Here is a 72,089-nt window from a genome sequence, read left to right on the forward strand (position 1 = left end):
AAAAATGTTTACAGCCAGAAATAACAAGGCTGGGAAGTTAAATTAGAAGCAGGGACCGAGAAAGGCTTTGGCTAATTCTGGTTTCAATCAGTGACTGCAGCAGTCATCAGGAGCAGGCACTGCTGTGGGTTTGAGAATAATGACTTTATTTTAAGTAGACAGAAGTTGATTGCTTGACCCAATTGCTGACAACCAGTCTCCCCTAAACACCCTACATGGGGCCAGATCCTGAAGTCCTCCTGTGGTTTTTATCCAAGCCCATTCTCACTGCAATCAGAACTTGAGCAGACACAGATTCCATATTTGGCTTACACCTATTGCAGACTCTTCTTGGTCTCTTAAAACCACCATAGAAAAATAAATCCCAGTGCCCAGTTTTCATTTTCAAGTCTCAAAACTCTTCTGCACTGTTGGCGTGTTTTTACTGCAGTGAGTTGAGAGTGGGATATAAATTACAAGTCTCTCCACTGTTAGCTTCTTGCATCTCCTGCGCTCAAATTTCAACAAAATAACAGATTACCAGCCTTGACCTCATGCAGCAGGAGCAGCACACTGTATATGAGTTGATCCTGCCACGGGTGGAGCAGTTTGGGAATATGCAAGGTCTCCTTCACTGAAAGCTATGAAACTAGATGTTACGCAGCTTCTTGGAAGAGGAGACCATGTTGCCTTCCCTTGGGCAATCTTCCCAGTCTGGCTTTCCCAGCACTTAGGACCAAGGCCTGCAGACAACCAGCACAATGTCAACATTGAAACATATGATTTAAAAAACCAGCCAGGAGGTGAGCAGCTGAAAAGGGAAGCAGCCTCAGAGGAGAGAGGCTAACAAATCCGTGAACACACCCATCACAGTACAAAAGACAAAAAAACAACACAAGGAAAGTTGAAATTGCTGCTTGACATCAAGAGGAAAGGTTGTATAATCTGTATGATTCATCCTGAATTTCCAGTCATAACATGGAGGAGAGTCAATCTTGTGATTTGGGGCACTGGACTGGAATTTTGGAAAGTTTGAGTTAATCAGCTTTTGTTTAATGGCTTTCTAGCTTCTTTTCCTCTGTTAGGGCACCTCGTCTCAAGGTGCCTCAAGTTTGCCTTTGTTTAGATGCATCCATAGGGAGGCTACTTCCTACTAGAGAGGCTGGCTGTCCTAGATGCTAGTGAAATGTGAATAATCTCTGTCATGTGGTGTTTAATGTCTCCAAGTAACTCAGTGAAAATGAATGGCGTTTTTTTTCTTTAATAATGGCTTCTTAGCAAACACAGACTGAATCTGAATTTTCAATTCCCACCTGAATGCTCTATTGTATTTCAATAATTTGCATCTGAGCTTCATTAGGTATCACAGTGTGATATCTCTCCTAAACAGCAGTCAAGAAAATATTAGGTTTGTACAGTAGGTACAAGTATTTTCAGACAAACTTTAATTTGAACCAATTTGGCTTCTCTTTCCATTGGATTGAACTAGTTCGTTTAGGGAAAGTAATAATCTGTTGTTATGCACAGATTTAACCTTGTGAAACTTTCTCACTGCTCTGAAAGTGACCTTCCACAACGGTAATACATCTGCCTGTCCAGACACAAAGAAATTTTTGTGAAATCTTTAAAAGAAAATTCAGTGTTAAATCTTCTTGGCCTGAGTGCCCCCACAGATGATGTCTGCAACATATTCAGCTATATGCCTCTAAAATAATTCCATGGATTTAGGAGCCTGAGTGTAATGGAACTGTATTGGGCTGTAGGTGAAGGAGTTTAAAAGGAAAATAGACTGAGCTGTCGGAACAAGTATTAGGGGATCTTTTAAATGCAGAGGTATTACTGCCAGCTTGATTCCAAATTACTGCAGCATGAGTCCCTGTGCACATTCCTTTTCAAAGGAGTAATAATTAAAGCTGGTTTTGGCTTGTTCACCCACCCCCATCTGTTTCTCTTGGTAAATGAAAATATCATAGGGCAAATCTATTTGCTTTCCACAGCAGTACCCTGAACAGCTTTTTTTCACCTCCACCCCTCTCTTTGTACCAAACTGACCTCCACCTGAGGCAGTAGTGGAAGTGGCCTGGCCCCGTTCAGTACAATTGGCTTTTACGATCCCCAGCAGCATGAGAATGTGTTGTTATCCCAGAGCTGCCAACAGCTTCAGGGCTCTGCAGGTGGCACCACCACCTCCTCCCTGGCTTGCTCAGTGCGGGACCAGACATTCTTGGAAAGCCAGGTCTTGAGGTCTGACTGTGCTCACAAGCTCCTTCTTTGGCAGCAGGAGAAGTCAGTGCTGCTGTTCTGGCGCAAGTGCTGGGTGCCTCCAAAAACATCCCAAACAGGAGAGATCAAGAGCAAAGCTCTGCTGCTTTTAAATTTTGCTCTGGACATGTGACCCTGGGTAATTTCTGCCACTGCCATCCTCAGAGGATAATGTGTAATCTTTTCACCTCTATACCACAAAATGAAAGGCATCAATTGAGTTTGGCAATTGCATTTAAAACACATTGGTAAATCAAGGGAAATGGGCAAATAAAGCAGATGTTGGCATGTTCTGAGTACTGCACAGTGTGTTCATGCAGCTTCTCTGAATGCCTTCTGAAGTATTGCTACCAAGGAAAGAAGAATAATTAAATAAGCTATTAATAACTTACGGAGACTCCGTGTCTCAAATGTACTTTTATCTTATAAATGGAAGGTCAATCTTAAGAGTGAAAATACATTAAAAATTAATGCTACAGAGAAGCCCTGTCCCTTGCCACTACTCCAGCTGTGTTTGAAAGGTAGCACTTATTTTCTTTAATAACAGAGCTTCAAAAGAAGTATAATTAAATGAAAAGCTATGGAAATACATGGAATATTAGGGTCTAACTTGAACAATTACCATTACTTTCAGTGAGATTTCCATCACGCCAAAGGTGATTCTTGTAAAATAAACATTTGCATTTTTTTAGAAGAGAGAAAAATTCTGATTCCACTAGCAGGATCTTTAATCATCCACCTAATATTAAAAAAATATTATTTCTGAAACTTCAAGTGTCCATTGGAGGATGTCATGCAAAGCAGAGAAGCAAAGAAACAAGAGCTGATTTTCTCTGACCATTATGTCAAATGTTTTAGCTTGAAGGAATTTTATAAATTATTTTTCTTCAGCCTTTTACAGTTTATTTTTATTTATTCCTCTCTGTGGCTCTGAACTGACCTTTGGAATCTAGAAAGAAAAGGCTGAACTACTGATTTGTTGTCCTTTTACTTTTCATTCACAAGCCCTCTATTCAATCTTCCTGCTTAAATAATTTTGGAATCAACTCAACCAACCCCAGGCATATAATTAAGGCACCTAAATTCAGATTATAGCTGGCCCACTTGCCTTCTAGTGCCAGTTGACACAGACAGGCACTTTCTGAGGGTGATCTCAAGCCACTTTAATATTTAAATGCTCTCTGGAGGTATCCTGTCTCTCTGTCTTGACAACAGAGGGTACCTGTGGTAAAGTGACATTGTGCATAAACTGTGTGTCTCATTTATGTACCTAAAATTAAATAGAATTAATCCAGACCTAAGAGGCTTTAGAGTTTAATTTGCTATTCCATAGTGTATTGATTCTTGGCAAAGAAATATTTTCCTTTATTTTCTTAAAAAAACCAACCAAAAAAAAAAAAAAAAAAACCAACAAAAAACCAAACAAAAATATCAAAAAATGAAACAACAAAAAATAATTTAAAATAAAAAAAACCAAACAAGAGTGTATGAGATGTGTATATGTGTTTATCTAATATACAACTGCAGAAATAGAGTTTAAAGGGCATGCATCCCCCTGAAACTGCTTCAATGAAGCAGAATTATCAGAGGGTCTGCTGATATCCCCCTTGACAGTGCAGCCTGCTGTCTTCTTCCCTCACTAATATCTTTTTGCCCTATAGCATCTTCTCACCTTCAGCCCCTCGTATTCAAGTGCAAAGGCTTAAGTACCTGCCAACTACAAAAATTAATAATAAAAAAAACCCTAGTTCTCATTTTTATTTCATTTTCTAACACAAAAAATGCTGAAAAAATCCATGAAAATCCTAGACTGGAGAATTTTTGTAGCAGTAGTAGTAGTAGTAGCTCAAACTCCTGCAGGAGTTCATGTGCCATCCTTCACTCCATGGTTTTAAATAACTTACCAAGAAAAAGTCAATTTATTGACAAACTTATATTCATTTCCATGTAGAGAAAGTATGGATTAGCTACTGAAGTCTGCCTCTGCACTCTCAGGGAGATCGGCACAGCTGCTGAAGAGATGTTGCTGTTAAAGCATCCCAGCTCTGGGTAGTTCACATCCCCTGTGGCCCTGGCTTTGGCAGAACACACTCACTCTTGCCATGAGAAAGACGGAGAAATGGACTTTGAAGAGGAAGCTGTCATCTAGACCACGACACCAGTGCTCTGTGACTCCCTGGAGTCCTGCCCCTTGGTTACATACACTTCCACCTGGGTTGCCTTCTTCGGCACCCAGACCACGAGGTCCTGGTGCAAAACACCGATTTACTGATAGCTGCACAGACTACGGTTGTGCCAAGCATCTGACCACAGAAATGGCTGGGTCTGATAAAGGTAATCAAAGACAGAGATGATGGATGATGCTAATGTTAGCTAGCATGGACAGAGTAACTGGTCACTTAAACAGCGACAAGAATGCCCCTATATTTCCCTTGAAATATTCTTAGGAGAAAAATACAGCTGTTTCTATATGGAAATGTTGGACAGCAGAGAAATAATTTAATGGCAAGAACTCTCCCTAACACCCGTATTACTGGTTTTGAACTTCTATGTAGTGTACATCTTCTGTATAGCAAATATAAAACTTCTAGAAATAGGTCTTCTTTTCTTGGCTACTTTTTCCTAACCCTTAGAAGTGGGCTCTCCAAAAGTAGAAAACTACTGGCCTAGGTACACGGGAAAATAAGTTTCTTAAAGCTTTACTTAAACCTTTAAATGTATTGTAGTGTATTGTCACTGGGATGAAAACAGAACTGAAATCTAGATAGATTATTTTAGATAGCTAAGCACTTTTTAAAATAATGAATTGCTTTATTTGGTAATGAACAGTTAATAAATATTTCATACTGACCATAGAATTTTCAAGTGTGATTATATGGTTTGGATTTCAAAATCATATGTTTAGACTTATATTTGGCAGTTAAGAGCTTAAATATAGTTTAAATATGATGGCATTTATTTCCCTCATGTCTGTGTCGCTTTGCAATCTGAATGCACTCTATATCTTACATCATCTTGGATTATCATACTGTTTTAACCATAATGGGTCCAGAATTAGGATTTCAGAAACCAAACCTCTCCAGGGCTGGGAAACTTCATGATCTGGAAGGAAACAAGCTGTATAGCTCAGATTCCTTTCCAGCAGTGTCATGGGTACACCATTGTGGGGATTTTGTATAGTCTCATCACTGACTCTGCTCCTGCAGACACACAATCTTTCTTAGAGGAGTTTTCAGAATTCCTACCCTCAACTTGTCTTACCATGCATCCAACATTCTGGGGAGGTCTTTTTTGAAAGTATTTCAGTATTGTTCAGCTTCTGTAGGAATGGGTAGAAAAGTGTGCAAGCATTCTGCAAAGTGATGTATTACACTCTCCTACAATCTGGTGGGGGAACCCTGGCACGATATATATTAGATAAATGCACAGCTACAGAATTTTGGCAGTGCTGCTTTGCTGTCATGGTCCCAGGGGCACCACCAGCGTTGACAATCTCTACTCAGCCCCCTGGGAGTGTTCCCACCCTGTCCATGGCTCAGAACCCTGTTCCAACCTCTAGATCCCTGATGAAGTGGTGCTGCAACAGTGGCAGTTTTCAACTCCCCACAGCTTTGCCCGGCCACAGGTCTCACTGATAGAGGCCCAGCCATGGTCTCAGTTCATCCCCATCCCCAGGGAGGTGGCTCATGGTCTGGATTCTTGGCTGAACCTGACTGCAGTCTCTGGGTCTGTCCCTCTCCATTGCTGGAGGACTGTGGGACTGGGCCCTTGCAATCAGGTTGGGATAGCCTCCAAATTAGCAATGAGCACTTAACTTTCTGCACTTAGTACAGGCTCTGCACCTGCATGAGATGCATCATCTGGTGTTTGCCTTCTGTATTTCTCTTCTGTTTTAATCAAAATGCTCACTGATGAAGAAAGGTTTAACCTCTTTCATGATTCACCAGCTTGTTAAGGCTTGTTTGGAGTAGGCCCCTTTCTGTTTATTACTCTCTTTTTTAGATATCTAGTGCAACTCACAACATATTAGGCTTTGGTTTTGGAAAAATTAAACCACCAGCTAAACCAGAGTTCATCTGATGGACTGGATGAGTAGGTTAAAAAAATCCCTGGTGTATTTGTTACCTTCTTTGGAGTAACATTAAAATGGAATATGACCCATAGAGACAATTTTCCTGCATTTGCAGTAGCAATAATATCCTTTTAGTAAATCAATAATGAAAATATATGCTACTTACGCATGAGTTATCTCCATGGAGGCATTTGTCACATAAGTCTTTACATGAAGATGTCTTAGAAATGTAGTCCATATCAATAATTTATTCTTCACCATATGAACCAGGCCATCAGGCCATTTTTTTCCAACACATTATTGCATTATCAAAATACTCTGTGGAAGTTGTCCTTGTTGACAACTGAGACTATTCCCTGACCTCCTTCTTGTATCAAGGCTTATCAACACAGCATTGCCAAGAAGTATTTTTTGACCCTAGTGCAAATCAGGGCTTCGTTGCAGACATAACTACTCAGAAGGAGTCTCTTAAGTGTGGAGTTTCTGTGTCAGACAAATTTATTTAACTTATGAGTTAGTATGGGATAAATAAAGACACATTTTGAATTTTAGAAATTTAAGGCGTTTTTACGGCATGATGAAGAGTAGTTCCACTGGTGTTCATAGGTATGTATGCCTTATGTTATCAGTAGGAGCCAAAATCAGTATGTACCAATACTGATAGCTACTGATGCATATAGACATTGAAACCACTAAGTGTGGATGTCTAACAATGTCTATTGATATGGATAGGTGTCAATATCTACTGATATCTATCCCCATTTAACAATTGATAGATACCAAAATTGATAGGTGTTTGTCATACATGAACTCCCTGATTAGCTTGGTCTTTGCATATTAAGTGTTTTAATTAGTTAATTTTGGGTTACACAACTTTGAGTGTTAATGTTCACCCATCAGTCCAGGTACATATATCAAGTTCTGTTATTAGTGTTTTCACTTGTTCAAAGCAGTTTATCTGCACCAGTTCCAGTTAAAATCCCCTAGTTAAAAGTGTCCCAGTTAAAATTCCCCTTCCAACTTTAAAAAGAGTTGTTTTTCTCATTCTCTGTATACTTTTGCAAATGTTTTAAGATGTGTTGGATGTATTTTAATATTTAAGGGTTTCTACTTTGCTCAGAACCAGCTCCAAACCCCAGTTTCTAACAGCCAACAGCCAGTTTTAGACCTTTAGCCGTTGGTCTGTAAGTAAGCTCCATGGCAACCTGAATCTTAATAAGGACATGTTACCACTCTTACACCAGCTGCTACTACCCCCCTGACAACGACGAGCTATTGGTAGACAGAGATAATCTGTCAAAAGGAAAGCACCAATCACTTAGGACCAAAGGGGTGTGCCATGGGTGGTCCGTGGGCGGACTGGGGCGGAGCAAGGGCACTATAAAATACTGAGTCAGCCTCAGAGCAGGTGCAGACCACTGCAGATTTAGCTGTGGTGGGTGCCAGTGCTGGGCACTTAAGCCTTACTCCTCTTTAGGAGCTTTCAATAATTTTTCTCTGACTTTCGGATTAACTGAAAGTCAGCCCAGCACTGCAAGTTTTCCACCGGAGGTCCAGTGCTGTAAAAGCCAAAAGATCTCTAATCCCTGCGTTCCCGGGAATACCCTTTTGAGCCACTAGGATCCCAAAATTTAATATTTTCCTGATTTTTGTAATTTTTCAATTTTTCTGTTTTAATAAATTATTTTAATTTTTCTAAGAGTTGTCTCGTTCCTCACAGTGTTGATTCTCTGTTGATGACTATTGATATCAAAATATATTGATATTGGTAGGCATTGATTCTTATTGATATCAAAATTGATATCAAAATTAGTATCAAAAATTACAGGTATTAAGACAGTTATGCCTACAAATACAGGCAGGTACTGATGAAAAAAGCTATCAATAATGGCTGGCATAGATGACTGTCAGCAAATATTGATATTGATAGGTACTGACAGATAGCCATACCCATTGATACTGCTACCTGTTGATAGATATCCAAATACAAGGGTATTGATACTTATTCATTGTTTACAATACCAGAAGGTATCAATGAGTACCAATGGCTACTGAATAGATATTGTTGCTATTGATAAACTTCAACAGCTCACTGTTTTGAATCTTCTTGATAAATATTATTAAGGGGTATTGCTCTCGATATTCAATAGTGCATATTGGGATCCAAATCAAGATCCAAAACAATAGACACAGATACCCATCACTATCGACAGGTATCAAATTTAATAGGTATTGACACCTATCAACAGATATGGATATGTGGAGGTATTAATTTGTATCAATACCTTGTATCAGTACCCACCAATGGGTATCCAAACCAATAAATATCAAGGCCCATCATATTGATCTAAAAAAGGATCTATGCTGGTAGGTATCAATGCCTATTGATAGAAAAATGTACCAATGCTTATTGAGAGGTATTAATGTTATCAGTGACTAGCGATAAGCATTAATATCATAGATATAAATGTTGATAGCTACTGATAACTGTCCATGCCCATTGATATAGGTATTGTTAGGTACTGAGGCCTTAACATTACCAATAATACTGATGTCAACTTCTCTCAACAGATATCAATACCTATCAATAGATATTCAAATCCGTAGGCGTCGCGGTGACCGCTCTCTTCGGCCCGGCCAGCACCTGCGGTGTGCGGCAGGAATGGGGAGCAGCCGAAGGCTCGAGGCTTTAAAGCTGCTCCTCAGGAGTTCAGCTCTGCCCAGGGGAGCTGAAGCTCCAGGTGCTGTCAGCAGCCCTGATGAGGGAGAGCATAGAAACTTGCAGGAAGGCTTGATCTCGGATACAGCTTCAGATTTACTGCCCAAAGGCAGCCCAAGTAGCACAACCACAGATCAAATCTGCACAACAACTTATAAAGGGAGGTGTTACAACGGGGATGGCCTGACAGGGGACCAATAGGGGTCTTTGGGGGAGGGATATGGACCAGGATAGACATTCATGTGGACCAATAGTCTCAAGGGGTGGAGGGAAAGGGGTCACATGCCCCAATGGGGCATTGAGCTTTAGGGGATTTCCAAGAGGGGAGGAATCCAAGGGGGCAGGGTCTCGGGGGATTGACGGGGACCATATAAGGGTAAATTGGGAGGGCTTGGGTGACAGACACAGAACAATCCAGAACTTCGGGAGAGGTTTGGGTGATTGATAGGGAAGGAGCCAGAACAAGGGGAGGGGATAACCGTATTTAGGAGCACCAGGGGAGCGGCTTGGATCTGGGGCAGACCAACTGGGAGTAGAAGTGGGGAAGGTAGGGATGAACCATGGGGGTACAAAGAATATACAAAAATACAATAAAAACATTGTATTGCCACACGTAGGCAGTACTAGTTATCAAGTCAACAGGCATTCCTGCCTATTGATATCAATATGCCAATCAAAAAAGATCTGTACCTATCAAGATCTGTCTGTATCAATAGATACCAACATCTACAAATACAGATTGATAGTTATACCTATTGTGAGCTCATAAGATATAGCTACATACACCTATTTATATTGAGATATATATGCATATGTTTTTGTATCTATAAATGCGTATATAAACATGTATCAATATAGATATCAATATTGATAAGTATAGGTACAGATCACTGTATATTTACATTAACATATAGATGTATATAAATGCATATAAGACGGAGAAGGCAATACTTCCTCTCAATTGCTTTAGAGTTGACATTGGGGAAAGAAGGAGGGGATTCCTCTTTGCAATAACGAACATATGAGTTGCATAAAAAAGCTGTGTGTGGCCTCCAAGCAAGTATAAAAGTTATTACTTTGTTTCAGCTTTTGTGACATTAAATTCCTGATAGTATATCTTGTACTTCATATCTGTGGGAAAAATCATAAGCATTTATATTTTTGAGAGCCATCTTGGGTTGTGGGAAGGAAACACAAACTCAAGGACTAAAGACCAAATTTTTCTTTGTCCTTACTCAAAAATATAATGCAATGTGGACTCCATTGTCAAGTGATAAATCATTCTATATGAAAAATGCAAACTCAGTCAAGAACTTCCATGGTATCAAGGTTATTGAAGATATTTTAATTTTGTAATTGCAGGAGACATGTAGGTTGACCAGATCATCAAAACTGTATGATTTCTGAGTTTATAAAATGAAGTAATGGCTAAAAAGTAAAGAATTTCTTGCACCCTGATATCTCAAGGAAATCAAATAGATTGGCAAGCACATGACACTCACAAATACTAACTTAAAAAGTAGACCTGAGAAACTTGCTGTTTTGACATGAGTCTGGGGGCAGGAGGGGAGTGGAGGGTGTGGAATGAAGTGGGGAAAAGTGATCTAGATAATTGTGTACATGTAAAAGGCCAAATCCTTAGGCCATAAACCAGGCACACACCCAGTGATGTCAATGTGTTTGGCTTACAGGGGAAATAAAGCAACATTTTATTACATGCTAAGTGAGAATCTTTGCTTGACCAGAATGAGGGAAAAGTGCAAACAGGTGCTGGGCTCAGCGGGAATGGAAACTCAAGAATGATAGCGGCTTTTCCTCAGGCTCATAAGCATCCTGAAAGACTACATTTCTGTCAGTACCTTAATAAAGAATTATCTACTACCCAATCCTCCTATGTCTGGGTTTGAGGCTATCTGCAGAAGCTTTTGATTGTGAAGCTGCTTAACATTATTTCTCCATCCCTGCCTTTGGTTATGCACAAGCTGTTGCAAAAGCAACCCCCTTCAGTCAAGGAAGCTGGGGCCCCACTCTCCTCTAGCTTGTGGGGAAAGAAAGGAGTCATTATTGACACATGCAAGTGATTTGAGAAGAGACTGTCTACCCCGATAGAAAAAGACTTAGTTGTCTGGTGAATCAGGAAATGTCAGACTTTCTGAAAGGTTAATGGGAGGTTTTAGAAACACATTAAATCTAATCTTACAGCATGAATGCTGATGACTTTATGTTGAGATCCTAGAAATAAGAAAGGGCAAGAAAGAATATTTTAGGTGAAAGTAAGTTTTGACCGGGGAGCCAGGAGAGAGCTTTATTGCAACATATTGCTGAATTTCTCCTTCCATATAGGGCTGGCAATCTGCCTGGTATCATATGCTTAAAAAGGATATAATATGAGACCATTTGAACTGAAAGCAAAAATTTTTATACTTGCTGAAGTTTAATTAAATGAATGACCTGGTCAACTCTAGAAGTGAATGAAATTAATTTCTTTCAGAATTACCTACTCTAAATGGGCTGCATAAAACTTCAGTCACTGCAGGGACTGGTAAGGGACTGTATAATGCTGTTAGCATAACCTTTCCATTTCAGTCAGAATCATCTGTGCCTCTTCTGGTTTAGCTGAAGAATCATTAAATATGGAATTCATAAGTGAACACACTTTGCATGCAACCTTTCCCCCCGCATCTTACAATCTCATAGGCATTAACAGAAATAAAAGCATAGGACATGGGGGAACAAACAATGGAAGTTGTTAGTTGGGTTTAGTTGCATAATTCGCACAGTTTTGTACCATTCGATTTTTAAGCAATATTTCCTGTAGTATTTCAGGTCTGAATTTTACTTTTAAGTCATTAGTCTTTTGTTTGTGACTTTCTTTCATTGCCTGGCTGCTTTGGGGAGATTTGCCTTTGCTAGTTGTTAGCAGGTTTTTACAATGTGGGCACAATTGGTTAATCCCATAATAGAAACCTGCTGTGTGGAGAGTGCTATTTTTACTGTACATACCGTATCTCATAGCACAAGGCAGTTTTAGAAGGCGATACAGCTGCCATTAAATCTATACATCTCAAGGAGGGCCATGAATAGCTGCTCCTTGTGTAAGGATGTGTCCTGCGGTTCTATTATCCCAGCCCAGGCTCTGAGTAACACTGTTCTTTAGCAAATCAATATCCTTACCTCTCCTTTGAGTCTTTTTGCTTCTCTCACTACATCCATTGTTCCTGAAAAGAAATAGAGCCTGAGTCTCTGCTGACCTGTGGGTACATGTGCCAAACTGAGATTCCAACAGGAACGTTGTGGGGCTCACATCTTTCCAGGGAAGCCAGGGTGCCAAGGGAAGAGGTAAGGTGCAGGGCAGTGGTCCATGCTGCTGCTAAGCTGGGGTCTGAACAACCTCCAGGTTAAAATTAGCCACTGTGACTTAGGGGTTTTGCTGCTGTCCGAGTAAGCAGCCAAACACCCTGGATGAGTCTGCAGGTTATGGTTGAACCTCATTGTACACAGGTTGCCCGGCAGGATGTCTGTGCTGCAGCCTCTGTCTTCACAGCCCAGAGATAGATGTGTCCTGGTTCTTCCCCGTCCCTTTTCAGTAGCTCCTACCATAAGGGGCATGTTGGGAACATGCTGTGTGCACAAGTGTGCGTGAAACGTGTGGGGTAGTGGGGCAACAACACATGCTCATCAGGTTGCTCCTTTGGTGCAAAATCTGTCCATGTAGCTCTGCCAAATGCAAGGGTTTCTACCTCGCATTTTCAGAGCCACTCAGATCTTAGCCCCGCTGAGGTGCTGGGGTTTAGCTCCTACTGTTCTTCTCCCAACACAACATAATTGCAATCAGATTAAACAAAACATGAGAAAATGTGCCTATGGACTAGATTTATAAATGTCTGGTCTGTTCCCACGTCAGTTTGACGAATGTTAGGCTTTAGTCCATATGTTACTTTTAAGAATAAAGAGGCAAAAGCATACAACAGTGGTCTTGAGCAAGAGCTACATTTGTTAATATATCCTGAAAAATGTACTTTTTTTAGAGACTGGACATCTATATCAAAGTATAACCTCTCAGCAGCAAACATCCAAGTATCATTCACCTACAAAAACCTTGACACATCTGTGTATTTATCAAGTCATAAAAAAATCCTTAAGGGGGCTGTCATGTTTCCCATGAATCATCCCAACCTGCATGCACCTCAATCTGAACCCTCTGGGAGAAGGGTAAGGCGACTACTGCTGATTTATGGAGGCAGCTTGGAGTCCCTGCCAGGGAGTAAGTAAATTGTGGTGACTATGTGATAAAAGGGATAAAGCACAGTCATTTTCAAATGCTCATTCATGCAACTCTTCTAGAAGAGATCTGCAGAAAGTAATGAGGAGGTTTATATTCATTCCTACTGACCTACACTTCTACTTGAAAAAGTTCCAAGGTTCCCAAGTATATGAAGACTGAAAACACCTTCAGCTCTGGTTGGGTCATGGGGATGTGCCCAGAAGCTTTCCGTGTTAGTGCCACAAGGAAGACCAAAAGGTTTCTATGCTCACACGCTCACACGCATACAGAGCAGTTACTTCATTAGGATTAAAAACTAGAATCCAGGAAAATGTAAATGAACCCAAAACTAGTGGCAAGCACCGAAAATTGATTTCTCTTTTGAAGATTTGTCCCTGATATTCCCCCTGTGTGCTGCACCTGTTGGTGGTAGGTTTCTACTCCGAGGTGTGGCAAGGCAGCACATTTAATAATTAATTAATTATTAATACAATATTATTACAAAATTACCACCCAGCTTTATCCACTCAGACCACTAGCAATTCTATGTTTCATGCATTACTGACTCAATATATGTCAGTACATTTTGTTCAGCATTCTCTGTAGTAACAAAATTATTTCTTTTTTTGAGCTGGGGTCATGGGATCATAGTCAAAACTATCTACAGAAGAGACTGTAATTAAATTCAGAGATAGAATTGGATCCAATGTATTGTATGTCCACTAACTAATGCCGCTACCTCCCCACTCCAAGTATGTATGTGTAAGTATATTTAGGTATGTGTCCCTCATGTGCCTCTCTAGACACATGTATGTGTGTGTTTGCTTGTGCATGGCAATTACTGTATATGCACTAAACCTTCTTTGGTAATTATAAGTCAGAGTTCAACATGACATCTATGACTGTAAAAACTGCACTCAGTAGATAAAGTCATGAAAATCTTATAATAATGTCAACTTTCCAAAGATAGCCTGAGAAACTAGAAAAGTAGATGATTGGGAGCATGAAAATTCTCAGGTATACTGGGGACTCCCTATGCTTAATTTAAACCCCACTATTTTGTCATGAAATCATAGTTTTGGTAAGTCTCTTTTAAAATCTGATTCTTTAAAAACAATAATTATGCAATAAAAAGTGAGGAAGTTTTCAACACTCGAATTATGTCTGCATTTTTTATATTGATGTATGTGGGGGTTTTCCCAGAAATAAATGTGTTTGCCAGCTGAGTTGTCTCAAATCTCTCCATGTGTAATCTGTGGCCTTGAAATATTTGTTCAAGTAGTTGGAGGATAGTGAATATAATAATTTAAAAATATAAAAGAAGTCAGTTAGCAAGCAGGCCTGGGTCTGTTCCTGCAATCTGAGTTACGCCACTGTCATGGTACTTTTCTCTCCGTACATCGCAAATCCTGTTTCTGAACTGTCCTATCACTTAGTCATTATTTACATGTTAAGGTCTATTCAGATGGTATCCCTACTCTAATTCTTAGAGTCGTAAAGGAAGATGAGGTGACAGTATTTCACAGTGGATCAAGTTGGCTTTTTTATGTCATCAATGGATTTTGATTTAGCCTCCCGTAACATTAAAACAAAGATTTAGTTTCATTTTGGAGGGATGGGGAGATATTCAGTAGGGTGGTGATGTGTGAGCAGATTTTCCCTCCCCCTTTTTGTACTGTTATTACTTTCCAGTATCTCAAGGCTGCACAATATTCCTTGAAAGCAAACACTTCATGCAAAAGCAGCTGTCTAAGGAAGTTACTTTTACTTTTTCTTTCAGGGTGGCCTATTGAACATGATTAACTTGACTCTGATGGAAAGAGAAAAATAACCTAGAAACTTCTGGCAAATTTCAAAGCAATGCCTAACATTTTCTTCCCTGTAGGATTTAATTCAGAAACATACTTAATGGGTCCCTATTTACGCGAAGCACCAAAGGTTTTGATGCAGGGGTTTGGGGGATTTGGGTTTGGTTTCTCTCACCCCACTAGCTGTAGCTCTGTAATATTTTATCTCATACCCCTGATTCCATTAGAAAAAATGGGCGATTACAAGGAGGGCATGGTGCTGTGTTGAGAAGGTGTTTATTGTTCCGGGCTGGTTTCTTGTGCTTTATATGCACGTTTGAGTCTTGAAATATGTGAAAATTAATTTCCTGTGTTCCATGTGGCTAAAATGACAGTTGAAACGTAATTTAATGACACAAACAAATAAAAATTGTCAAATGAATTTTAAAAAGTTAAAGGAACTTTAGTAAAATTTTTAGAGGATTTCATTCAATTCACTCGGTAAAAAATAATTTTTTTTTGTGAAGTCCATGTGTGAAAAGTCATTCTTTATTTTTTTTTTTACATTTTTGAAACATTGTTTTTCAAAAAAAACAGAGAGAAAATCATTGTGTCCCTTTTATATGTGTATTTTTTTTCAGACATTTTGTCACATAATCCGTGGAAAGAATGTACTCCACAGAATTAAGTATTTCTTATTCACTGTCTCTTACATTTAATTTCTCGAGTGGTGTTATTTTGTGGAAAAAGAACAGAGAAAGTGGGAGCAATGTAAACCACTGCAAACAAGTTTCAGCTTTGTCTTCTTTACAGAGACTTTTTCAAAATTTCATACAGGACCATAAAAAAAGTTCCTAAAAAGCAAATTAAAAGTCTTTCACAATTGTGTGAAAGACACATTATTTGCTCAGTGGTCAAAAATTCAACCCCCCCCAATTAGGTTGACCTGATGTGAAATGTTTTTTTCCAGCTTATCTAACTTGTAAATTTTAGACTTTTAAAAAAAGGCCTCATATTCAAAATGTTAAACATTTTAAAATGAAAGATCACTGTGATCTGAATGTCTAGTAACAAAACAGTTCACATTAACTAAATTTCATTTCATGATACAATATCTGCTCTAATTTAGCAAGCAGCAAAATACACCCGTATGTGAATGTCTTTGGCTAAAATTTGTGAAAACAAAGGTTTCAGCTCTAATTCCATTAACAGTCCCTGAAAGAGAAGAAATATGTAGCTTTCTGGGTTGCTATGATCTACATAGGTCCTACAGGCAACATGTTTTTAAGGCATGTTTCTTCTCCTCCACCAGTAGGTTAAAGGTAGCACCCAGAACCATGTCCATGGATTTGTGGCCCTTGTGATATGTGCAAACCCCTCTTCTATAGCTGGAGCTGCGGTGTTAAAGTTGCCTGATGTTTTCGTATTTTAAACACAGAGTTTTACTGGAATGTACAAAAAAAGTACCTTTGCATGTCTACTGGCTTTCCTCCAGGGGCTTCATTTGTGTTCTTCTGAACGGCTTGGAGGACTAAAGGGTATGTGACCACTCCTTCAACAACATGTGCCACCACTCCAATTTGCAGCACTCTGAGCCATTTGCAGGAAGTCCATTTTAACTCTCTCCCTCTCCATTTTCAGGCATTGCATGAATTATTAGCAAGATTACAGGCATATGATCTCCAGAGGCACTCTATGGTTGCTCACGCTCTGTACAGAACAGAAGCAAGAATATCAACAGCACAAAATATCGGTGAATTTGTGTCAGCTTCTGATAAGGCATCAGACTGAAGTGAGGGTTGAACTGACAGTGCAGACTCACTTCCACCATTTAGCCTGAGGTGGCTGAATGTCTTTCCCTGAGCCTCTAACCCAAAAAACCTGTTGATTTTAAACAACACTTTTTGCTTTCTGATCTAACTTTTCATCTTGATTGAAGTAACAAGTAGGCCTTTCCAGATCAAGGGTCCTAATTGTAGCGTTCCTTCCCTTGGGGTATCTGTAACACTGATTTTATGGCTGCATTGAATGAGAGGTCTTTCTGTCCACATCTGTGACTTCCCTCTCCTTAACCCCTTCTTACCATCCTTTTCTTAGTTTTGCTTAGGATTTTTGTTCACTAATATCCTCATGTCATTAGTTTATTTGTGGGGTTTTTTTTTCCTCTATTTTACAAGGAATCCTAACATTTTTAATGGCAGATGTTTTTTGGAGAATTTACATAAGTTGAGCAAATACATGCTATCCTCTGCACTTGAGTTCTCTGAATTTTGTGTCCTTCAAGCAGTAAACTGCTCACCACCTTCTTAGAGATAAAAATGTGATCCTTCCTATGTTTGTCAACCCCTGCCCATTATTAAATTAAGTAGTTATAGGTAGCTAGGCAAAGAAATTACGGAATTTGTGAATCATGGGACATGTAAATTACATTTGAGAAAAGCTGTATGAGGAATTTCTGACAGGATACATTAGGTAACAGTCCATTTTAAAATATTCAGGTCAAGTGGCTGATGACTGCTAGGGATATACTTGGAATGGAAACATTTTAAGTCACAATCTCTCTGCTGTTTAAGTGCTGACATCTAGCTTGGTGCTACAGAGAAGGTCCTAGCCTCAAGCAACAGATACCCTTGAATTAGGCCAAAAGGATCTACACAATTCATATCAAATTACTAAGGCTCTCTCACAGTATAGATCAGAAATGACTTTTATATGTAGGCAGTTGTTCATATGTTTGTCTATTGTAAGAAAATGGAGAGCACAGCCAGCAGTGGCCATGAGAACAGAGATGTGGTAAAAGTCTGTGTGAAGGAGTATTTCTACCCTGGCTGAGTTTCACTCACTGTTTAGGAAGGAGGCAAATTCAGTCCAGTGCCTGTGTCTACGTTGCAGTAAGGGTAGAGGACATGTGCAGCATCACTGTATCAGAACCACATGAACCCTTGTAGCATTTTCTAGATTTCCTAGAGGCGAAACCCAGACCTAAGGGCACACTTTTGCCTTCCTGATGTGTTACTACAGCTTTCAGCCCTTCTTGCATGAGCTGGATACATAGCACTGAGTATGTTCACTTTTGCTCATACACAATAACAAAAAATAATTTTGTTTGGGCTTTAAAGTAGTTTTAAGAACAAATGAAATGTTTGCAGAACTGATTTGATAGTCTTTTTAAACCCTCTGCTTATTTGAAATCTATACTAGTGTGCAAAGGGTAAGCAACACTTCTTTCCCAATGTTTTCCCTGTCTGAAATGGCATTGCAATTTAGACAATAACATGTGTAGCACTTGATTAATGAAGCTGTGCGCTGAGGACAGGACATCTGTGGGATCATAAAGAGCTGCTTTGTGTACATGTTACTGCATGTTCAGGAAATTCCACAAATTGATAATTTGTTAAATTAATTGACTTTCTCTGTGTAATGTTAATGTAACCTTCAGTTTGAAAAGTGCACAGATTTTTAGCAAGGAAAACAGGCAGGTAGTCAAATCTCTAGAGGATTACTTAGGTTTGCAGATCACCACTTTGTCCTTTACCAAGGGTATTAATATTTCTCAGGAGTTCTTAAATGAAACTCATCTTGAAAAAAAATTCAATTCTTTAGGCCATTTACAACTGAGCATAATACAGAAAATATCTAGCATAAGTGTCACAGCAGAATGATATCTGTTCTGTAAGGAGATACACATAAATTTGGAACAGTCCAGACAAGGGTGTTTTCTCTGATAGAGTCACTGAGAGGCACAAAAAAAAAAAAAAATTCTTAATTCAGTGATTTCTGAATAAAACTGAAATTTATCTTTGCTAGTATCTCTGAGCAATTGAACTGGAACTAGAAAAGTTGTTGTAGACTTAAGCATATCTGGCTGGATTTTTACCCTTAGCACTAACTAGAAAGGGAGTGGAGGACCTGTCCTAAAAGAGGGATAAAGAACTTTTTACATACAAGATAAGTCAAGTGAGAAAGGCTGACAAGTTGCTGTGACTGCAGAGGTGCTATGCTTTTTACACCAAAGGGAAGGAATTACTCTGCAGAGTGAGAGGAGAAGGATATCTCTAATGAAGGAAAACAGGGAGACTATTACTCCAAGTTGAGACAGAAGGGAAGATTCCAAGTTGAGACAGAAGGGAAGGTAGTTCCCCTGATTAGTGGGGAACCTAATAGTGACTAACCTGACTTAGTCCTCTCCCAAAGCTCTAAAGGGTCAGAGCTCTTACCTTCTTGTCACTTCATCTAAATTGAAGCTTTAAGTTAGTGCCTATACACTGGCCTAAAGCCACACTAAATAGGAAAATGCACTTTTCTATTTGAATTGGGAGAAATTATGGCATTCAGCAGTTCCAGTGACTGCTCATATTTGATAACTGCGACTCTGGTGATATATATAGATATCTATTTTAATTCAAACAGGAGTGCATTTTTAATAAATTCCTAAGAAGAAGAAAGTAACAGAGTGGTGGTTTAATGTAGACTGCACAAGCTTTCAAGGTTTCTTTGCTTGAGGCATGGTGATGGAGTCAGAATTACAGCATTAGGACTCAGACTCGTTTGGCTCTGAGTACCTCAGAGCACTTCTGTTACTGCATAATGATGGCTACCTAACTCTCTTTTTCACTCATTTGGTCAGGGAGTTACATAATTGCACTTTAATGTTTTAATTATCATAACTAATTAATGTAACAGTAGAATTTAAGAGAATGGGGATTATTATCTGTTGCTTTTAAAGGATGATACATGCTAGTTACTCACTAGGGGAAGAATCAATGAGAAACAATTTTCCTTGCAGTAGATGCAATCCTCTTCTTGCATGCACTCAAAATCCAAAGATTAACCACTGATGCTTCAATCCATCAGTGCCACAGGCACGTCATTAGCTCTCTCTGTGAAACCAGTTATAGGTGCGGAGAATTCCCAGTGGGTAGAATTATTTAATTTTGTATTTGCCTATTAAAAAAGAGTAAAATATAAAGTGTAGCATCTTCTGTTTTACAGCCTGGGATGGGCTCCATTTGGGAGGAATTTCTTTAACATGTGATCAGGACTGAGTTTTAATGGATGTCATCAACACACTTGATCTTTTTAAACATGGTAGATGCATGAAAATGTTACAAGTCTTGGAGAACTGATGAAAAAAACATTCAAGCCTCATTCTGTTTTAGCAAGGCTTAACTTCAGGGCATGTAGTTAGGATCATGTTTGACCTTGACACTTCATCTCTGCAACCACTGCAGGCCTGCAGATCACAATCCTATACAGAGCCATACAAAGCTATCAGAAAATACATCTGTTTTCCCTAAGAATCTCAATATTTAGTAAGTTCTTACATTGTGTACTGAAACATATGTATGATATACACAAAATCCGGAAACTGCTACAGTGGGAGAATCATGAGGCCACACTGATACACTGTACACTGAAAAAAAAAGTGTGTTACCTAATGAAAATGTGCACTTCACATAAAAACCAGCAGGATATACTGAAATATTTATAAAGCTGCCACATATTTGGTGTATTATATTCTGGAATCCACTGTGTATCTGATTTTGAAATGTCTTTGTCAGAAAAGTTCAATATACAAGGAATACAATGCAATATAGCTGGCATGCTTTACTGTGAGATGAAGCTTGTATATGGTGGAGTTGTAACACTCAGCAGTCAATTATCATACCAAATCTCTCTTCCACATTTCCTCCTGTGCTGAGACATTGCAAGTTACTTGACAACTTTTCGGAGTACTTCTGTTTTCCATCTAAGTCTGTTGGTAATACTTTAAGACTTAAAATTTACTGTAAATAAAAACAAATTAGAGATAATTATTTGTTATTGTTGCACACTTATGAAAACATTTCCTTCACCTCTGAAAGAGTTTCATAGGTTTTAATACACTGAAGACAAAGCTGGAACTTTTATTCTAAAACCAGAGCCAAGTAGATGAAACTAAAGAAATAAAAATCCTGGAAAGTCAGCAGTATTTAAAATAACTGGGGTAATTTGACAGCTAAACTAAGTTACAAAGAGGACTGGTGGCTAGATTGTGTCCAGATTAGATCCTACTAAATTGCCTCCTGGTGAGTAGCCAGGGTCAATAACCACTTCTGAACATCTTGGTCAAACATCTTGTGGGCAAATCAGAAAACACTGGGACAAAACTGTAATTGTCCATGACTCAACTAACGTAATGAGAAACAACTGAAGTGAGTGCATTTTACATTTTACTGATGTTGAAACAGTTTCCCAAATTGTTTTGGAAAGAGTAAACACATTTTTCAAAGTGATTTGATAACAACTTCTGCACTAGCAATGTAATGACAGCAGTTGCAGAAAAGAAGAAACTTCCCTGAAAATCTATCATGGCATCAATTCATGGAGACCAAATTCATCACCAAAGATAGAATTTATATGGAATGTGTATGTCAGATAATATGTGACAGAATTCTAGAATTCCTGCATCCTTTTTATCCTTCTCCTATAAAAATTAATTTATTTTATAAAGATTTTTAGATATGCTGAGGAGTTGTCTCTTTTCTCACTTAAACAAGGACCTCATATTATGGTGTTTTTATCTACAAAAGACCCACTTCTCTTTTTATGCAGTGAGATAACTAAGCATTTTTTTTGCATAAATTAGAAAGAGGATTCTTTTCAGTTAGCTATAATGTGGTGGCTAAGAGCTATTTAAACATTTTGTCTTGTTTGATATGCTTTCATTGTTAACTAGCACAATCAGGTTTTTTAGTTAATTGAATGGAAGAGAAAAGGGAAATCTTCATTGCTTGTCAGGAAAGCTGAACAGTAAGCATTATTGTCAAAAAAAAAGCACTTTTGATAAGATTTGTTTGTGCCTGGTAGAAGAAGTACATTTCAGAGACAGGCATAGAATGAACCTTGTTTCTCAGGTTTATCTTAGAGATCAGCACATGATTTGGGGCAACTGGGCAAAGTGCAGAAAAGCTGGGATGGGCTTGGGCTCAAATGAGGATGACAGACCATGGATGACATAAGTAAGATGAGTGATACAGCACATTTTAGTGGAAGCTGGTAAACTTCCAGATGTAATGAGTGCATTTAAGTATGTTATATTCTACAGAATACAATGCAGAGAGTTCAGGGAAATAGTGTTAATATTTCAGTGCACATCTTTTTATATGAAATATACATCTTGTGTATGCAAAGTACATTTTCAGGAGCTCACAGAATTCTAAGACCAGGATATAAGTGCCTCAGCATTAAGCCTGAATATTTCATTACATCATAAATATAATATGTTTCAGTATATAATGGAAGACAGATAACTAAATATTTGATTTTATGCCAGTCATAGCGAGCCTTCATATGAAGAGCTGTTTTCATCATCGTGACCCAATTGTGAGTGCCATGAAACCTTTGACAAAAACGTCAAGATTCAGTATGAGGTGGCTACGTTAGTCTTGGATATCGTAGCAATGTGGCAATATCTCTGTTGCACTCTACATCCAACTTTATTCTCATCAAAAATGCCCTGCTGCTTCCAAAGTAACAGACAGTGGTTTTCAGAAAACTTTCCAGGTTGAAGTTCACTGAGTATGTCAAGGTCCTTTTCCACCTCCAGTTACTGAACTGGCTGTTCTGTACACTGCTAGCTCTCAGTTTCATTTTCATTCATTCCTTCCTTTAAATAGAAAATACCCTGTCTTCCCCTAGCAATCAGCTACATAAGTCACCAGGTGTCTTGAGACCACTTGGTATTCATAGGCTAGTTCTTGTTCCAACTCAAAACACAGCTAGCTTTGTATTTATGGCACTCCAGCAAATGCAACCTTTAAAAAAAGAAGTAGCTTTGAAATGCAAAGTTCATGTGGCTACTCATATTTTCTTCAGAGGGAGAGGTATTTATGCACAGGGCACTGGTTCAGCTACAGTAGAAATAATGACAGGGGTTTGGTTTATTCACCCTGTGTGTCTACAGTGATTTCATCAGTATTGCATTATTTGATTCTATCCCTTCCTCATTCTTTGATTACAGTGCAAGATTACATCAGTGAAACTGTGTCACACATTTGTATGTGGCTGTTTGGCATCTGCTGCAAGTCTCAAGCTACTGCAGGTGAAGGGAGAGACAAAAGATTTCTACCTAAATCTTTGTGAAACAGCCACTCATGTCTTGATGATGCAAAAACATAAAGCCACAACTATTTTGTGATGTATCTTTAGATATCCTCTTTCAGAGAAAAACTAGGGCAAAAGCAATGCAAATCAAAATAAGATTCGACAAGAAGGATAGTAGACAGTGGAGTAAGACAGCAGCTTGCCTGCTCTTAGGTCCTCAACGTTTAGGATTGACAGAGAACAATCTTTCTTCAGGAACTTATGTTAGGAGTACATTGTTCTACCTAATGTCTTTCTGCAAGCACAAAGAATCCGAGTTTCAGTTTTGCAGAGTCTATGCCTATCCTTCTGGTTCCCTTGTTCCTTTTCTCCTCCTTTTTCTTCACCCATTCTTCCTTTCTCCTTGATCACAATTGTCCTCCCCTCATTGCTGTGTACATTTGTGACCCCAGTCTTGTTAAACCTGTTTCTTTTCCAGCACCTTACAGCTTCGAAGTGAGAAAGAACACTCTAAGTCATTTGGCAGGGCACTAGCCCTTTAGAGAAGAAAATAATTAAAGTACAGGAGTGGAACTCCCATTTTGCAGACCAATGCATGCTTCAGCCCAGGCTTTGCAGAAGAATATCACATGGGAAAGTCTATCCCACAGTGGAGGAAACCCTGCTGTGCCTGACTTTCAGGTCCTGGTCTCAGGGAAGTGTTTGCAAGTTCTTTGTGAAATCTGGTGTTAGGAGAAAATGGTGAACTGTTAGATCATGCCAAATGCTCACAGCCAAAGGCAAACAGCAGCAAACCCACCAAGCTGCAGAATATATGCTTCATGCAACTCCAGAGGATACCTGATAGGATGTAATCTCTTGGCTAAGCAGTACAAGAATATTACAAATCTAGGATCATAAATCAGGCTGCTTTACTTGTCCTTCAAGCTAGAAATGATGTGGGAAAAGAGCTTCTGTGGGTCAGGATTTCCTCTTGTGTGTTAGTTTTTATATCTACAAGAGCCACAGATGAAAAATAGTGATAAAATTTGAGAAGTTTTAAGGGTCCTTCCTGAGTGAGAGCAGCTTTCCTGAATAAATAGGCATAGTCAGGGACATTAATGTGCCTGCACACCTACACATTTTGAGTCTGATATGATGACTGTTCATGGAGTTCAGTTGTACTTCCCTTACATCAGTGGAAAGCTGAATTATTTGCAGTAAGGTTTAGAGCCATTGTGTTCAATCCTCGCTCAGGAAGGTTAGGTTAGTAGTTTTGCTGGAGAAGATGAATCTATCAGTGCATTAATCCATCTCCTCAGAAGCTGCAGCCCAGGTGATATGCTCTGTGCACACTTCAGTGAGACCACAGCTCATCTGTACTTCCCTGCTGTTCTCCATGAAGCTCTTTACCGGGGGAAAATTAAAGATAGGCTTAGGTAGATGCAGGTGTTTTTGTCTAGTGATGCTTTAGACCTGAAAAGCATGAGACAGCAAATACATGATATAAAACACAGGAACACAATAACAAAAGAAACAGTACGAAGTATAATTAAACATCAGTTCATAAATGTGGGATGAAAGAAAGACAAGGGCCTTAACATCAGCCCCCAGAAATCCCACATTTAAAGGTAGCAAATGCTCAGCATTGGCCGTATCCCATGTCTTTCTTAGACAAGAAACAGAGAAAATAGGAGTAGCTGCAGTCAAATAACTTTTTAAAATAAAAACCCTTGTGTTCTCACAAGGGTTTGAAAGCACAGTCATGTCCCTTGACATTTTGGACATGGTTGTTTCAGGAGGATTAGCAGAATGTAATTTTGTGCTAAGTGGCCTTGGCTAAATTGGACTTGCCATTACTTTGGTCTTTCAGTACCAGCTACATGTGCCAATTACAAAACTCACTGTAGCTCCCAGCAATGTGTTGTAGACAATTAAAACACTAAGCAAAAATTTGTGGGTTTGTGATTTTCCTGTGGAAGCTGCTGTTAGTGGAAATGTAGCCAGCCAGACTTTCAACATAGACACATAGAATCACGGAATAATAGAACAATTTAGGATGGAAAGGACCTTTGAAATCATCGAGTCCAACCATTAACCCAACACTGCAAAGTCCACCACTAAACTGTGTCCCTAATTGCTACACCAATGGGTATTTCAAATACCTTCAGGGACGGTGACTCAACCACTTCCCTGGGCAGCCTGTTCCAGTACTTGACAACCCTGCTGTGAAGAAATTTTTCCTAAAATTTTTGCCTTTCCTGGCACAACTTGTTCTGTTTCCTGACATTTCCTCTTGTTCTATTTCTTGACATTTGGGAAGAGAAACTGACCCCCTCCTGGCTACACCCTCCTTTCAGGCAACTGTAGAGAACAATGAGGTCTCCCTCGAGTGTCCTTTTCTGCAGGCTAAACACCCCCAGCTCCCTCAGACATTCCTCATCAGACTTGTTCTCCAGACCCTTCACCAGCTCCAGAGCCCTTCTCTGGACATGCTGCAGCCCCTCAATGTCTTCCTCATTATGAGGGTCCCAAAACTGGACACAGCGCTTGAGGTGCGGCATCACCAGTGCTGAGTACAGGGGGACAATCACTGCCCTGGTCCTACGGCCACACTATTGCTGATCCGGGGCAGGATGCCCTTGGCCTTCTTGGCCACCTGGGCACACACTGGCTCCTGTTCAGCTGCTTTCTACCAACATCCCCAGATCCTTTTCCACTGAGTAGCTTTCCAGCCACTCTGCCCCCAGCCTGTAATACCTCTTGGGGTTGTCGTAACCCTAGTGCACGACATGGCACTTGGCCTTATTGAACCTCATAAATCTGGCCTCAGTCCACTGATCCAGTCTGTCCACATTCTTTCCTCCATCAGATCAACACCCCTGCCCAGTTTGGTGTTGTCTGTGAACTGAAGGTGCCCTTGATCCCCTCATCCAGGTCATCAGTGAAGATATTAAACAGGACTGGCTTCAGTACTGAGCCTTGGGAAACATCACTTGTGACCAGCCATCAGCTAGATTTAGCTCCATTCCCCACTACTCTCTGGGCCTGGCCATCCAGCCATTCTTTCCACACAGTAAAGAGTACACCCATGCACACCATAGGAAGCCAGCTTCTCCAGAAGAACACTGTGGGAGACAATGTCACAGGCTTTACTGAATTCTAGGTAGACAATATCCACAGTTTTTTTCTCACCCACAAAGCCATAGAAGGAGATCAAGTCACAGAAGTAGATTAGGTGAATGTTATGGTTTAACCCCAGCCAGCAGCCAAGCCCCATAGAGCTGCTCACTCACTCTCCCACCAGAGGGATCAGGTAGAGAATTGGAAGGGTAAAGGCAAGGAAACTAGTGGGTTGAGATAAAGACAGTTTAATAGGAAAAGCAAAAGCCTTGCACACCAGAAAAGAAAAACAAAGAATTCATTCACTGTTTCCCATGGGCAGGCAGGTGTTCAGCCATCCCCAGGAGAGCAGGGCCCCATCACATGTAATGTGGGATGACAAATGCCATCACTCCCTTTCCTCCTTCTTCCCCCCACTTTATATACTGAGCATGATGTCATGTGGTCTGGGATATCCCTCTGGTCAGCTGGGGTCACCTGTCCTATCTGTGTCTCCTCCCAACCTCCCAAGCACCCCCACATTCCTTGCCAGCGTGGCAGTATGGAAAGCAGAAAAGGCCGTGGCTCTGTGCAAGCCCTGCTCAGCAATAACAAAAACATCTCTACATTATCAACAATATTATCTATCAATTTGTTCACCACAAATCCAAAACACAACCCCCTACCAGCCACAGTGAAAAAAATTAACCTTGCCCTAGCCAAAACAAGCACATCTGGTCAAGCAGGACCTGCCTCTCATAAACCCATGCTGGCTGGGCCTCATCCCTTGGCTGTTGTGTAAGTGCTGTGTGGTGGCACTCAAGATGATCTGCACCATGACCTTCCCTGGCATCAAGGTCAGGCTGACAGGGCTATAGCTCTCTGGATCCTCCTTAGGGCCCCTCCTGTAGATAGTAGGTCTGCTGATAAACGACGGAAAGTGAGCGCTTCCGCCAACTCCCTCAGTACCCTTGTGTGAATCCCATCTGGCCGCATAGATTTGAATATGTCTAAGTGCTGTAGCAGGTCATTGAGCATTTACCACTGGATTTGGGGGCTTCATTCTGCTCCCTCTTCCTGTGTTCCAGCTCAGGGGACTGGTTACCCAGAGAACAACTGGTCTCTGTATTAAAGTCTGAGGCAAAGAAGGCATTAAGTGCCTCGGCCTTTTCCTCATCCCCATTTTTCTCTGCATCCAGTAAAGGATGTGTCATGGGTTAGCAAGCATAGTCCCGGAAGTGCTGTTCTTGCAAAGGGGTGCTTACAGCTTCCTCTATGACCTGACAGAACCTATCAGCTGGCCAGTTTGAATATGGACAATTCTTTAAGCAACTTAAAGTTGTGACCACCTCTGTGATCCACACTTAAGAATAGGAAACTCTGAGGCAGAGCCTCTCTGTCTCGTTTCCGGTGCTGGGACAGGTGGCTGCGGGCCCCGAGCGGGGGCCAGCGGGCCTGGCCCAGGCCCTGCTCGGGCCAGGCCGGGCCAGGCCACGGCCATCCTGGAGCTGATGGACCTGTTCCACCCGCGGAACCCCCCCCTCCTCCCCCCCTCCCCAGCAGGGCTGTGGGCAGCTGGAGCGGCTCGGCTCCCCCCTGCCTCCACTACAGCCAAGATTGAGCTGAAGCTGCACCGATGTCTGGAAGAGGTCATGTGACCGATAGTGATAATCGACATTCCAGCTGCAAGGCCTAGGTGAGATTAACCCTTTTAGTGCTGTGAAGAGCTGAAAACCTGAGGGAAGAGAAAGAGGAGATGCTTAAAGCTGAAATTCTGTTGTGAAGCTATGATATATCAGAGTATCCTGTTGTAATTTCATGAAGACATGGGGGATGGAGCATTCAACTTGTACTTATGAGCAAAAGCACCTGTGCTGAGATAGGCAGATGCTGATGCAGCTGTAATTTCATGAGAAGTTTGAACAGGGAAAGATGGAAGCCATGAAGACTTTTGCTCCAAATGGGAAAGGAGAAAACCTCAGTTCCTAGAGATGCTCCCAGAGATAGTCCTAAAGATGAAGATGAGGAAGACCCTTTGCTCCCAGGGAAGGAGAAGGGCCTCTGTTCTTAGAGATGAAATGCTCCCAGAGATGGGTGAAGAGAACTTTTGTTTCTGAACGGCTCAACCTTAAAACTGTACCCCAAAAAACTTCCCAGCAGGGACCCTTGAAAGCAGTTGTGGGAAAGCTGCAAGTTGGGGGAAGGGACTCACATGCGAGCAGAGAGACTCCTCTTCCTAAATGGACTCAACAAAGTTATTTGGAAGTGGGCGGCTGTCTCGTTGTGATAATGTTTTCATAGCACGGGCAAGAGAGACTCCTCTTCCTAAAAGGACTGAACAAGGCTATTATGGAAGTGGTAAACAGACTGAACATCTCAAGGGCTGTCTTTTTACATTGTCAGTGGGAGAAGGGAGAAAGGTGGGGGGGAGGAGAAGAGTTCTGAAGGTGTGGTATGATTTTTTTTCCCCTCTTTTAGGTCTGTTAATAAACTTTATATTCTTTCAAGTTTGGTGCCTGCTTTGCGTTTCTCCTAATTCTTATCTCACAGAAGGTAAACAGTAATGAGTATTTTGGACCAAACCACTACAGGATGAAGATTCTCCTTAGCCTTCTTTTTGTTGCTGAGGTATTTATAGAAACATATTTTATAGTCGCAGTGAGATTAAGTTCTAGTTGGGCTTTGGCCCTTTTAATTCCCTTTTAATTTCCCCCCTTCATAACCTCGCAACATCCTGGTAGTCCTCCTTAGTGGCCTGCCCCTTCTTCTAAAAGTCATACTCTTTCCTTTTTTCTCCTGAGTTCCAGACAGGCTCTCTGTTCAGTCAGGGTGGTCTTTTCCCCCTCTGGCTCAACTTTTGGCCTATGGGGACATCCTGCTCCTATGCCTTTAGGGTTTCCTTCTTGAAGAACGTCTGGCCTTCCTGGACTCCTTTGCCCTGCAGGACTGCCTCCCAAGGGACTCTCTCAACCAGTCTCCTAAACAGACCAAAGTCTGCCCTCTGGACATCAAAGCAGACTGGAATTTTTAACCTTTATCCATGATCAGATCCACAGGCTCTAGCCTGGACTGGCACTTCACTCCTCTGCCGGACGAGAGAAACATAGGCTCTGCTCCCTGGGACATAGGTCAATACTGTCACAAAAAAGGATGAGCACGAGTTTCTCTCTCATCCACATTTGGGCAGCTGACTACGGCCTGAAATGATGAGGTCAGGTTAAACAAGCAGAGCTAGCAGAGGCTTAGCACAATTTCCCAAAGCACTATATATTTATTTGTGTCTGAGTATGAATACACAAGGCTAACTTTAGTTCCTGTTTTTGAAAATGTTGGCCCTAATCTACATAGACCATCATTTATTCCCTGCCCTGCCCCCTCCACTCCCTCCCATTTTTTAACAGATGGAAATTTCATTTTCCAGAGCTAGTTTTTTCCAGGTGGATTGCCTCCAAACTATAAAAGTGAATTTCTCACAATCATCTATGGACAGAATTAAAAACAGGACTTTAAATGAATTGGAATTTGCTGTCAGAAAATTCCAGTTACATGCATTTAGCTTTTTTGTTGTTGTTATTTGGAAAGTTCAGCAAAAAAAAAATGGAGAAACGGTGGGACACTCCAGCTTTGCCCCTTTTGCATAAGAAGTTAGTCCTTAATTATAGCACAGGGCACAGGCTACACCTCCAAAAGTTCAGCTACCCATTCTAATAACTTTCAAGCTGAAATCATGTTCAGAAAAAAGTTGCTTAGGCACAGCCCTGTAATTCATTCTGCCAGGTACAGACACCTGCAGAGTCACCAGAAGATTACTCCTAATGCAAATAATCCAGCCCGTGGCATGGAGTACATCACAGAGATTTAGTTACCACCGTCGGTGGGGAAACCAGAGATCTGTGACCAGAAATATCACACAGATGGGCCTGTTTGAAAATCCGCTGCATCCTGGGCTTTCAAACCTTAAAAACAGATGAAGTGATTCCAGCGTGACCCCTGCTGTGATATAATGGATCCTGTCTGTGCGTGCAGTGTTTGTCATGATTTACCTCTTGCAATTCCTGGCTTGTGATATAGACAGCAATTCTGAAAATGAATTACTATTGATTAGACATCCTGTGCTATTGAGTTCTAGGCAATTTTATGAATTTATTTATTTGAATAAAAGCTTTTAATGACCCCACTAATTTCAAATGGCTCTAGCAAAACAGCAATTCTTCTTTCCCTTTTTCCTGTTTGCCAGTGGCAGATACATAGTTTCAGGCCCTGTTTATGCCAGCTATGACTTGTCACCCTTACACAGACAGAACTACCTGATTAAAATGACAGCGTGGATTTCAGGGGTAGCAGGAGAGATCCTCTCTGGAGGACACAGTCTGCACTCAGAGCACAGGGGGAGCTCTTGCCTTTCTGTGGCAGGTGGAAGGGGGGTTGAGCCCCAGTCCCAGAGCATCACTGGGGCAGAGCATCCCTCGGGCAGAGCATCCCTCCTTCTGCTGAGCACAGCAGCAGCAGTCTTCAAATAAAGGACTACCGACAATACAGCTGGGGGCTGGGCCCCTTAATTACCCCTCACACCCTCCTGCCAAAAAGAATGTTCTACTGAGAAAGGAGAGTATTAGGTTCTGCTCCATGAAAGATGGGATTGTATGGAAAGGGGTGAAGATCCTAAATAGGCAGCCTAGGGTTTGGAATGGGCTGTGATTTAAAGTCTAAATCTTGCCAATGTCTTATTAGGCATATCTGCTTACTGTAGAAATAAACACTGTGGTAAGATGTAATCTGGCACTGAGTTGTGCTCTGATGGAAACAAATGACAAAATGCTCTGAGGAGTCAGGCTCTCCATGCTGTCTTTAAAAGCCTAGGAGACTTCTGCAAAGGTGTTTCCAGAGAAATGTATATTAATGGTCTTTTAATAGGGATTTTTACTGAATAACCTGGGGCGTGCGAAAAACATGCACATTTCAAAAATCAACAGCCCACTTCCTCCCATCAGAGGAAATGGATTAAGCAGTATTTTTGGTATTACAATGGACTTGAATGAAGGAATAATGTAGCTTTTGATCTATTACATATTATAGACTGACATAAAAATAGGCCAAAGAAAGTCCTCTAAGGCACCTATGCAGAACATTTCCAAGGCTTGGAAAGAGCTTGTATACAGAACATTCTCCTTTCATTGAGGCAAAAAAAAAAATGTGCTTACATGGCAGAAAGGACAAGGAGTGGGAGTTACGCATGACTTCCTGAGATTATTTTCAACCCTAATCAATGCAGTACTAATGTAGCAAGGTATCAGTACTGTAAACAGCCTTGAGTATGCTGGCTATGGAATGATAAAATTTTAAAAAGAGGGAGAGAGAATGAGAGAGGCAGAAAAGTAGGAAGTAAAGGAGCTCACGAAGGGCTGCTCTATAACAAGCAGAAAAACAGGTTTCTGTAAGATGGATCTGGGCTCAGGCAGGAACTTAAAGCCTTTAAACAAGCTCTGCAGGGAATTAAATTCTCTACCTTACTGTAAAAACATGTAGCAATAAAACGGGATGTTTATGACACAGAATGTCTACGATTTTAATTGAAATTTGTCAAAAATATGTATCTCTGTGAATGGATGCTGAATTTAACTGCTACAAATGAAAAAAAAAGCAAGCTAGAGGGTACAATGCAGTCAGTCTTCCAGAAGTCTGTGAAAATGCAGTTTTTTCATTTACTTATTAGGTAAGTATTTAATACCCTAAAGGCAGCTCATTTCCACAAGAATCAGAGTAAGTTTTGACTGTAAGGATGGATTTGAATATGGACTCCTGCAGTTCCTCCCTTAATTCCTGAATGAGCATAAACAAGGCAAGTGGGAAACCAGTGGCTTTTCTGGTACCTTAGCAAGCTGTTTTTCTTTCCATGATGGTGGGTGCTGTCACCACCACAAGGTGATGGTCCAGTCCCTCCTATTTCCTTCCCTCCTCTCCCCACTCTCTTTCCCCCTCCTTTCCCCAGCATTCAGAGTCTGGCATTCAAATCAAAGGTTTGCTTTGAAGTTATAACCTAAAATGGGAAGCTGATAACTGTTTTCCTCCCAGTGCTTTAGTGATGATGAATTGCTGATCACGAAAAGGAAATGACTTCTTTTTTTTTTTTACTTCTTTTTTTCATTTACATTCAAGCAGTAAAAGTCAAGGCTCGGCACTGCAAATATGTGCAAATTCATCCACTGGCTGTGTGTGCTACAGCAAATCCTATGGAGATAAGGAGCTAAAGCAGCAGGGGTGCAGCAACATAAGCTTCAAAGCTAGACATGCAATTTACTAGGCAACAAACTTAACAAAGGGCAAAGGGATATTTAACAGGGAGGTGAAATATTCCAACCATTAAACATAGCAAATTGCAGTGACAGTCAGAGGGCACTGCACCTCAATACAGAATGTGTATGTGGGAAGAAATACAGAGTTTTACCCAGGAATTAGCTTAGCTAATGATTTTTTTTTTTTTTTCCCAAGCAAAGGGATGTTCTAAGCTGTTGAAAATGTTCCTGTTGTTATGAACAGAATTAAGTAAAATAATATTTGGAGGGTGTGAGGTGGGGTAGGAGAAGGTTTAGTAATTGATGCTGAACTTAAGGTAATCATCCTGTTCATCATAAATTATTGTGTTTAACCATAAGCAAATTAGACCATGTCAATCTTTCAGGAGGCAATTAAAGCAATAGATTTTCTGTGGCCTGTTTTCACACACATGGGGCCTGATCTAACTCCCACTGCCTCTCATGGGCACAAGCATATTGCTTGTATTCTGCACAGCTATGGCTGACTTTTACCACTGTCAGTGGTAACTGGGTCAAGCCCATATTACAGGGCAGAAATGTTCTTCAAAAAGGAAAAAAACCGCAAACCCTCTTCTGAAAAAGTATCAGTCCTTATTAAAAAAACAGCTCCGGTAAAGAATTGATTCTGATCCAGATTCTTCACACTTAATGATGGAAATTCTGGAAGGCATTTAGGTTTCCTGTGCACTTGCAGTAATAGCATTTGATTGGCCTTTTTTCCGCAGCCACCTGGGTCTTCAGTTAGACATATTAAAGGACAGCACCTACATTGCAAACTGGCCTTTTTCCTTCATTTTCTGCAGTTCATTTGTGTCCAATCAGGTTGCATCAGGATTCATTGCTTTTAATGGGAAATGCGCTCTTCTGGATCAGATACCTGTTTTCAATTTGGAGAGTATCTGATTCCAATGGCAGAGGTGACAGGAATAAAGAGGAAAGGAGAAGTAAGTGCCTATAGTATAGATTTCTGCCACACTAACAGAGCTGCCAGTTTCTGAAACACTGAGACCTTAGAATTTACTTATATTTTTCAAAATTGCAATGGTGAAACAAGTGAGAAATTAACTATGTCTTTATATGAGCTTATTTGAAAATTAGCTATTGTCTTTTTCTAAGCATAACTGGGTTTTGACATAAAAGCTCCCTTACCACAGTGTTTCCCCAGAGCCACAGCTGTCTAAGGAGACCGCTACTCTGCAGTGATGGTCTGCAGAAGTATTCCTGACATACTGCCAAGTCAGCATCAGGCTCACTACTGGTTAGAGTGGGATGCAGTTTATTCTCCCTGTAACCTGCTGTTATCTTTCAAGAGTCAGCTTGAGGGTTCAACAGGGAATGATGAACAATGTTGCTGTGTGGACTTTTTTTTAAATTAAAAAATGCCTGCCTCAAAAAAATTTTTTTTTTTTCCAAACTCATGTCATGAAGACTGTTGGGGTCTCCTGCTCCTGCCATGTGGTCCTGGGAGAGGGGCCCTGGGGGGGGGAGGCACAGGGTTTCCCTAGCCCCTGGTCAGCCTCGTTCCCCATTGGTTGTTTTGTGTTCCCCTGCGTGGGCAAGGACCCTCGGGTCCCGTGATTGCCTCAGTTCCTCAGCAGAGCTCCGGCCATGTGGCTGGAGAAATAAGCATCTCTGGAACATCTATCAAGAATCGGTCCATATATACATTTCTTTTCCACGGGCCTCGTTGTCTGATACGTGTGTTGCAGTATCCCCACTGTAACAAATGGTGCATAATGCGGGCAGAATGATCCCCGATCCCTAAGGACAGCGACTGATTTGTGAGTAAACTCTGGATTTCTCTTCTTGTTTTTTTTTTGCTGTTCCATCTCTAAACTATGGAGGAACCGTGGAAGGACTCTTGGCTCTCAGAGCTGCATACGGACATTTATCTTAAACTTGAAAAGATTCTTGAACAACGATTTGTGAATTTTAGCTTAATTCAAGCTCAAAAGGAACTGAAACATTTCTTTTCATGGTTGTTTAAGAATTTTTTCTACATTTCTTGGGATTTGATTCTTACCAAAGACTTTTGGAAGACTGTTTGGACACAGCTAATTTCTGAGTCAAAATATATGCTGATGGAAGAATATTTTCGTGAATATTATTTAATTACAGAGACTGTTGAACAATACCAGCTGTGTCCTTGCGAAGTTAAAACTGCTTCAGGGACCGTGCGACCCAGGTCATGTGGACCGAGCACTCTCCGAGCAGCAGCGAGGCAGTTCCCGCGTGCGGGCGGAGCAAGGCGAGCTGCAGTGTTGGCAGCAGAGCAAGGTGCGGCAGGAGCCCGCCCAGCCCCGCGCAGCATGTGGTGGAGTGAGCCCCGTGAGAGGAGCGGCGCACGGGTGGCGGCTGGCAGCGGAGTGGAGCCACGCCTAGCCAAAACGCATGCCAGAGCGGGGCGCGGGGGGGGTCGTCGCTTGGGGGCCCGGCCGAGACATGGGTGCAGCCCCAGGCAGCGGCAGCGCAGCTGAGAGCAGAGGCGGCAGCATGCGGGGAGCTGAGTGGCACGGCCTGGCCCAGCCTGTGCGGCCCCAAATGCAACCCCGGGAAGAGCGCGCAGGCACGAGAAGCCCCAACAGCCCCAGCAGCCCTGGCAGCTCCAACACAGGAGCAAGCGAAAGCAAAAGAGAAAACAAAAACGCAGCGAGACAGAAAACAGCAGCCACTCGGAAAAAGGAAAAAATCACTGTAGCTAAGGTTTTAGGAATAGTAAAATGGTGTAATGTTAAACAAAATTATGGTTTTATAACAAGATGTGACAACCAAGAAGACATATTTGTTCATAGAACTGCTATTAAAAAGAATAACCCTGAAAAATACATCCCAAGTTTAGGAGATGGAGAAGTAGTAGAGTTCAAAATTGTGCAAGGTAGAAAAGGGTTACAAACAGCAGAGGTCACTGGGCCTGATGGTGTTTCTGTAAAGGCAGTATATATGCTAAAAATCGTAGTCATGTTAGACAATATCTCCATTATAAGCCCCCCCTACAGTCTCCCTTTCCTAATCCCACCTTTCCCTTTTACCCTATATCCTATTACCCCCAGTGTATTCCCAATCTGTTTTTTCACCCATGGTTTCCCTCACAAAACCATGCCTTTGCCAATTGTTTCCCCAAAAATCCCTTTCCAATGCCGAGTGGGGGATGAAGAGGAGGAGGGAAGAAATTAACTATTGTTGTTTAGAGTTCCAACAGGTACAAATGGAAGAAACCCTCTCCTGCCTCAGTTTCCCCACAAAGCATGCCTGGAGAGTCCTGTCTCCCTTCTGTCAGCCTTAAGATGTTCCAGAGAATCTATTTGGACATTTAAAGACTCAGGAGGGTGGCTTGTTTTGTTTTGAAACTGTCCTTGTTATCTCATGTTTATCCAGTTGTTTTCAATGTTAAGTTTTAAATCTCTTTTTGTTAAAAATAAATGGGTGAAATGTTGGGGTCTCCCGCCCCTGCCGTGGGGTCCTGGGAGAGGGGCCCTGGGGGGGAGACAGGGGGTTCCCTAGCCCCTGGTCAGCCTCGTTCCCCATTGGTTATTTTGTGTTCCCCTGCATGGGCAAGGACCCTCGGATCCCGTGATTGCCGCAGTTCCTCGGCAGAGCTCCGGCCATGCGGCTGGAGAAATAAACATCTCTGAAACATCTATCAAGAATTGGTCCATATGTATTTCTTTTCTACAGGCCTCGTTGTCTGATACACATGTTGCAGTATCCCCACTGTAACAGGAGACAGCCTATTTTCTGTACCAAGCTTTGATGTAATTCATATTAGAAAGAACACCTGGGCCGATTTATCTATGACAGAAATGTCAGTTCACCTTTTCCCTAACAAGCAGAAGGAAATGTTTTGTGGCATCACAACATTAATAGTGTAGGTCTCCAGTTCAAAAACAGTCTACTGAGATTTATTTGATCAACCTGAATTATGGATAAACTAGATCTGTGCAGATTACCATTTTCAGCTTGCTTACAGGCATTTGGAAGATGTTCCTGTATAGAAAGAAAACAATAAGGAAAATTTGGGATCACCTTTGGCTCGTTTGCATCTCATCATTGCAGGCACCCCACCTTGAAGGTCTAACAGAAGTCACAGTTGGAGGAGAGAACCAGGGAAGGAAAGTGTTAAGATGAACGTGAAAGAATAAGCCAAGAGAGGCTTCTCGTTGACCTCTAAAGAAAATGACAAATCATGCACCAGATTGCTGAACACCCTGAAAAAATACTTCGTCAGACTTGGATGGCCATGGCACATAACCAAGCTGAATTCTAGGCAAGGGCCACTTCTACCTTGCCAATAAGATCATGCATATTCAGGGAGATTTCCAAGCTGCATAGACCAGGTCCTTCCTACTCAGCAGTGAACAGCCCACCTATGTTGGCTGAATTCAGTACTTTCATCCAGCTCAGTTAGTAACAGACACCCTCAAGGAGCCACAACTTGAGCCCCGAGAAGTGACCTATGCCCCTCCTCAGCCTGGGAAAATGTACAAAATGCTCAACAGCTGGTGCCACTCCTGAGGGCAGTTGCCTGTGCAACACTCAAACAGAGGGGCCTCCTTTTCTGACCATCTGTTAGTCCAGTGTTGAGGAAATCTACATTGTAGACCTCATTTCTGGCCAGCTGGCATCTAGCCTTATAGCTCTGCGTTTATCCAGAAGCTAGCAAAAGCCAGAGTCAGGTCTGATGGAGGTAGCATCACAGAAGTGGTTGGGCCAAAAGAGAGGTGGATGGATATTTTAAAAATAAAGCTGTATTTCATTAGAGAACAACCTGTAACTAAACCTGATATATTCTATGAGAAGACAACAAGCTTGGCCAAACTTTGTGTGAATGGTCAGTAGGCTTGCAAGGAGCTACACTTGATGGCATGCATTTGGTTCTATAGAGTCCACAATTCCAGCCCTACCTAAATGTGTTTCCTAAATTCTGCCACCTAAAAGCCAGAGGCGTTATCTCTATCTCATTGGCTCCACGATATGGACATCCCAGTTTCCATGAGTGAGCCTGTAAGCACTAAAGGGTTGTGGCTGCTCCTGAGGTTCATGGCCTCGCAGCCGTACTTCCATCTGGGAGATGGTAGAGCAACCACTCTTGATGTGCTAGAATGCCCTCAGCTTGCTTGGAGGACAGGCAAAGGCTGGAGCCAGGGTGGTTGGGAGAAAAGCCATTGCCTGGGCAGGGGTTCTACTGGCAGCAAAGTGACCACGGCTGTGCTGCCCACTCTGTCTCTGCCACACATGTGGGGAGTCAAAGCTGCTGCCAGGGATTGAGGTTGGCAATTGCTCTCTGTTCCCCTGACACCTCTCCCTGAGGAGACATGCCAGCCCTCTGAGGCCTCCCTTGCATCTGCTTTCCAACTCTGCCCTCCCGGCCTTCCTTTCCCACACCTGGAGCAAGCCAGCTCTGACAACCCTGCTCCAGCAAAGAAACACAAAGTTTTGCATGTGCTGCCAAGAGGGTTTGAGTCAGCCCTGCCCACAACAGGCTCCCCGGGAGAAAAGAGACTACCATAACCTCACCACCATGGCTGGCAGGGCAAGGTGCACTTTCACCTGCCTCCTCACACACAAATACCTGGCAGCATGCACATTTGCAAAAATCATACTGAGACAACACTCCTTCCCTGGGGAGACAAGGAAGATACAAAGAGCCTGTGACAGATGTTAGCTGTGTTGCTCAAGGCTTTACTAAATGGCACTTGCAAAACGGGGGATTGTGACAGTACAAAAACCTACATAAAAGAGAAGAATTAGCGATGTCACTAGAAAATGCAAAAAACCCCACCCAAACAACCAAACAAATAAACAAAATAACTAAGGAAGCAAAAAGAAGGAATTACAGTCTACTGTCTCAACATGTCCAGTTTAGAGCATTTTTGAGCTGACATAGCTGAGATGAGGGAGAAAGGCCTTTTTGTTAAGACACTGGAATCAGAGACTAAGGAGATGTAGATCTGAAGAACAGCTTAAATGAGCCTTCCTGACTTTGCCTCAGGTTTCTTACATTTCCTTAGGCAAGCATGTAATCTCTCTGTAGTGGGTTCCACATTTGTAAAATAAGGGTAATACTTCCTTCCTCCCTCTTGTGTAATTAGTCAACCAGGGCCAAAGCCATAAAAGGAATTAGCTACCTGAAGCGAAATCTAAGTGACGGAATTAAAATATAGATCCTCAACATGCCCTCACATCTTCTGCCTAGAGCTGGAGACATCTGAAATCTGTATACAGTAAGAAATGGAATGTACTCCCATGCTCCCACCTTGGCTGTAGAATACAGAATCTTCGGGACACCGGAATTTCCTTGCACATTTAGCCCTCACCTCTTTGAAGTTATTGTTTGAGGATTTATTGTAGTGACCATCATAACTGTGATCACTTTGGAGACAAAAATATCCAACTTCCAGAAAACATACAGGGGAGTTGAAAACTTTTCTTTTTTTGAGGAACAATCACTACATCTGATAGAAAGAGATGTCAAAGAGGTAGGGTTTAGTGTAATTTAGTGCTGAATGAAAGATGCTGTGTGATCACAAAGGCTTTGAAAGAGCAGAAGCATGCTTATCCTGTTTGACAGCGTTACCCACAATGTGTCATTATAGATATTGATGATTATATAGCCATAATTAAAGTGTTGTGCTTAAATAGCTAAATGTAGAAAGACATGTCAGATCTTTAACACAAGTTTAAGTTTAATCATGTCTGGTTACAGAGCCGAGACAAATATTTAAGGTTCCTTGCTAAAAGAAGAGTTACTATGCCTAATCATCAAAGCAGAGCTGCTTGCCAAGAGCATAAAAATCTAATGGGTTTTGCAAGAAAATTATGTCACCTTCAAATTAACATTTGTAATACAGATGGCATTTATAAAAGGTAAAGTCATTCATATTGACACAGTCTATCTCCAGTGACTGTCATAAGAGATTATGAACCCTCTGTCCAGAAAGACATTTTGCCAAAGCAGCATTTTGTTAGAACAAGACAAGCTGGCAAATCTGGGTGACTTTTATCTTCTTCCTGACAATTTCTTCATTTGGACTTAAACCGTGACATATGGATGGCTTGTTCTGTGCAAATAATCAGGATCATTCAAGCATCTACTGCTGCCATACACATGATTTTTCTCATGGTGCTCACTGGATCAGCACTGACTCCATGCATGAATGCAGGAACGGACTTCATAAAACTTGCAGGGAAAAAATGGCTTTTTTCAACATAACATTTGCTAGAAGGATAAAAAAATTCTAGGAAAACATCATCCCACCAAGTTTACAAGTCTAGATGACATTATGGCTTAGCATAATAATAGAATTACTTAATAATGTTGCTACCTAAATATCAGCTACTCTTGAAATAAACATGGGATGGGAGAACATTCAAAAACCCTGAGCACAATGGTACATATAACAATTATTAAAAAAAAAAAAAAATTTAGGAGGGATCCTTGAAAATGCTTCACATCTCTAAAAAGAAGAAATTTTAAAAAAATATATCAATTTAACTATAGAACTTTCATTGCCTTATTTGGATGTGCTTACATTTGTCTGAATTCTTCACAATGTATTTCTTGAAATCTTTTTCTAAAACCTATCTGAGATATTTTTACACAAGAAAGTGTAGCATATATCAAAAGTTATAAAAGACAATAGTAAAGGGTAATGATGAATAATGAAGTGAGGAGTTATTAACATCCTGCATTACACCACTGGACATAGAGAAAGACCTTGTCCATGAAAGTTATGTGATGAGATTGCTATTACAAATATGCATTACTTCATACTGGTAAATCTAGTACAGAAAAAAATGAATATAAATTGTGATATTTTAGAAAATATATGATCTGATGGACACTGGGAGATATAATTCCAAACACAGAAGGAAAGAGGACTGGAACTGGTGCTGATGCCAGACACTCATTGGTGAGACTGGGCAGAGAAATTAGGCATGCACTTCAAGTGTGAGCTGACATGAGTTAGACAAAACCACCCTCAACACTCAGTGTGTTGCAGAGGCAGGGGAAATATCTTATGCATCAAAACTGTGTGAGAACTGTCATCTGGAATATTGGATCATACAGCAGATACACTGTGTATGGGAAAGGTGCCCGGGGAGGATCAACATAATTTAGGAAGGGCCTGAACTTAAAAAAACAAAAAAATCATAATAAAACTCATTCTGGCAAAACAATGTTAAAGACAGGATATTGGGACATTCCATCAACATTTTAAAAGCAAAGATGAATTTTTTAGTATAGCTAAAAATCAATATACAACTAAGTAAATGGAAGGAAATTGAGTGAAATTTTAAGAGGAATTTCAAGAAAAACTTCTTGACAGTGAAATATATTGGATTATGGACTAGTGTCCTCAGGGAAATAATGAAAGCACTGTCACTTGGGACTTTTAAAATTGCACTGAAAAAAACCACAATAGAGTATCTAGGAGAGAGAACAGTCTTTGAATTGGCCTCAGGGAGTCAAACTGAATGACTTAATTGGTCTTCTCAGTCTCTAATTTCTTCAGGACAGACCATACCCCATGTGTTTTCCACACAAGGGAAAAACAAGCTCAGGCAGTCCCCCTTCAGGGTATGGAGTTTCCCATTACCTGTGCTAAGTGGAGAGGGGGCTAAGCTCCCCAGCGTGGCCCTGGTAGATGCAATCCTCCCATTCACCCACTAAGCTTCCCATTAGTTCCCTTGTCACATCCCCACAGCTCACTGAGAAGCAACAGTGGGACCCAGATTAATTCACTTCAGTGTTTCAGTCTCTCATCTGGGGGATTGGTGACAGGGATTTTTTTTCCATGAGATTTTTTGCCCCCATCTAGTTAGAGGATTCTTCTGTATCCAGTAATTTGCTATGGAGAAATAATAAACAAAAGTATCTGTGACTGTTGGGTCCTACCTTTCTGTCTACTTGATCAGAAGATCCTTCTCTTTGAGCCCAGAATCTGATTTTCTTCTTCCTGTCTCTTGGCGTGACTTTTCTCATCATTTGATCATCTAAAGAAAGGTTCAGTTCATGTTTCAAGTTTCTGTGTTCCTTTTTTATTTTCTCAACAAAAACAGCAAAAAGAAAAAAGGAAATAAGAAAAACAGTTACTTAAGACAATAAAGCTATAACCATGGAAAAGTTTTTGTAGTGTAAAATCAGTAACCTCAATTCTCTGGTGTAACATGACAGTTTTCTAAGATGTGCCAGCATGGTAAGGGAGGTTCAGCTTATGATTTGGGATTTGATGGAGAAGAGGAAGTGTGACTGGAGCACAAGATAGACTTGATATGTGTGTAAAATTCTTTGTTGAATTCAATCAATCCTATATTTATCAGCATAAATTCAAGCAATCTTAAATTGCATTGGATTTATACTAAGGCCACAGAGAGGGAAGGGAAATGACAGCCCAGATGAAACTTCTGCCTCAGTTCATTTTGCATGCAATGGCAATTCAACAAACTTATAACAGACAGCAAATTTTAAGCACGTGAGCAACCAAAATGAAACCATTCTGCCTCAGCAAATGTTTAGTTAGTCTTCATTTACAGAATGGATACCAGCAGATCAACATGATCTGGCCATTATGGAAAGTATTAGCATTTTTTGTAAATTAAAAAAGACTGTCTGTTCCTCAGAGGGATTCGATTCCTTCTGACTCAGCACCATCAAATATAAACATGTAGCAGACGCCCAGCAATGGGCACATTGCTGTCCACCTGAGCTCCCCTGTTTTAAACAAGAGGAATAGACTTTTCTGACAAGACAACACCCCTCCCCCCCAGATGAAAGTCAGGCTCTTTTCCTGCTTGGTGTTTCACAGCCTTTTTGCTGTCTTTTTTAGGTTTCTTCCTGCTTACATGTTACAGGTCTTATTCTGAGTAATCCCATTTTCTTCTTTGACTGATGTAGCACTAAGTGCTGAGCATTTTGGTCTGGATCCCACAGGAGGAACAAGGTGTCAGGGTGCTGCAGGAATAACCCTTAAGCTGTCAAGTCTGAACTTTGGGGAAGATCTTCAAATAACAGTAAGGGTTAATCAACACAGATTGACCTTGTGTTGGAAATTGCCACTGACTTTGTGCATCTTGTAGCAGACATTTTTGAACTGCAGACCAACACTTTGTTATCTTGGTGCAACAGGCTCTGCTGGTCTTGCCTAATGCTGTTTGAAATGACTGGAAGCCCTTTCCTTAGTTTCAGTCTCCTTTCAGTCTCTCCTCCTCTATATGTTAACAAACATGCTAAAAATATGGGATCAAAATAGTTCTTCCAGTCAGATCACCTGGTTCATTTTTTTTTTTTACATCAAATATGTTTTAAATGGCTCATTTATACTCAGTTTTCTCTTTTCCTTTTCTACCCATTTCTCATGCTGAAGGGCATCTATGCTGTAAAGTGCTCAAACTTACTGCTGAGTTTATGGATGCAGATAGTAATATTACTTGGCTTTTATGGGCCCTTTTTTAGGCTCCTAACACTGTGCAAAGGAGGAAAGTGCTGCTTGCCATATTTTACAGGCGGGGAATTGTGGTACTTGCACCGTGTAATGACTGAGCTGGGAAGAGTACTAAAGCCTCCGGCAGGTATATTGCATTTCCAGTGATTTCTGTGAGCATATTCATGTGCTTGTAGTTAAGTAAAAGCTTTACCACTTCCCCTGATCTGAAACAATCTCCCCTCCTCCTTTCCTCCTCCCAAAGCCCAAATCAAAAATGCTTACCCCAGATTGTTTGCTGAAACTAGACTGATAAAAAAAAATAATAAAAAAAGGGCATGAATGAACATGTGAAACGGGCTGCAGAGTATTAGCAGAGCCTGTCTTTGTGGGCCTGAAAAGCCCATGATAATGAGCTCCTCCACTGGGAGTGGAGAGGAGCACACATGCAAAGGAGGGTCTTGGGCTTCGTGTTTCATTAAAGGAAGGTTTCAGCCTTTTCTCTTGGAATAAAACAGCTTTGAAAATGGAAAGCAACACAAACTGATCATTATGGTTGAAAGCACCATCATTAAAAATCTCTCCTCATTCATTGCTTGCTGACAGCTGGTCGCTGGGGCCTGAATAAACACAGCCAGCACCACGTGAATTTTGGGGAAGACGCTCCATGTTTCCCTAGCTGCAGGGGGGCTGTGCCTCCAGGGCCACCTTGGGCCCCCCAGGCTACCTTCCAGCTGGCCACCTCCGGGAGAAGCAGCCCCTGCCCCCCACTGCCAGCGGGACCCCCGCCTGGGGACAATGCCCTATTGATGGGTTTAGGATGCCTTGAATACCCACCAGCCTGCTTTGTCCTGCTCCCCTTCTCCGCCTCCTTCTCCCCTTTCTGCCCTCTCCCAACCTCTCCCTTTTCTCTGACAGAGTATTTCGCAATCCAAAAGCCTTTTGCTTCAGCCGGTCCCCTTGTCCTGCCATCACGCCTGGCTGAGCCCGCTGTCCCAGCAGAAGCCTCGCCCCTTGGAGACTGAGGGGAGATGCTGAGCTGTATTCAGAGTGCGGCAGAAAATAAACCACACGGGCAATAGCAACACCCAAATGCTTAATAGGCTCTTAACACAAGAATGGAGGCCCGTGTCCTGTAACCCACCTGTTTGTGGAATGGATTTCTAGACAGGGGCACCCACTTTTCCCTTTTGTTTGTCCTTGGCTTTTCTTCAAAGGGATTTTAACTCTCCCATCAGCTGCATAACCCCATCTATCCTGTGTGGAGCCAGATTACGTGTCACTGTTATTCCAAGGCATCTGCAGGCACTTAAATTGCCAGCGAACTAAATATTGCAAATGCTTTGCACAGAAGAAGGGAAAGGGAAAGAGAAAGAGAGGAGGGAGTTAAAATGGAAGGGAAATCAGCATTGGAATGGTTTTCCTTACATGTTGCTGGCTAGTAAGCAGAGGCTGGAAGTCAGGAAGAGGAGGGAGAGATGGGAAGAAACAGGGAAAGTGGGGTGGGGAGGAAGCCAGTCCTATAGTCAACATTTAAAAGACCCTGTAAGCAAACATCTGCTTTGAGATGCTTAAGGAGAGAAACAGGCTTTGTGCAGTTGAGAAAGGCAAGACTGTTTTATATGTATTTAGTGTTTTAGGCACACTGGGTCTGGGAAAAATTACTGAGAGCATTTAATGTGTTATGGAAACAGCAAAAGACAGGAGATGTAACAGCTGAGTTATTGTATCCTAAGAAAAAAACAAACAAAAAAAACAAACCAAAGGAGAAAGTCAAAGGCTTTGGTTTCTTTTTAAAATAAGTGTTTGCAATCATTCAGAGGTAAATGCATACTTACCAAAGTTAGAAATAGATTTTTCTGGGAATTTCTACATGGCAAGAGTCACTATCCAGTAGGTTTATTGCTACTGTGAAACGACTGTTGAGATGACATATCAGTGACACTAATGTGACACCACTGTCATGCAGAATAGAAACAGAGAGGCAGGTTTATACTGCAAGGTTAAAACAACCTCTGCCTCTCATTAAAAGGCTGTGGACTATGGCAGGGAAAGGAGGAGAAAGCAAGACCAGGTGCCGGGCACAATCTGCACCACAAATTCTGTTCTCAAGCTGCTTTCATGCTTTATAAAATCACAGCCTCTCTAAAATTGTTCCTCTTTTCTTTTTCTTCTTCTTCTTCCTTAATAATTGTATGGTGATTTAGAGTTTTTCTGGTTAATATTCATACTACAAAATTAAATCAGACTTCCTCACAGCACATTCTTCATTTTATAAATTACTTCCCATTTAGAATATTTTCTTTGATCTAAGAGAGATGAATTGTGATTAAAATGAAATATTTCATTATTTATTTGGCACTTTATAATGGCAGGAATCATGACCGCTGTTCTCAGTGTTGCCCCAAATTTCTTTCCCAGTGGTCTCTGAGCAAACTCACAGTATTTTGCAATTTTCGTCATGGGTGTAAGGCTGGAATAAAGGAGATGGAAGCCAAGAGAGATGGAGGAATGTGTGCAGTATGGGTTAAAAGTGATCAGCCATGCTGAGGTGAGACTCTAGAGGTGAGATCATGTATTCCTGAAATAGAGGAAGTTTAGCTGACGGAGTCAGTGAAGCTTATTTGGAACCACTGCCTCCCAAACCCAAGTCAGCTAATATTTGATCCATATCAAGTGCACTCCTGCTCAGACCAGGACGTTTCTCAGGAGAGTCATCTTTCTACAAGGAGAAATAAGTTGCCATTTATTTTGAGTATTAGCAACCATTACCTTATTTTCAAGCATTTACAATGCTTGTGTATTACATGTATTTAAAGATAAATGCACACTTATCTTGGAATAATAAACTGCAGAGAAATACTTTGATGGTTCTTAGATTCTGCAGAAGCTTTTCTTCTAAAAATTCAGTTTATACGTGAAGTTTGACTCAACAGATATTGTTTATAACAGTGTACAACTCAAGTAAAAAATTAGTGCCAGAATTAAATTTAAAGAATCTAAAAGGTTCTAAAAATGAATGTTGGCCAATGGATCAAATTAATTCCTAAATATATGCATGACAGTTTTGCGCAGTAGGTCTGGGGATCACCTCAGTAATTTACAGTAAGGAAAGTAAGAAGCTCTTGTGATAATGTTGAGTTGTATTTTCCTACAAGCTACAAGTAAATAACCATAACTGGTGGCATTAGAGAACTGTCATGTAACTTGATTTTTAGAAGTCAGTAACATATATCGACATATAGACAAGGCAAGACCCCTCATTCTACCCAGAAGCAATGAGGGCAGAGCAAAAAAACACCCAGCAGAGGAAAAAAGCTCAGCACCTGCAAAATAAAGACCATATGTTCCAAACTACAATGAGAACTGTATTTAAGAAAAATGAGGAGAACAGTCTCCTCTTTAAAAAATGAAACCACACTGTTTTTGCAGTCTCACAATGAGCCATGGACACATTTTGCATTCAGGTAGCAGATTAGAGCTCTGGAGCTATGGAATCAATATCTGCTGATACAGTAAAATGTAGAGCCCTAAAAAGCGATGTCAGAAAAGTACTTAACTAAAGAACCACCAGAGGCACACTACAGGGTGAGATTTCTAGCTTGTGATAAATCACAGTGTCTGCTCTTAACATGATGACATCAGCTCATCCCCTGTGAAAATACTTCCAAATTTTGCCTCAGTAGCACCCAATGTATAACCAGCTATAGCTGGTTCTCCAGTTACTCTGCCATAAGAACTCCATGACTACTTTATATTGTTCCTTTTTACTTGCCCACAGGTAATTACCAAGATGTAGGGTTTCTCTCTTTTGTTGAGTTTCCCAGTTTTTATGGAAATCACTGAGGAATTCAAACTCCTTCCCAAGTCGGTGGTCAGTCCTTAGTACTATTACTGCGACTAATAAACAAGCAAGTAATGTTACAGCTTTAGGGAGGGCCTGCTGGAGCCAAGTGCAGACTAATAATGATGTTGACTTAGCAGTCAGATATCATGAAAAACCTGTGGTCTTCTCCCATGATGGTGATGAGAATGCAGAATTTTTGGCTGCTGAATGTCCATGAATGCCCATCCCACTGCTGTGTGGTAAGACCAGATTTCTGCTGTGGGTGCATGGCTCTTCAGCTTCCCAGAGCCAAGTCTCTCTCTCAGCTGGATTTCACCATGGAAGGATTGTCTGTCACTCAAGCAGGAGGAAAGGGAAATTAAAACTACTTGTGATTTGCCACCTCCCGTGGGCTTCTCAGTTTCTGCCTGCCAGGGGAAGCCCTACACTCAGAGACTTGAAGTTGTGTGGGGGGAACATTTGGCAGAGAAGCTGCCAGCAGCTCCAGAAGTGCAGAATTATTTCTCAAAGACCATTCCTGCTGCTGAGCTTCAATAAAACAGCTTTCACTCCAACAGAGCCTGGCAAGAATATTGTGTTAGTAAAGCATCACTACTACAGTTTTTCTGCAGGAGAGGGAGCATGGAGGTTTGGTCTCTTCAGCCAGCATGCAGAAGTTTGCTGGTGGCCACTATCTCGGTCACAGGGCACAGAAAACAGCAGGCACTGCTGGATCTGTGCTGATGCCAGGCTCAGCTACTCCAGAGTGCACAGCATAGCACTCAAGGGCAACGTCTTCAGAGGCGCAGTGTTCACTGAAAGGGGAATGTGACTCCAAAGACATAAAAATAAAATAAAGTGCTAGGAGTCTGGGAATTCAGTGGCTCTCATAATAAAAACCCCTCAGACAAACAAAATTCTTGTCCTAATTTCAGTGGGGCTGCAGGGAAACAAACAAACACACACCCAACAATAAGTAGAAAAGGCAAAAATAATGCATCACTGGCAAACAGCCAATTTGTGACTACAGCAAAGTTGCTAATTTTTGATGCACTGCCCTTTGCTGCTGTTGTACAACAATTATTCACACAGGTCTGGGGCTTTCCCTAGCTTATGACACATCTGTGTCTAATTATATGTAAGGTGGAGGGTTGGGTTAATTTGGTAGACATAAACAAAGTAATTTTTGTTCCAGCTCTGCAGACCTGTGAGAACATGTGTGTGATGGATGGGACGGCAGTGGGAGTGCACGCATGCACCTCCCAGCTGCCTGAAGATGGGGCTCTGGAAGTTGGTCCAGGGTTTCTGTCCGGCCCATTTCTGTCCAAGCTCCTCACCTGGTAATGTAACAGAAGTACTGGTTGCTGCCCCTTGGAGCTCCTGCATGTCAGCCCAGCCAGGAGGGCATGCTGGGCATCCTGATGAGTCACCTAAACCTGCTCAGGACATCTGCTGAAGGCAGGGTGGGAAAAATGATAGCCAATGACCACCAGTGTCCAACCAACATGAAGCCACCTCTTGTTTCTGCCAGGACTGAAAGTACTTGGTGAACTTCAGCTTCTGTGTTTGTCAGGAGGAGGTGGTATGAGAAGTACCATGAAGCTTAGTGAATGTTTGTAAAGTGCTCCATAGCACTGAGGAAAATTCTTCCAACTTAAACACACTTGTCAAATATCAGGCTGTCAGCGTCAGTCAAGAGTGTGCCACCTTTCTTCTGCTGCTCAAATGCGTTACAGCCTCCTGTGCCTTATCTGACAGTGACATGACATTTCCCTGGCTTCAGGTACAGGCTGGTGTCTGAGCAGCAGGGGAAGAGGCAGCCCTGATGCTGGATGGCACGTGGCATACATAAACTGCCTCACCTTGGGATGCATCCTTCATGAAAGACCCTATGTCTCCCTCTAGAATCAATTAGCCATTTCCCACACGGAATGCTAGGCTTCCCAACTCCATGCCCTGAAATACTCAGGTTAACTGAGAGGTTGCCAATCACCAGCTGCCTTGCCATCCAGGTAAAGGCAGAGCTTCAAATCCTTACCGTGGTATGGAGGCAGTTATGGGGTGGAAGTCATCTTCTTCATCACTGACTCTTCTTGAAACAGCATAGAAGCCACTCAGTGTCGCGTTGATAGTAGATGGTAAAATGCCGCAACCTTCCCAAAAGCGCCTCCAAGGAAGTCTCTCGGTGCAGGCAGCACACTGGCACACACACATACACACACACAGCAGATGGCTGGCAAAAACAGTCCGACGGTGAATGAGCAGCAAGGGTCTTTGCATGGGGTTCTACTGGTGAGATTTAATGCATCCGCACTCGTGCAAGGTTCCAGAGAAGCCCGGGGAGAGCAATGGGGGGTCCAGGGTAAGGGAACTAATTGAGAAACTCTGAGGGCGTATCAGGTGACAAGGGGTGTAGCAGCCAACGGAGCCAACCAGGGGAGCAGAACTGGGGTACATTAACATAACAGAACAGAGCATTCTGGGGGAGGCTTTTTCAGGCACCATAAGCTGGAAAGGAACCTAGGACTTGTCCCATCATAGGACTCCTTTCGTTCCTTGTCCAGCAGGCCCACCAGCCTCCATAACTCAGTGGGGCCTCTGAAAGTAGTCCCAGAAACGGATTTCAAGTGCCAGTTACAGGTATCAGAGGTGAACACTCATGGGACACATGTCTCATCCATGAAAGCCATGCATAAAAAGTTCTCAAGGGAAGTAATTTGGATGGCGTGTAATGCATAGAGATTGTGACTGACCAGAGACTGCACTAATATCACTTGCCAGACAATCTTAAAGCATCCTAGGCCATCTAGTAAAGCCCTGTTCTAAGGAAGGATTGACGTATCTGTTTTTATTCTTAATCAATGTTTGTCTAATGTATCCTCAAAATTCTCCAATGCTGACAATCCTCTGATAGCAATCTAGACCACTGGTACCCTGTCTCTGCTGTCAGAAAATATTTTTAACCTCTTTGCTTTAATTATTATCCTGTTCCATCTCCTATCCTATTCCTCTTTGCTGCAATCTTCCTCCTGTCTGGAGACTGTTCTCATGCTATTTCTCCAGTTTTCCCTTTAGATTTAATAACTTCAACTTGAGCAATTTTATCCACAGGTTATGTTATCAAGACTACCACATAATTTGGGTTCTGCTCAATTGACCACATCTTTCTTGAAGGAGCAGAGATCTCAGCTGAGGCTGTGGGAGAGCTGAGGAGAGCAAGAAGATTGTTTCATGTGTTCCATAGGCAAGACTTCATTCCTTGCCTTGTCATGAATTTTTCCTTTTTCACAACAGCATCTCATCTCAGAATCATGGTCCAGAACACTTGCCAAAGCAAAGCTGGATGCACACTACATTAATATGTATATCATTACCTAAAGTGGGTTGTTTCACAGACACATTAAATTCTCAACTCTGGGAATGACCCAAAGGCTAGGCTGGTTTTAGGTTGTCTGTCAAAGTGATCTTTCTCATCTGTTTTCTAGCAGGAGCTACCTTGAATGGCAATTCTGAGAGGGCTGGTTCTCTGTAAAGTTATGCTGAAAATTATGCACTTCTTTTGCACTTGGATCTGTTAATGAGACTGCATAGATTTTACCAGTGGTATCCCAGAAAATAAAATAGTTTGTGCATTCTGTCAAAAAGAAATAGTCAGCTTAGAAAGTCAATATAATCTTGCAGTAAAATAAAGAAAATAAAATACAAGTTGCCTGAAACCTCTGGCAGTAAATTTTCTTTACTTATTTACTTAAAATAATCCTGCTGTGGATACACTGAATGACAGATTCCTGCCACTCTGGGTAGGCACAGCAGCACGTACAAGATCCCTTTCTATAGGATCCTCCAGTTGTTAATAATATTTCTGAATTTGGTGACTAAAGGAAGACACAGAGATGATTTGGGGAAAGTTCCATTGCAGTGATGTAATTCATCATTTGTACCTTTTGCTTTGAACAAGAAAATTTATTGCCTCAGGAGAATAGAAAGGTTGCTGGTATAAAGGTTACTACAGCAGAAAAAAAATGGAAAATAAAAGCATGAAAGGGATCTATCTCTTCTTTCTCTCTCTTTTTGTTGCCTGGAAATGCTCTATTTTATCAGCAGGGGGAGAAAAAAAAGAAGGTATGTGTAGCTTTTCATTCAGATATTTTCTTACCATGGCTTTGATAATGCTGGAACAGGATAATGGGAAACTCTGACCTTTGACTGAGTGCCAGGTTGTCACAAAAAGCATGAAAAAACAATATTAATATTATATATTGTCTCAACCTTTCAGTCCTGAGATAGATTTCCTCTCTTCCCTTCTCCCTCTGGTCCAAAGCCCACTCCCCAGAGCATCAAATGCAGCATGAAAAGCAGTAATGACACCTTTGCCCCAGAGAAAAGAAGCCTCAGATGACACAGACCATAACAAAGTACTTGGTGTAACATCTCTCTCTTCTGCGTCTCGGGGTGGTCAAAGAGTGCTAAGGACAGGGCAGACCTGGGGATAAGTGCATTTTACTCTTTGTTTCTTGGGCAGGTGGCAAGAGGTAGGGATGCATCTCTCACGCTGTTGGGATGCATCTCTCCAGCAGATGGATCCCATTGTAGCCATCACAGGTTTTCCACTCTTTTTACAAGTAGTGAGTGTGTTTTTCTAAGAGAAGTCCTTTTCTTTCTCACAGGCAGACAGGGTGGGAAGAGAGGGAATGTTACATCCTTCCTCTTCTTCCCATGTGGAATTTTTTTTTTTTTTTTTGGTTCCATGAGTTGTACTAAATTTGTAGTTATTTCCCCAATGAGTAATACCTGGGTAAGTTATGGCTTACATAGGCTTGACACTTGAAATGAAAAGCAGATTGCCATGCAGATTTGAATTATCCTCCAATATTTCATGATATACATTCCACCTTCATGGGTTAGTATTGTTACATATTTCATAGTTATCATTTCCACAGCATCGAACTTCTCGTTATCTGCCAGTGTTATCCAGCTATAAATGCCAAAGCTCTCCAGCAGCCAGTGTGTCCTTTTTCAGACTTATAGTTTTGTGTTCTGTGGATATTCAGTGTTTAATGGCACTGAATAAAACAGAACTGCCATCATGCTCTCACAGAAACCCCAGCCAGCCTATTGACAGTGTAAGTTTCATTTAATTCCTTGATTCAACAGCCATTTCTAGATGTTTCCTGAGCAAAGCAATAAACACAAAATGCAGTGCTCAAATTGAATATTTAAAAGTCAATCAGGCTTGAAATTTAATTTTATCTAATTGGTTTGCTACATTAACACACAACTAAATGACATTTAGAAAAACCCAACTATCCTACATAATTTCATGTTTACTCCCGTCACAAGATGGATTTTTTTTTTTTTAACTTCCTTTAATCTCATTTTAATGCTTTAGCTAATTGACTACCTCTCTGCCACAGGTTTAATACATTGTTTTGGAATCCCTCTTTGTTCTACTGATACATGATGCTATCAAAGCAATCTCAACTCTTACTTATCTTCCATTGCTGGATGCCTAAAGGAGACTCATACATACTTTTGGTGATCACGTTTTACAAGTTGGGGAAGGGGTTTGGTAGTTCTGTGACATTTACAGATAAGCATGGTGTAAGGAATTACATACAAAGCAGTGTAAAATGTGCTGGCCTTGTAGAAAACCAGGAGCTGGTACTTAATATTCTGTAATTTCCTTTACAGTACCCTTGTTAATGAATTTCGTACACACACAAAAAGACACATCAGTCCCATTTATAGTCAGTGGGTAGCATCATTGCAGATTTCCAATATTCATCTCTGAAAAAGCGGACACAAGCTAAGACAGTGGTGCAGCCTTGTACAGAATCATGGGTGAGGTGTTTGTCATCTCAGTACAAACATAAACTTTAGAAAGGTTTCTGAAAAGCACAAGGAAAATTACAAAGGGGTGGCAGATAGCATATCAGGTAAGTGTGCAAAGAAAATTCTCTTGGCCATAAAAAAGGTCACTGTGATAAACTGAATGACATAGATCTCTCTGTGTCTGATGACACAGAACTGAATGACATAGCTCTTTCATAACCCCAAATTCCAGAGGACCTTCAGGGATGGAAACTTAATATCCTGGGAAGATGCCTCACGACTCATTGCTGCAAGAGCCTCACCTACAATGCACACTGCAGGGCCCCAGGGGAGCAGCTCCAAGAGAGTGCCTCCCCATGGGCCAGGTCAGTGGTCAGACACCATGTTTGGCTCTCCTCCTAATGCATAGCTATGTTAGCTAAAGCTTTTAAAAGGTGCATCCGAAGGTAGATAAAAAGCAAGGGTGGGGTGTCTTTCTCTAACTGCTGGAGAAGACATTTATAGAAAGGTATTTGTTTGGAGAAGACATTTATAGGGCCACCACTGCCCACTGGAAAAGGCCATGCCAGGGGTTTCTTGCTTCTTTCCCATAACAACAAAGGTCAGTCATTTCTGCAACTAGCATGCTGGACAAAGCAAGCAGTAGTTTGGATCCCATACTTCATTTGTTCTGTCCCTTAAAGCATTACTAACCTCTGTGGACATTTCACATAGTATCATTCCAATTTCAGGCAAGACCTCCCCTCAGACAGCACCTGCTTTTTATTTATTTCATGTAAGAAAACCTGAGGAGCCAGCAGCATGGAATTATTTTATTTTTATTTGAGCATTATTTTTCTTGATTCCCCTTTTCTTCATGCTAATGGCTACATAAAAGATATGAATGTCTCCTAGGAAAACATACCTAGGACACAAATTCTCCTGAGCATAAATATTATTTTTTGGCATGCAACATCAAAGTAGATATTTAGTTTACCCTTAAACTTAGTGAGAGCTATTATCTCATCTTGATGTGAGAAGCTTTATACATTTAACTCACAATATAATCAGGTGAAAATAGAGTCCACTCTGTTTCTGGAAGCTTTACAAATTTGTCATATTATACAAAGATGGACGTTACCGCTTTCTTTAAGAAATAACCTTGGTGTTTGAAAGAGGTAGCAGACAGTCGGGAGCAATACTTTCTAGAGAAGTGTTAACAACTTCATTTGTCTCAGAAGAGCATTGGCTCTGACACCTAATGATGACAATTTAAATATCACTATTAACTGTTCCAGACAAAGTAATTTGAACAGAAGCATCCGACTTTGCCTTTAATCGAGTGTTGATGATTTTAACAAAGATTAGAGATGACAAATACCTAGTGCATCATCTTTTCCACATCCTGAATGGCCAGCCTAGCTGGCTTACACTTCAAATATTGCCACATGGAGTTTTAATTCAAAGACTTCTCTTCCACAGATTCTCCCACCAACACAACCTCTGGAAAAAAACCCCACTAAATCTACTGGGGATTTTCAAGGTTATGCTGGGACTGTGATAGCCCTTTGAGTCTGACAGGTGCAGACTGCACCTCTCCCTTTTGGGACAGATGTAGCCCACCCAGGATGGGGCTTTGAGACTAGAGAGGCTGTGGTTAAGTAAATGAAGAGAAAGACTGTGACCCTAAACACAGATGGCTCTTGTCTGGGTGCTTTGCTTGATTACCCCAAGCATAAGTAGCATGGAGGAAAAGTGCAGTAAGGCTTCCACAGCAGTAATGTGCAGCAGGTGCTTCCCCACCTCCCTGGCTGCTGTAGCATGGTCCTGCCTCTCTGCAGCACGGTGCCGATCAAATATCCAGTCAAGGTACAGCAGCATTTCATGTACTTTGAAATGTAGTCCAGAGTCAGTCTCTCAGAAACATGATATGCTTTTAAACTCTTTGGGCCTCCCATTAGTAAACTCAAGAGATATAAGTAATGACTTTCCTTAATCAATTAGCTTGTCTGGAGAATGTTTAAGACTACACCTGCACTATATGTTGAACCCATGATCCACTGGCTTGTTTAAAACTGCCTTTTAGTTGTTTAAGAAAAAAATACCTTTGGTATTCAGTGTTCAGCTGCCAGAACCTAGGGGTAAAATGGTTTTCTTGACACTGCTTCTGTGTTGTCTCACATCTGTGTATCTGGCTCTTTAACACCTAATAAAGTAAAAACCTTGCCTTGACTCCTCATGTGTAATTCCAAATGTCAGTCGATTACAGCTCTGGCTGTTTGAGCATCTGCACTTGGGCGGATACTGCTCTTTGGCTTATTGACTCCATACCTTGAATCTAGCCTGAAGGAACAGAGGCACAGTTTTCAGACAGTGAAGTTTTCTTCAGCTTCTGAGAAATAAGGACACAAATTTGATGTGGACATGGAAAATTTAGACGGAACAGTAATACTGAGAAAGTTTAAGAGCACATTATGCTTCCAGTCAAACTCTCCTAGTGCATTTATGAGTATTCTTTCCCTTCTGCTAGTCAGTAAAAAGTCCACATTCTGTAGTATAAATGCCATGAGAGAAATGAATATGTATTTGTTCATTAGATTAGGAGTTTCTTCTACAAATTTTTGTGGGTGGTCTTTGTGCTCTTTGGCTGACCTGGTAAAAAAGCTGTTCAGTGGCAGAAATCTCTACTCTGCTCTTAGGCTGAAAAGGGTGCTCCAAAGGCAGTACAAATGGGAAACCCTTCCAGAGAAAGCAAGGAGCATGCTGAGGGAAAATAACTCCCATCTCCTGATGCTGCCAACACAATGCAGGACCATGCAGCTGCTTCTTTTGGGAAGAGCAATGTCAGGAGCAGCCTGACCATTCTGCAGCATGACACAAGACACTGTGTGGACTAAAAACTCTAGCAAAGCCTCCACCATATTGTTTGAGAAAATTAACTATGGATCTTATACAGACTAAGAAATGAAGCAGAAGCTCAAACTTTTTTCTTACATTTTCTCCTATGTTGTAAGGGTGAAAACCTTTATTTCTAATTTCTTTGATTAACATTAATATATCTGTCTATAGCAAAAGTCAACAAAGAGGACTGATGCCCTTAGTAGTGGGACTAACCACTAGGTTTTATTTTCATTTGCTTAGTTTCACTGGGTTAATTTTGTTTAAGAGTGTCTAGATAAAGCACTGATAAATAAAAGGGAAGACTGGTGTAATCATCAGGAAATGATTGAGAAAAATAAGAATAAACTAAGAATATGTAATAAGAGATCAGAAGATACCAGCGTTAAAATTGAAGGTGCTGTGAGCCCTTAAATTGCTGTCTCTTTTCTCAGCTGAGCCAAAAAACATGTATTATCTGCTTGAGTGATTTAATCTGACTAGTTCTAGTATGAGAATGGACATTTAGATCCTATGAGCATTTCCATCCCATAGATATGAATGCCCTTCATCAGAGAGATCAATCAACTGTAACGATGATTCTGCAGTGCTGGAGAGCCTTCCATGCCTTTTAACCAGACTCCCCTCTACAGTTTATCCTGTACAACGTGAAAGCAAAATTATTTCTCCTAGAGACAACCTCTTAATTGGACCTAATTACCTGTTGTATTAATCTGACAATAGATCCTGTTTGCTCAAAGATTTATTATGAGTTATGACCTAAGGTTAGGAAATTTGTGATGCAAACAGCAATATATTTGCTACATATATAAATATATATATATATATTTCCCAGCTTACTCTTTTTAATAAAATCCATAAAAGTACACAGAATAGGTTTATTCCGTTAAGAAGCAGCACGGCTCATGAACTTTGAAGGCACTAATATCCTTAGGTTAGAAATCTTCAAGGTATTGGATTTTGCTTCAAAATTAATATCAAGTCCCTTCACAGAATGTTAAAGCCATTCATGACATTGCTATCACTCAGCCATTTGATGGGTTATGGATTTGGGAAAATAATTTAGTGTTTTGTGACAGAATCCTCAAAGTTTAATATGATTTTTTTATCCTCTTTAACACAAGCAAATCAGAAGAACTCAGATTTGCTTGATTTTAAATGTGAACTATTTGGAGAAAACCATTGTGAGGGAAATGGAAAAAAAAAATATGAGAAAAAATTATGGGTCTGAATTTAAAATGGATGCAGCCCTCAATGATCAAACTATTAGTAAATTTATTTCTCCATAGTGAGAGGGTCAAGAAGGAAGAGTCAAGACATTTTAAACCCATCAAAAACAAAATGCCATTTTCTTATGAAAAAGAATGAAGAAGATCCATCCACGTAGTATAAACTGTTGGCATACTGTCTAGGGGCTATTTGGAATAATTATGTGGATGTTTCAGAGCACCTAAGATTTACAGTGAACCCTAACTTGCACTCCTGAGGGACCTGTACCTGCATCGCTCCTATTTGGCATGTCACAAGTCTGCCAACATATTTCTCACAAGTGTGGAATGGCCCTCTCTGTTACCTCCAAACACACACACAATGGAATGAAAATTTTCCAGTAAGAGCAATCTTGTGATCTCCACAGTGAATGCTGGATGGGCTGATAGCATAGGTGAACATGCTGTGCATCCTGAATGCCGCCGTGATACCTCTGTGGCTTAGTTGCAGTATGGTTCTCACCACGAAAGCAGTGAGCTTGTACAATCTGCTAAGCAATCACCCTGTGGGCTTCTGGCACAAAAACTTTCTGAAGTCTGACTCGCAAGGAATAACTCTGCAGGTGTTGTGCAAGGGCACAGAGGTTTCACAGTTTTGAGAGTTTCTCTGTTACCTGAACTTCCCCCTCCTTCTCCACTTCACCCTCACATTTTTGCACCTTTTCAATCTACTTTGATGTGTAGCTTAAACTGCCAGGTTCGTGACCCAATAGTTGCATAATTTAATGATGCACATTGTGATAGGGGGGTCACTCAGTAGATTGCAAGACATCTGCTTTATTCTAACTCAGGGTCAAGCAGCCAGCAGTTGACTACAAAAAGGAACTTCACAGCTTCACCAGTCTTTGCATCTCAGAGGTCCAACCCCTACTGACTCAATCCTCTATAATATACAATACGTATTGTGTGTGATATATAGTGCAAGAGAGAACTGGTAATTATGGATGATAATAAGAAGAACCTGGAATGAATATTTTAAGTACCAGCTCTATTGCAATCCCATTTTGGCTCAAGCAAATCTGAGTGCTGTATAAGGTGGTCCTTACCAGTTAGAAAAAAAATGAAGATCTGATATAGCTATCTGCTATCTGTGTAAATGACTTAATATTCAAACAGTAATTTATCACACTCCCAGTAGAAGTTCCATAACATTTCCATATACACCTCATGTTTCATTTTCATAATTTCACCCTACACATTGAGAGCCAATTTCTCTATAGTGATAGTTAAGAACAGAAACAGGATCAAAAGACAGTGTCAGCCACAAAAAGATAAAAAAACAATATCAACAACTGCAAAAAAAAACCCTATCTGGAAGTATGTGGCCATTTTTTTCCCCTCTATCTGCAGTAATCAAGAAGTATGATAATATAGGAAAGGAACTTCAGTATTTGATATGAAGAGGGTATGAAGTCCCCTGTGGCTATTATGGCTCAGTAGTTGGTGTTATCCCTAGTACACTCCTCCATGAAGATATTATTCCCAATACAGACATTCTTTGAGGGGCTATAGTTCAAAGCACTCTTGTTCTTGTTTGCAGACACTTGGTTTGTATGATCAATGGGGTTTTTGCATGTCTGATATTGTCCCATTGATTTTTTTTTTTGGCTCACATGCATCTTGTATCACACTGTCTTGTGCAGCAAATAAGGGTGGAATGCAATATAACAGATGTAACACAATGCAATAACCAAAAAAAGACAAGTAATTTTCTGATCAATAAGCCAATCCATTTGGTGAGCTAGAAGAGATCAGTTTGGAGACATGATTTATTTTTCCTTTAGGCAATGCATGAAGTCTCCTACAATTATGAGTCTCCTGTATCTGACTTACCAGAAATCTCCAGTGTGTAGAAGATATGTAGTAACAACTGATTGAGGCCTGATGGTTTTCCATAGTGCTATCTGTGGGCATGCTCTGCAGAATGTAAGGAATCTGCAGAGGGGTTAGGTTCCCAGATGCTAAAAGTGTCCCCTTTTTCTCTTCTTACTGCAGAGGCTGTGTTATCATGTGCAGAAGACTTGGCTGAATTAACAGTAACTTGCCTATTTGACATCACCCTGTGCTTAGGGGGACTCAGACAATGAAACAGAGCCAACACATCAGATATAGTTCACTAAGACAATTTCTGACAAAAAGCAAAATAAATCCAGGAGGTCTAGCATGCAGGCTGTAGTTAGAGCTACCTAACTAAAATCTAGTTGTCCCAAGCAAAATATTGGCTCAAAAGGGCCAAAAGAGCCTTAAGGTCCTTTGATGCTTCCCTTTTGTGGGGATGGTCCCTTCTGCCGCCTGTATAGCCTTGTCTCTGAGGGACAGCACTGTCCATCAGCCTGTACAGCCAAAGGACCCCACTTCTGCCTGGAGTACAAGGTGCTTCTCCATACAATACCTGGGGTAGTCTCTTGGTGTCCTTGGCTTTGGTAACATCACCAGTCCCCATACACTGCTTCCAGGGCATTTGTGTACTTCAGAAATGGTTTTACTGGGGGCAGGCAAATAGTTTTCAATAAACATCAAGGGACTGTATGTCCCTTGTGCTTACTTTCTGCAATGAGTGAAGGAGTGTGTATAGCAGGAGAAAGCCTTCTTCCCCCTCTCTCTTTACTCTCCAGGAGCCTCAGTACATCCTGTCTCTCCCCCAAAAGATTTATTGATATTCATCACATTAAAAAAGGGGTGAGTTCTTGAAAGTGGTTTTTTAAGGCAGCTTCTGAGATTATACCTGGTGGGAGAAGTGATCAACACCAAAGACCAAGAACTGACCCCAGTTTTTCACTCATGTTTAGTGGCAGAGTATTACCAGAAGCACTGAGGATCCCCTGTTAGCATATCACTATTTTAATGGCTGTCAGGTGGGAATCAGTCTGATTATTTCTGGGAGAATTTAAAGTCTGCATTTCAAATTTCAAAAGAATGGGCAGCAATTTGTTTCCAGCACCTTTGTTCTTTCTTCTTCACAGCCACATGCTAAAACCAGGATGTTTTACTATCAGCTATTAGTACTTGGCATAAGATTCTTCAACTTGCCTTTCCTTCTTCTGCTCCTTTTTGCTTTCTCTGAGGCTGTAGAGCTGAAAGAAACTGAGTTATTTCAGTGCCTCAAAGAAAAGTTAGACATCACTGCCATGAGACACAGCTTGACTGCATATTAACAAATACTCAAGCCATTTGCAAATATCCTAAGTCTGATCCTCTTTAAGTTTTCTGATGCTTAAAGAGTCAAGATTTAAAGAGAGAAATGAGCAATTAAGAAAAGGTGAAATACAAAAGCTACAATCATAAAAATCTGGTAATGACTTATCCCATGGGCTAGATGTTAACTATTGACTTTGGAAGCTTACACACAGACTTTCATCTCTTCCCTCCTCTAAGTTGCTGTGACCCTTCATAGTATCCAGATGTTTCCTCTTCTTTCTTCAGTATCTCATCACTGACGGAGGCATTCACCTTTTAAGAGATAATTTTTCAGTGTTGTTCCCTGCCTGCAGCTGAATATTTTTTGTTATGTTGTTAAAAAGTTGTTAAAAACTGTAGTTAAGAAAAACATACTTTCCCTATTGAGTAAAAAATCCAGGTTATATTTCAGTAATTACAGAATCCTAAAGAGATAATGGAAACAGTCTGTGTGGAAATAATCCAGGGGGTAAGGTGCTATTGAATCTTCCACTGGAAAGTCTCAACGAATAGAGCATTTACCAAAAATAGTTGTAAGCATGTGAATGATTGTGGCTATGTAGCTAATGCATATGTGACAGGTAAATTTTTGCGTGGGATGGACAAAACATGATCTGTAAATTGACCTTTATTGTTTCACGGTCTTATTGGTAAAGCCAAATCTCCACCAAATCCTCTGTAGGCTTAGAGTTGGCAAGGCAGGGAATTGTTTCTGTGCACTTTGTCAGCTGACACCCAGCAATGATTATCAGCTGGTTTAGAGGATGAATCCTTTTGTCACTTTCTCCTCGCACACACGCTCATGCCACAGCTTTGCCAGCCCTCTTCCTCTTTGCAACCTTCAACTGCAGCATCTCTTACTCTTGGTGCTTCTGGATGCATCACTGGGCTTTGTCTTTCTGCTTCCAGGCATTCCCTTCCCTCTGAGTCCTTCCCAAAAGAAGGTTTCCATTGTTGTTCCCTTCTTGGACATATTTTGTTATGCCCACCTTTTGGAGAGCAGGGGAGAAAAAAATCAATGTTTTGGGCACATTTTACCTTAATGTTTGTTATATGTCTGTTTACAAATAATGCTGCACCATACACTTTTTAGACAACTAATTTTGATTAATAACTTGCTGATAGATAGGTAGACAGACAGCAAGACAGATATAATAATGAAACAGCAAGATTTAACTCTGGCAGGGCATGTTGTTTATTCAAAACAAAGAAAAGTGCTGTCAGATTGCTAAAACTGGAGTGGTCTCTTAGTGCTTCAGGCTACGTTTTATGTTAAGGTAAATCCTGACCATTAAAAGTCCCTTGTTAACAGCAAGTAGGTTTGGCGACACACCCAGTAATGTCTGTAGGCCTGGTGAAGTCACCACCCAAATTTGGGTCAAGGACATCTGACAAGTGTAGCCTTATCTCAACATTAGACATATAGAGGGCTTTTTAGCTAATTAAGTGTTAATGACTGCTTTAAAGTAGAAGTTTAGAACCCGTGAGTTCTGGCATCAGTCTGTGTTCTCAGAGGAAACATCTTCCCACACAAGACTCCATAGAGAGACAATGGCTGATAAAGGCAATAAAGAGTTTACAGATACTACAGAAGAAAATAATTATGCTATACATTGTTATATATATATATTTTTAAAGAGTTAATAATAGTTTGGGATGTTTCTTCTATTGATTCCACGATTTCTGCTTTGATAATAAAATATTTTATCACAGAAGAGTTGCATGCCTTCATAGCAGCACTAATGAAAATAATCAATCTTTGTATTGATAATGTGTAACTGCATATAATCATCACTACCCATGTATAGAAGACAGAAAGCAGAGTCTAAAGGATTGGAATATTTTTTGCAACAAGGCCCTTCAAAGATGAATGTGTGAAGGTCAGGTAGAGTTTTCAGTGCCAGATTCTGGAGGTGCTTAATCTCATTACTCAGTGTTGCCATCATTTCAGTCCCACACTGAACAGTAGACCCTGGACTGGTTTAGAACTGACTCAGAACTGCTTGTTCAATTTAGTGAAGAAGACAATTCTGATCACAGTCATCACTCCTGTGGAAGAAAGCACACCAAGCGTGGCAAACACATGAGGATCTGGCTCTCGCAGGTGTATTTGAAGAGATGACAGAAGCATGAATAGTTGTGTGCCATTTACATTCCCTACATCTCCTACATCTTCCTCTTTGAAGAACATATAACTGCTTTTACTGGGGCTTTTCACGAGGTGCTGTTAAAAGTATTACACTCCCATGGCTTTGTCTCCCCTGTGGGAAAGCAGAGTACAAGGGCATCACCAAAACCCACGTGGTGGCAGTGAGCTAGCTACAGCCAGAAACCCCTGCATTCCATATCCTTCACACAAACATCAGATGGAGCTTAGAGCAATTATCTGGCTCACCCTCCAACTCATCACCTGATTTTACAAGGACAGTTTAGAAAATAGCTCAGCTCCCACATCACCATAACCTGTCATTTCTTCATTGGCTCCCAGTTGTTTCCTTGCCTCCTATGCCCCCCTGTCCCATCCTCTCAACATCAGTCAAGAGGAGAGCTGGTGTGGCTTCTCTTCACAAAGGCCACATGTATGGGCGCGGCACAGCGTTTGCAGGACTGAAGCCAGTGAAACAAGGACAACTTTTTCTGAAGAGCCAGAACTCTGCTTAGGTGAGGCTTGTTCTGCACCTTGCTATGTGGTTAAGTGCCATACCTTGCCTGGTTAGGATCTAAGTGTGTGAAGGAAGCCACCTGTAACACACAAGGATTAAAAGTGCAGTAGTCCTACAGCAGCAATGCAAACATAGCTGGTCTCTCCTGGCACACGTGTTCTTTAACTCTTTAGAGAGCATTGATATATAAAAAGCAGTTCAGACCAATTTCTTCTTGCTGGAGAGGTGAAACCCACAGGCCTCTTTTCTGTGGAGCAAGAAACCTACATGAGCCATGACACTATATTCTGGTTCCTGTGAATCCCTCCTTGCTGAAGGCAGGGATGAAATAGTGAGGTTCAAAGATCCATGAAGAAATGAGGGCCAAGAGAGGTAAGGAAAATGCAACCATACCACTGAGGTTATGGTATAGTAACAAGCAGCTGGATCACAAAAATCACAAGTATGCTGAAAGGAGCTGAATGTCTGAGAGAGGGATAATATGGATGACAAATCCATATTGCAATCCAGTGTGACCATCTGGGGTAGATGTACCCAGCCAGTCAAAATGACATGGAATAAAAGAGCAGAAGTTCTTTTCATAGAGGAGATTTTCAGTCCTGCCACCCTTCCCCTTGCTGGTGTTTCCAGTGGGTAAATGCTTATTAAGTGACAGTGGGGCTCCTCAGTCCAATTTTAAATGAACAGTGTAAAGAGGGCTTTTGACAACTTATTAAAAATTTAAGTATAATAGAAAACCCTTGGATTAGTTGATTTTATAGTTAACATTTCTCTGTTGGAATACCAGCACATGATGTCTGTCAGCAAGCCAGCCACAATAGCCTTAGGCTGATATTCCAAAAATAAAATAGCAGTCTATATCTGTCAGGGCTATGCCAGTGCCATGTTCTACATGAGCACTTCTTTAACCTGATAATTCACACAGCTGAAACATGTCTAAGAATCAGCTGGAGTATTCTTCCAATCTGAAAAAAACTCTCTTCTCATCCCCAGCATGGCATAACTGGAGCCACTAGCAGCAAAAAGCTTTCAAAACAGTCCACAGGTTGTGTCAGAAGAGCACTGAGAAGTCACAACAAAGTTAAACAGGTACATTAGAAAAAAACATAGAAGAGGAAGGCTGGTCCATTATAAAATGAAAGAACAGTTTTAGTGATTTTTTTTTTTTAAGGGAAGTAAGATCAAAGATAGAATGTGGTTCTAAAGATCACTAACCCTGATTGCAACAGAGACTTAAATTTGACCAAATTCATGAATGATCTGGTACTTGACAGCTGGCATAAATGGAGCCTGAATGAGTTTGTTTCCTCCATTTATAGAAAGGGTATTGGTGTCCCAAATACTGGTTTTGTTTGCAATTGCAGCTGTGTGTGTACAAGCACCCATATAAAATCTGCATAAAATGAAACTTACAGAGGTTAATTTTTTTGCTTGTTTTAATATAGACTAGTGTCAATTGTGCCGAAATATTTTAGTGGAAAAGATACACCACTCCAGAGAACCTGATAGATTTGGAGGCTAACAAGGGACCCATGTGCAAGTCCCTATGTTGACCGACTTGGAGTGATAACTTTTGCCTTCCTCTTCCTAAACTGACATCTTAACCTAATGGACACGGAGTCGAGCTCTCTTTGGAAGCTAGTTTTTACAAGAGGAGATGACTCTATCTGGTAATATTGGGAACTGGAGGAAGAAAAGGAGTGAAGGTTCTAATGCAGATAAATGTGTGCTTAGTGTAGGACCCAGGTGCATTCCAAAGTGTTTGACTGTTCTGTAGTAATGGACTGTGCAATATCTCCCTCAGTCATAACTTTGCAAACTCCAACATTTAATCCACATAACTTTTTTATTTGGGTAAATTTGCATTTTCTGTCCCTCTCTCCCCATTACAATTTGCCCAACTCACCTATGAGTATGCAGAATTTGAGTATTTAATAATGTGTGTATATCGCTGTACATATTTCAGCACACACATGCACCACTTCCAATTACAGTAGGACTGATAACTGGACTGGGGGATATTCTTCAGGAAAGAGAAAAAGCAGAAATAATTAGCATTTACTCTGTGAGTGCTTCTAGTTTTGACAATTTGGAGGCCTTTTTAATCACTCGTATTGCATGTCTATAGCACTTATATTTGTGAGTATTACAAGGGCATCACAGGAAAGGGTTAGTTTAAAATTTCTTTTTTGTATTTAAAACAGCAACTACTTGTGGCAAAGTTTGAATGAGGGAAAATATATGGAATATTCTCATTTTTGCTGCAAAAGTGGTTGTTTAATACTCTGTTTTTCCTTACAAAATGGAGATCCATAAGGACACCATTGTCTCCATCTTAACTAAGAAAACATATGAAAAGCCAAAACATGAGGCTATGGAATACAGACCTTTTTTAGAGACGATGAAGCGACAGTTCAATTTGTCATTGCATTGAATGCAGCTGACCACTGAGGAAAATGGATCCTCTGTCTACAGTGGTCACGTTCTGAAATGAATCCTTTCACTGTATCTCACTGAATAAGATTTAGACATTCTGGGAAAAGCAAGGCATTCCCATCAAAACTGATCAAATTCAATATAATGCTAGTTACAACTTTTGCCCATATTTGTGGTAATAGGATTCTGCTCTAGAACTTAATTTCTGGCATGCGACTTTTGTTTTCAATTTCAACCCCAAATTCACTCAGCAGTCTGTATTTACTTTTTTTTTTTGCCACCATTAGATGTCTTCTCTTAGGTCTCATTTCGCTAGGACAAAACAAGCCAAGTGGGTTAGCCTTTCTAACCATTGCCCTAATCATTCTGCCAGCTCTTCTTCTGCATCTATTACTCTTTTATTTCAGTACTTCTTTCCTCCTCATGGAGCATCATAATTGTACACATTATCTCACATGGAGTCTTCTCATATTGTCTTGAAGGTTACTGACAGTACTCTAGGAAAGACTCTCAATTCAACAACACTTGATTTTTTTCTCTTCTACAACCTCTTATCTTACTGAGCCTAAGGTGCTGGGCCTTTGTTGCCTCTCCATTAAGTCAGGTCTGAGAGTCAGCAAGACTATTACTACTGTACAACAATAGAGGTTACTACAATTGCAAATGGATTTATTGGATGAAGAAAAAGAGGTACAAAATTGTATCTACAAGATAGAACAGAAGCAAAAGAACAAAAAAAAAAACAAAAACAAAAACAAAAAACAAAAAACAAACAAACAAAAAAGGGAACTGCCATCAAAAGTTTCTTACCTTTTTTCAGGGATATACTGAGAATTGCACTTATTGCTCCAGCACATCGAGATATATATGTCATTGTCCAGTTTATGAACATAGCTACCATATCTATTGTGGCCTTTATCTATCTTGCACTCTGTCAGACGGGCTGTTTTTAGGTTCAGTAACATGATCTCCTGCTATGACAAGGTGACCTGTTTAGTGGATGGGGAAAAGGTTGTGAATGTTGTCTACCCGGACTTTAGCAAAGCCTTTTTCACCATTTTCTACAGCATTCTCCTGGAGGAACTGGCTTGGACAAGTGCAATCTTCAGTGGATAAAAAACTGTCTGCGAGACAGGCCCAGAGAGCAGCGGTGAAGGAAGTCGCATCCAATTGGCAGCTGGTCACAAGTGCTGTTCCCCAGGACTCAGTACAGAGACCAGTCCTGTTTAATACCTTTATCAATGATCTGGACAAGAGGATCAAGTGCAACCTCAGTCAGTTTGCAGACAACACCAAACAGACTGGGTGGGAGTCTTGCTCTGGGGGGAGGGTAGGAAGTCTCTACAGAAGGATCTGGACAGGCTGGAACAATGGCAGATGCAAATTGTTTGAGGGTCAGCCAGGCCAAGTCCCAGGTCCTGCACTTCAGTCACAACAACCCCAGGCAGCGCTACAGTCTGGGGACAGAGTGGCTGGAAAGCTGCCCAGCCGAAAAAGCCCTGGGGGTGCTGGTTGAACAGGAGTGGCTGAACAGGAGCCAGTGTGTGCCCAGGCGGCCAAGAAGGCCAATGGGATCCTGGTCTTTATCAGCAATCCTGTGGCCAGCAGGACTAGGGCAGTGATTTTCCCCCTGTACTCAGTACTGCTGGATCCTTGAAAATGCCTTTTTAATTAGAAAATGTGGAAAAAATGTCTGAAGCACTTAGGTTAAACTACAAGTGCACACATGAGATACACAGATACGAAGGATTTGTTTACGAGTTATAAGATGAAACAAAACTGTGATGCACAATTAATACCTTCAGTCTTTCAAGTGTTGCACAAGGAATACATTTATGTACTCTCACTTCCCTTTGTTGAGCTGCTTCACCACTCTGCTGTAATTCTCAAAGCAAGGAGAAGCATTAGTGTGACAGCACAGGACATATCCACAATGATGTTCAAAGGTTTCAGAGCATTCTGCTATTTTTCTAGAGATAGTAGACATACCAGTTTACCTCAGGACAGAGCAACCTTCAGAGCCAGCACTTGCAAATGCACTGAGACTGGTGTGATAACTCACACAACTGAGTTTGGGGATGTAGCTATTCAAAGATGCTGACATCAAGAAATGAAATCTTGGCCTCACTGGAGTTAGCGAAGGCTCAGGCTTTGATCTCAGCATGACTGTGATCTTAACAGTGATTTTAGAAATCTCAGGCATGGCTCATAAGCCTAACTGACAGAAACAGTTTCATGAACATCAAATTTAAAAATGCCATTTTTACCTTGAGCATGTGACTTGTTTCTGTACCGATCCTAGGAACAGTTTTTTACAACACAATATAGGGCACACCACACTTCTGTTTTCACACACACAGCCCTCACAGTGCGATCCTTGATTGGTATAGTTATTTTCTAGGGTGTGGAACAACATTGAGGAGCTCCAGCTTTGTGCCTGAATAGCTATTGACAATTCTGAGTCATGCAGTTGTAGTTGCAAATACTTAACTGGGAAAAAAAAAAACTCTTTTATGTCATTAAGGCTTCTACTCAAGTACCCAGCATTTCTGCAGTGCATGTACAGCATCTTATGGAAACCAAACTAAAATGAGCTCTTCTACTGCACTACATTTCCTTATAGAGGTCCTAAAAAAACAGCCTCCAGTCAATTACTCAGATTGGAGAGCAGTATAAATTATTCTTCTTCCTCCAGCCTCCATCAAGTGCTTTACTATCAAACAATGCCAAAGCCAGAATATAAATGAGGCTAGAAAACATCCATATAAAATATACATGTACATGTATACACATGCTATATGCATTATTTCAGGTGCACATGGCACTCTGAACTGCTAAACAGCTTTCTGCACGGGCTTCACAGTAACAGAGACCCTGTTACGAACTACTCCCTCCCTATTTTTTTCCATACACTTGTGCAATTGTGACATCTCTCCCAGCGGTGCTTCCTTTGTCTTGAACTTTTTCCCTCTCTGCTTCAGCCCGTCTGTGAATGGCGATGAAACAAAAGGGAAGAAAAATCAAGAGAAGAGTGATTAACAAGATGACTACTCCAGCTCCTCAGAAGTATCTTTTACAGAGTGAGTCTCTGAGATCTTCGGTGCAACAGAAAATACCAATGTCAGGGATAAACAGGAATGGACAGAACTGGGAAAAACCAGCTAGAGACTGCCTCAATTACTTTTTAGACTCATTTTATTGGTAGAATATCACATCCGTGAAATTGAGGCAGTATGTAATTTAGGTTGGCATTATGTTTTATGCTATGCTGTTCAAGTGGACTGTATGTTTAAAACCACACTTCAGCTCCTCAAAATCTTAAATCATCAGTGACAGTATCAAAAATGTAATATTGTGAGAAAGGTCTGTTATGATCAGTTATTCAGTGCAGTATTGTCAAATTACCTGGAGAGATGATGTAGGTAGTTGGACTGTTCAATATTAAGCAGTTACCAAGCCTAATCTCTTCCATCTAGTTATAGCTTGAGTAACAAAACAGATCAGAGAATTTCAAATGTATGCCCCAAGCATGCACTTAATATATTACAGCAGTAAAACCCAGTAGCAAACCTGCTTCTTAGGCATTGTTAATGGGATTTGGATAATCACAAAAAGCCCTTGGTGCTGGAATTATATTATTTTTGTTGACAACACGTTACCTAATGGGACTGTGTGAAGCTGAAAAGGAAACAACTGATTGACATGAATATTACAGTAGGAAAACACTGGCAACTTCAGTGAGGCCTCCCTGCAAGTTATTAATTTGTTTTACTTTATTCCCCCCTTGCTCATCCCAAGGAATATTTTCAAATGAAAATCACATGCTTGCACCTTCCAACTGGAGTTAAGTGCTAAAACAGCAGGTTTTAAAATGTTCATTGTGGGGATTAGAAGCCCCCCTACCAGGAGTACCTGGTGCACACCTCACATGGGGCCACTCTGAGAATGCTTCTTCTCAGTTATTTTCTTCATCACAAAATCCATCAGTGACATTTCACGTGTCCTTTCCTGCTGGAAACTGTCCTATCCTGGCCCTTGGCCAATGAGATAAAATTATATATTCCATAAAATTACTGAATATTGCATTTCTAGTTCCAGCCTTCATTTCATACCATTGCTACTGCCTGCTGAGGAAAGACAGACCAAGTCAGTAAAGAGATGCTGCAGACAATCTGGAACAGCTAAGTATTAACAGGAAAGTTAGAAAGAAAGATCCCTCACAGGGGTAGGGTGTTCCTTGGCTGTCCAGTGTGATTTTCTCCCTGTCATCCCTGGACTTGTCCTTACATGCAGTCAGGTTCATTCTCTCATGCAGTAAGTCGGAAGGCAAGGCAGATTCTGCTTTTCCCCTTTTTCTGGTTTTTGTCTTTTGCCAGTCAGCACACAGTCCAATGAAAGGATGAGAGAAAAGCAGGCACAAGTAAAATTCACTTTCAAGGAGGATTTTAGCAGTGCCAGACTTTTGTGCCATGTTATTGGTTACACACGACAAACTTTTATTTCCCTGCTTGCTTTGGTACATGGTACCAAAACTCCCTGCTGGCAAAGAAGGCAGATGCCTGCTGCTGGTGCATGGCCAAAGGAGAAAGGAGGCTGTGAGTCTCCTTGGGCTATTATGTGGCCATTTTCCTAAGCAATCTTTGGCTGATGAAGTTCTGTACCCTCTCATACTGTCACGTGGTGGGGGTAGAAGCGGGGGGTTGATTCCTTATTTCTATGATTTGTAAAAAGGTAAATGTTTATCTCAGTTTTGGCACTGAGAAGAAGAGCAGAGAGGGTTTTAAAGGCACTTTGCATGTAAGTACTCATGAAACAATGCTGTTATTCTCCCACAGCAGGCGGTAAGTAGCAGAAACAGAGACATAACAACTTAGCAATGCAAAATGAGCTCCAGGCATCTGGTAATTGTACCTTTTTTTGCTTTTAAACCCCTCTGAATTGCATGGGGTCAATATGACCTGTTCTTGACAACGTTTGCAGTGGCAGGAAGTCTTTGTGACTTTCAATCAGAAGAACATTTTAGATTATTCAGGTATGGAGGGAAAGAAGCATAAAAACAAACTGTTTATTTGCACCTATTTTGTGACCCTAAAGGGCTCAATTTTTCATAATTTGTACTGAAGTCAGGATGTTTTAAAAGTGTTTATCTAAAAGATGTGATTTCATCATACAGCCTCCAAAACAAATTTATTTAATTCCATTATATGTGACCTACCTTTCTGCCTTTCTTTTAAAATATAAAATATTATGGATAGGTAGAAGCATGTGATTCAGAGAAGCAATATAACATGCCAAATATTTGCAATTCAAAGGTACTGGCAGTTCCCTGGGGCAGGTATCTCAGTGTCATGAAAACCAGAACCCTCTGTAATGAACATGGTGGCTCTGGATGGTTCAGACACAGCTTCTGAATGGCAAGGGAGCTGATGAAGGGTCTGCAGCACAATTCCTCTGAGGGAACTGGGGGTATTAAGCCTGGAGAAAAGGAGTCTCTGGGGAGACTTCATTGTTCTTTACAACTGCCTGAAAGGAGGATGTGGCAAGGTGGCGGTTGTCCTCTTCTGCCATGAAATAGGTGATAGGACAAGAGGAAATGGTTCTAGGGAGGTTTAAATTGGACATTAAGAAAAATTTCTTCACCAGTAGGGTTGCCAAAACTGGAACAGGTTGCCCAGGGAAATGGTTGAGTTGCCATCGCTGGAGATACTTGAAAGACATGTAGACATGGAGTTTAGGGTCATGTTTTAGTGGTGGACTTGGCAGTGCTGGGATGATCTTAAAAGTCTTTTCTAACCTAAATGATTCATGATTCTCTGTGGTTTTGACAGCTGGTTCCTCATGCAGCATCTACAAGCCTGTTTTCCATCAGTGGTGCTTCTGTGGAGAGGGTGGAGAGAGATGAGCACTTATTCAAAAGCCAAGCATGTAGTCAACAGGAAAGGGCACTACAAGAGGTGACTACAGCCAAGCACCTGAAGAAACAAGCCACACATGCTCCACCAGGAATGCAAGCAGTGACACTGTCCTTCAGGTGCTCCTCTGCTCCACTGACACCAGGTCCCAGGCCAGAGTCAGAGGCTGACCATCATCCCTTGTGAGTATTCTCTGCATAGCATTGTGCCCAAACAGCTGGGAGCATGAACAAAGCAGCCCCGGTCCCTAGCAAATGTGTCCTCTCCATCTTTGAAAATTTGGTGTATGTAATGATTTGGTCAAAATCAGGGATCTTCCTCAAGATGAGTAATATGTATTCTTTTTTCACATGATTTAAGTGTGCAGGTCCCATGAAGTAAATTAGTGCCTTAGGATTTAGCCAAAACAGTTTTACTGACAAATGCATGTAAAATTACTGCAGATGCCTTTAGAAAATTTTTATCTATCCATAAACTACTTTATAGTTAAAAATACACACAATATTAAAAATTGCGGGGAAAAAAAATGTTTAGCTCTCACCACTAGTTCTGCTAATTGCAATTAAGTGTAACCCATAAATACCAAGGGATTACCCATTCCGACTGGATTATGTGTTCCAACTGTTAAAAAAGAAAAAGTATTTTTTTTCTGCCATGCATTAAATTCAATATCATCTACCATGTTGGAAAGAAAAATAGGAAAAACCTTTCCTTGGGTTATCAGAAGATGAGAGCTAATATCTGCCAGTTAATCCCATTATGATTATTATATATGTCTCTAGGTTGGATTCATTCATAGATTGCACAGATATTACTAAATAGGGCTTCAGGCAACTATACATGAATTTCTGTAAATTATGATCAGGCCTCAGTGCAGTGGCTGTCAGGTGATGGATTAACAAGCTGTCAGTATTAAATTAATTTATTTCTCCTTATCATTTAAAGAGCAGGTGGTCTCTAACTCCACTAGTCTGAATGCCCAGCACTGAAAAGGTTTGTGGCTTTTTGCAGAGAAATGGAAGGAGAAGCGGCAGATTTCATTTATCAGGAATAACATTCTGTTCCTGACCTTTCATCTCCAGCACCTAGGTAGACTCTGCTGGTGCTATTGACC

This window comes from Corvus moneduloides, chromosome 1 (assembly GCF_009650955.1).
Source record: "Corvus moneduloides isolate bCorMon1 chromosome 1, bCorMon1.pri, whole genome shotgun sequence".
NCBI classification, from domain to species: Eukaryota; Metazoa; Chordata; class Aves; order Passeriformes; family Corvidae; genus Corvus; species Corvus moneduloides.